Below are 72,089 nucleotides of genomic sequence, written 5' to 3'. Positions count from 1 at the left end.
CGGGTTTAAAAAAAAAGAAGAAAACTGTCACGTTTTCACCCTGTAACTTGCCCCTTGGACCTCATGCTCACTTATGTCACGTATCTCATGCTCACCAAAGAGTTAAATGAAATGTGAAAATAAATCAATTTAAACGAAGAAGCAAGACTTTGAGTTTGATTGAACGGAGATGTGCAAGTCCAGCAACATTCTGTACGGAGAAATGTATGAGACGACTCAATGCAAAAGGAAGGAGGACTACAGTTCTTATTCAAACAATGGATCAAAATAAACCAGTCAGCAGCCATGAAATAACTGGACTACAAGTTGGAGATTTGAATGGAGCCTCCTGGTTCTCAGCTCTGCGATGACCTCCAGAGAACCAGTCGTTTAAAATGCATCATCCAAAATGTCAGTCACTGTCGGAGTAGTCATCATAAGTGTCCAGGAAGTTGATCATGTGCTCCCTCTGCTCCAGTCAACACCTGTAGGTAGCAGTGTCTTCCGTTAGCCATTTTATCTGTGATGAAGTGCTGTTTCTTCTTGATCATGCACTGTAGACCAGTCAACCCGTCCTCATTTAGGCCCCAAGGTGAATCTTGAATGTTATAAGAGAAAGCCAGTATTAGTAAAATCATCACCAGTCTTTTTTTGTTTACATAAATGTGATATAAAAGTTAAAAACATACGTTCCGTTGTAGCTCTTGAAACAAGGCAGAACAGCTCTTTTAGGGAGTCAGCCCGATTCCCAAGAGACCTCCAGTGCTGATTCATATCCCTCTGAAGAATAATTCTCTCCTCCTGGATTCTTCTCCCTGCCATGACCAGGTCAAATGCTCTCCTCTTGGTCCGAAGGTCAACAGAGTCTGAAAAGCATTTATAAAAATCATTAACTCGTATTGAATCATGACATAAATGTCTGTCTGAAACTCTGTGCTTACAAAACTCCAGTTATAATGTCCTCACCGTCTGCCCAATCATTCACGTCACTGACCCAGTCCTCCATCTGGCTCTCCGTGACGTCCAATTCAGTCTTCATGGACTCCACGTTTCGCCTTTGGGCATCCAGAGCTTTTGCGGTCTACAAATGACAAACAAATTAGAGAAATAAAAATAATTAAGTAAATTCAGTGTACAGCCTCAATTTCTGCTTATAATAATAAAAATATATGTTAATACTTTCAGATATTTGCGGGACAGTGGCGTGGCCAAGTTGTCAGTCTTTTGTTGATTCCAGCGCATGGCAAAGAGGGTGAGCATGTCTGTGCGTCCTGCAGCATAAAATTATGTTATCTGTGTTGGCTTTGGCTTATTTCTTGTACCTATGTTCATACTTTATAGCCATTCACCTGCTTTCGACATGTGTTTGGTGGTCACTGCAATCCGAGAGAGGAAGGCATTGACCTGCTCTACCTCCTCCCCATTGTCATTCCAGCCCCCTCCTGATAGGCACCACTCCATTTGACCTTTTTAAAAATACATTAAACAACAAAGCATGTTGACATGGAAGTGTGATTATTCACATAAAGTGATTCTTTCACATGGTAATGATTACTTACCTCACATTTGAAATCGTGGGCTTTGGCATGGAACACTGAAAGGAAAGGCCTCATGCCAAGCTAATGCTGCAGCTCTGGGCAGCTTCTTGCTATTTCATTTAGGTAGGGTCAGTATTTGCAGGTGACATCCATGCAAAAAAAGGTCGATTTGAGGGTGGCCAGCTTCTGTTGTATGTACAGGGGATATGCAAAAATGTCTCCCCTGTACACATTGAGGGCAGATACGAGCACCCCATGGCGTCACACGGCAAGCTCCAGTCCCTCTTCATCCAGCTTGCTGGCAGATTTGTGTGAGGTCTCTCGAGCCGCCGTCCATCACAGGCATCTGCAGTGCATGTTCCTGTCCGGACTTCAGTCCCCACTGAAGGGAGGGCAAGAAGCTCACCAGCCACCATGGGTCGAAAGGCATGTGAACAATGCAAAAAAGAAAAGCAGCGCATGGACACACCATGGAGGTGCAATAGCTGCATTACTGCCCTCTGTCTGCGAATCGAAAGGAACTGTTTTGCCAGGTGGCATGGCATGGCATGATGCTTAGGTTGTAAATAGAGTGTACATAGTGTGTAAATAGTTTGAAAATATTGTTTTTCCTGTGTGTTTTTATATTTAGTAAATTGTTTGTTTGAAAAAAATGTGTTATGATTCCTTTTTTATTAGTATATATCCCATGAATCTTTATATGTGGTACAAAGTCTTCATTCAGTCTAATTCCCTCATGTTTTGTGAAAGTACAGTTGGAGACAACATTTCTACCAAAAAGCGTCTGGACCAAATTTCTTATTAGTCATGTTTTGTGCACTTACCTACTGTTTTTTGGAAAATGTCTACTGCATTTTTGAAGCTAAGGCTTGGGAGAAGCAATTTCAAGAGCCAAAACAACTCCTCAGGATGACTAAAGGTTATTATTTCACACAAATTTCCAGGTTTTTCAAAAATCGCACTGCATTTTTTCAGCATTCAAGCCAATTATTTATTTACACAGTGGTCTAGGACATAAATAGACCTCATAAAACTAAGGGCTAATGGGTTCTGAACATTTCCATATAAAACACTTTGGTATTGTTTATTTTCTTGCACATTTAAAATAGGTATTTATAGAAGCATGTAAAATCGGAGAAAATACTCTTAGACCTCAGAGGGTTAAAAAGAAACTATAAAAAGAATCTCTTGTGTGTTATCGGCACAACCCTATATAGTTTTTTAAATTTGAAACGTCTGTATTTTAGCGTGAAGGGGAGGTTTCAGACAGACTGGCTTAAATGATTTAAAATTACAAAATCTTTTAAATAACATACAAATTCAATATAACTCCATTGTAAATATGGATTTTTTTTTTCTCACTCCGTTCTATTTGTGATTTTTACTATGCAGGCAGAGGACAAAGCCGCCATCAAATAATCCATTGAGGAGACCACGGTGGGAATATACGATTTCAAACGTGATGCAACCAGTCGACCAGAGGACATGGGGATTGTCCTGGAAGGCCAGCAGATACTGCAGGAACTGTACACCGTTGCATTAGCTGCTGCCATGTTGTTTGGCCTAATGTATGCATTGAACCTGAACTACCCTCCTGAGCCCTGTTTCAGGTAGCAGGTTTTACAAACTCTGGGTTTAATCCTGTGCTCTGAGTTGCTCAACTCAGAGCTGAGCAACTCTGAGTGTGTTCACTCTGGGTTGATCGTGTGTGTAAAAGCCACCGTCAAAGGATCGCTGATAACATGATTCACCATGGTGTGACGGCCACAGGGTTGCCTTGGGGTGTTGTTACTGTTGTGTGCTCTGTCTTGCAGGGAGCTGGTGGGCGGAGCCACCTCACCTGGTGTGATCAGCTCACCTGAGCATGTTCAGATCAGCAGGCTATAAAGCAGCAGCCTGACTGATTGACTGCCCTTTCCCTGGCCTGCAGCCTGCTCTGTTGTTTTCAGTTATCTTTGGTTGTTCACCATATTCTTTATTAAATCTTTTATGTTTATATAAGACTGTGTGGCCTCCCCTTTATTGTTGCCAACCGTTGAGCCAGGTTGTAACAATGGAAACAGAAGAAACAAATGCTTGATCCTCCCACTTCTTTACGTCTCAAAAAAAATGTAAAAAATTCTCTGCTCCTCCCACTAGAGTAAGAAATATTAACAAATGAGTTTATGGTATGGAGAAGAATTAACGGGGATATTCTAATCACCCCGGCCAAAAGGATAGAGAGGCAGCAGCCTCTGAGATTGTCCGACTAATATTGGAAGAACTTGACATGGAATCGGATGGCTCACCTCAGAGGAAGTCCCAATCGGAGATCACTTCATTCACAACTTCCTGCTGGCAAAGGGTCGGAGGTAAAATCAAAGCTTTATTTGTCCACACATTCGCAAGAGAAACAATCTTCAGTTCTGTGGCAAAGCTGACGATAAGCCTCGACAGTGTCCAACAAAATGTAGACAAAACATCAATTAAGTTGCTCATTAATGGTGTGGATTGCCTGGTGGAAGACATGATTTCATCAGAGGAAGAAAGAATGACGAGAGAAAGCACAGATGAACAGTGCCTTTACGAAAGACTTAAGAAAGATATTTCCAGCGGCCAGCATGACAGTTTTGCCAAAAAGCTGAGTGGGGCAGTATATCAGCACCTGAAGCCAGAAGACAATGGACAGAAGGTCAACAGCTTGGTGAGAATAAAGAGGGAGGTGGGCTCTTTCATGAAGAAGTTGTGGAAGTGGCTCACCTTTCAGTCTAAACTGCATGAGGAAAAGAGGGACCGGGTGACCATTGCTGTGACCAAGATAAAGGGAGTACTGGGGAGTCTGACATCAATTTCAGAAGCACTGGCAACGGAGAGTTACTCTTCAGAACCTGAGTTTGAAGCAGTATGTCAGGAAGCAGCAGACCCAGCTGAGGAGACATCTCAAACCCCTGTAACTCCTTTTGAAAAGGACGCACCGAAAAAGGTTTCTTCTAAAGAAAGAATTGTTATCGGAACCACAGAATCTGTCAAGGATATTCTGGAGAAACAATCAACTCAAAGCAGTAGCATTAATAATAATTCAAAGATTTCATAAGAGGAATATGAGGTGCTTGTGTCCAGAAGCTCAAATGATAGAGGCAGCAGCCTCTGAGATTGTCAGACTAATATTGGAAGAACTTGACGTGGAATCGGATGGCTCACCTCAGAGTAAGTCCCAATCAGAGACCATGTAATTCACAACTTCCTGCTGGCAAAGGGTCGGAGGTAAAATCAAAGCTTTATTTGTCCACACATTCGCAAGAGAAACAATCTTCAGCTCGGTGGCAAAGCTGACGATAAGCCTCGACAGTGTCCAACAAAATGTAGACAAAACATCAATTAAGTCGCTCATTAATGGTGTGGATTGCCTGGTGGAAGACATGATTTCATCAGAGGAAGAAAGAATGACGAGAGAAAGCACAGATGAACAGTGCCTTTACGAAAGACTTGAGAAAGATATTTCCAGCGGCCGGCATGACAGTTTTGCCAAAAAGCTGAGTGAGGCAGTATATCAGCACCTGAAGCCAGAGGACAATGGACAGAAAGTCAACAGCTTGGTGAAAATAAAGAGGGAGGTGGGCTCTTTCATGAAGAAGTTGTGGAAGTGGCTCACCTTTCAGTCTAAACTGCATGAGGAAAAGAGGGACCGTGTGACCATTGCTGTGACCAAGATAAAGGGAGTACTGGGAAGTCTGACATCAATTTCATAAGCACTGGCAACGGAGAGTTACTTTTCAGAACCTTAAAAACATTAACAAACAAACATAAAATATATATAAAAATACAGTAGATAAAAAAACACAAACAAAAAATAAATAAAAAATAAATAAACATCAACCTCTATGTCTTCGAACCTTTTTATTCTGCTCCAAAACTGCATATTCGTAATTGTGTAACTCTTTATCCATGCCATTTCAGGCTGTGATTCTACGTCTTGTCTATTTGGCAAGGGAATGTCACTGAAAAATCTAATTCCTGAGAGACACCTGTTATACCGCTGGCAGGTAAGCCAAGCAGTTTTTCAGGTTAGAGGACAGTCTAAAAGCAGCCTCGCCCATTGGCAGTACGATAATTGGATATTCAATAAGTGTGGAGCTCATGTGCATATTCAAATTGATTTAAGAAGAAACTTGTAATACAAAATTAATATGTAAAGTTTTATTGTGGTAGGAGTAAAGGAAAAAATTAAGCCTATTTGGGTTTATTTTGGGCATGTACATTTGCATATTAAAATTAATTTTCAAAGAAACCTGTAATACAAACGAAAGTTCATTTTCATGGATACTTTCATTGTGTAAAGTTTCATTTTGATAGGAGTAAAGGAAAAAATAGCCCCATTGGGTTGTTTTGTTGTCTCGCCTTATTGGCACACATCTCGGATTGATGAGAATTAAACATATTTCCTTAACTAGGATTTCTTAGGACTTTTAGTATGTTGTTCTGGACACCTCATAGAAATGATCTGAGCTGAAAAAAAATCTTTTACAATTAATTCTATTTTTGGTCCCAAAATGCCTTACTTTGCCTGGCCTAAAGGTGCAAACACACTGCACTCCGCCGCGCGGCAATATGACCCAACATGATCACGCGGCGCGGAGCCTGCCGCCGCGCCGTGGAGTGCAGTGTGTTTGCACCTTAATAGTGCTACCTGCCTCTGCAGTCCTTTCTATTCCATTGGCCGTTGGCGGGCCCATAAAGAAAGTATTTTGTTGAAGGCGAGACATGGCAGGCAATAACATTGTTTTTTTTAGCACTGGTCAATTTTGAGATTGTTGTCTATTTAGCTTCCATAACATGTCTTCTTTCATACTAGTATGGATAAAAGGTCCAAAATATAAGTTTTAGGTGTTTATTTCACTAAACCTTGACTGCTTGCGTCTGTATTTTGCTTCTAAGTTCGTCAAAAGTGAGCATTTTCTTTTTTAAGATTTTTTTTTGGCATTTTTATGCTTTATTGATAGTGTAGAGAGAGTTGAAATGGGAGTGACATGCAGAGAACGACCGCGGGCTGGAATCGAACCCGGGTCCGCTGCTGGCCGAGGCCCATGGGGGGACGCCCTACCAAAAGTGAGCATTCTAACGTAACATACAGCACCGCGGCCGCTGTATGAAACATGTATGAAACATAATAATCTTGGTACTGTTGGAAAGCTCTGAATCTCAAGCACAGCGTTATCAGATCCAAATATGGTATTTTCCTTTGTATCAGTAACCAATCGGGAAATTGTGAGGAGGGATTTAATGCTAGGAACGTGACCTCATTGGCTAATGCACATTTCTGACGATGTGATTCGCTAAAAGGCATCACGTGATGCTAGCCGCGGGTAGCTCGAAAATCAGAAAATAAAATGGGGAAAACGCCGAAAATATGCCAAACCAACAAAAAGAAAATACTTAATCAATTGGCTACGGACATTACATGATCGCCATTTGAAGGGGAGAAGTGTTAAAGACATGTAAATCACGCCGATCACGTCGGAGAGACACAGACGGTCAGAGGATCAGAGGGGAGATGGTGGGGAGAGAGAGCATCTGTGCCGACTGCGGAGCAGGTTGACAGACAGTGGCTAATAATGAATGAATCACGTATAAATTAGGGTGTGGATGTAAATGTTTGCTATGGAGGGTGGGCAGCTGAACTGAGTCAACACAGTCTCACTCCGAACTTGTCGAAAAGCTCCGCTTGGTCAGGGGCTTTTGGCATTAGCTGCTGTTGGCAAAGGGTACCCGTGTGCTTCTTCATTCCACGCAAGGGGTTTTCAACTCATTTCAATGTAATCCCTCCGCGGCATATATGAAGCCTAGGGAAAGCGCATATTAACCTGATGGCATCACATAGAGACGCTATGACCATTCATCCCATTGGCTAACGGAGGACCTGAAATCATGAAGTATTCTCTTCACTGGGGTTAAGGCATATTTACCTTTCGGGGAACGTTTGATTGTATGTTAATAGTCCTACGATTTATATCAACATAGGGCTATTTCAGTCACAAAGAGGAGAAATTAGCTGCTGAGTGGGGAACATAGGAGCGGGGTTGGTGACGGGAGACGGGCGATTTATTTTTATATCCAGTGTCCAACTGTTGTCAGAGCGGGAGGTGTGCGTTGTCTGTGCGGCTGCCTGAACGGCTGCCTCAACTCCTACACAGCGCCGCAAATTCATTTGATCTGTCTGAAGTCTGATCATTCTCAAGAAATGCGCGGTACATGTGTGTTGATAAACGGGGCAAAATCAAATATAGCACATACACACAGCTGACAAGAGCACTCCCTCCAATCTTTTTTCTGATTTTCTTTTTCACTGAGCACATTTGTTGTCAAGGGTTGCCATGGTGACACAAATACGTCACACTTCAGCTAGAGAGTGCATAAAAATATGTTTTGAAAACATTTCTAGCGAGAAATACATCAGAATATCATTATATTTGGTCATTGGAAGTATCTAATCTGTATTTGGTTAGTTATTATGGTGGTTTGCCGACGTATTTACCACCGTTGCTATCATCCTTTAGGGCTGGGTGGACCCGTTCGACTCCTATCCGAGTGTCTGCCGCATTCAGGGCGCATTCCATTTACAATTCAGGGCCTCCGCCGTAAAACCAAGTCAGAGGGACACATTCACACGGCTGACACTTCTGTTCTGCCCCTTCATAATAAGAAGTAGGTTACATTATTCCCCTCAGAAAAGATGAACAGAGATGGAAAGCAGACTGATGGAGAGAGTGAGACTGAGTAACTGTCGATGGTATATTGAATCTGGGTGTCCCAGTGGGAGTTATAGAAAAGAGGGTTCCCAAGGCGCTGCTCTTCCACACCGCTTCACTTCTTCTGATTTATCACCCCATCATCAATCCTTCCACGGCAAAGGAGAAGAAGGGGCAACAATGAAGCAAAACAGAGGAAAGGTATGAAGAAGAGTTGGGCAGAGAGAGGAGAAAGGAGGTTGGGATTGAGGGTTAGAAGACGACCACACAGCTGAAGATAGGAGGAGGTGGAGAACAGATTACACATTGACAAATTACAAATGGCAGTAGATTGTAATGTGTCCATAGTAACTAAGTGATTTTTTTTGTACATTTCTCTATTAATAAAGTGTCTACACAGAGCTGACAATGAGTACATGTGTATCTATACTTGATGTATTTTAATTTTGGATGTGTTTCATGACCTTGTAAAGCACTTTGAGTGGCCTTGTGTCTGAATTGTGCTATATAAATAAACTTTAGCCTTGCCTTATCGTTTGTATTGAGATCCGGGCAAAACAAAAACTGTAGGACCAAAAAGAAAGCGAAAAACTTAAAGTGCAATACATTGAAATCAAAAACACAATCGTTGCCATTTGGGGAAAACTTTAAAGTGGAAAACACAAGGAGGGCAAGACAAATATTGAGGTGAAGACGAGAACAAGGGATGAAGAAAGGAAAGACAACCCACAAGGGAAGAGATGAGGGCAAGAGGGAGGGATGGAAAGAAATGAGGACATGCGCTTGGGGAACAGCCGCCGTTTTAGGTGATGAATGTTGTTTTGACACGTCTGTATCCACAGGCCCAAAGGTCACAGTTTAACAGAAGGTACGAAGGTCAGTGTAAAGTCTGGGCCAAGTCAAATATGATTCCCTAAGTGACAGGTGTGGAATCTAGATTTATGGTTCAGTGCAGCCCGATAGTTGAAGCGTGGCATCCAGGCAGCACAGTAAACATTTTTGGGTTTGATCACATTACAAGTCACAATAAGCTAAATGAGAATAGTGGCTGGAATGTAAGATGATTTGGATAAAGACGTCAAAAACATCAGAATTAGACATTTGAAATGGTTCCTAAGATGTTGACTAGACTGAAGTATACCAAAAAAAACGATAAGCCTCCATGTTACTGTGTTAATTAAGTGCCAATTGTTGCTGCACTTTTGACCAGACGACACAAATGTATACAGACACACACACACACACAATCTGGAACCAATTACCGTTTATCTGCAGGCGACCCTCATCGAACATGCAGTGTTTGGACACGGGTAATCAACACTGTATGTGTGTGTGTGTGTGTGTGTGTAGGAGAGAGAGAACAAGAAAAAGCAGGAAGGAGTCTCTATGATGCGTAGCAGTGGCCATGGAGAGACGTTGTAATCATTAAGTCTGATGTAAGCTACCTGCAGGAAACACAGACACACACAAAGAGGAACGTGTTGATTACCCATATCATAAACACACGTGTCCTGACCATGACTCCACAGAACATGGCCGTGCTAATGTAAATAAGTTGATATCATGTATGATCACAGGGGAGATGAGCGATTACTGAGACTGAACGCACGCTATAAGGCTCTGACACCAGCCAAACATGTCGAGACCACATATGTAAGGGATTGTTATTTGCCTCAAACCAAATTTATTTTGGGCTAGTCTTTAATATTTCCTGTGTTCTTGACTTGTATGTCGGCTAAAGGCTAACTAACACAAATGAGCTCAATGAATTCCATCAGGATCACGACGTGTTGTATTTATTTTGTTTGATATCAGATCTAAAGCCACTTTGAAATAGCTGCCAAGTATTTTGGTTTTGCTGTTTTACTGACCTCTATTTGCCGTTTCCCTGTCCAGACCTGGCCTTGACTTGGCTGGAAACCCATCTGCTCAAATGAAATTGGGCTGTCTTGAAATCAACGGTGGGTGATTACAGTTCAAGATCGCACACATTCACACGTAATGTCTGTCTGAGGAAAGAGGAGATAAAGCTCCAGCAAGCCAGTGTGTTCAATTACTCGAAGAACATATCACTTATCACTTGTTGAAAAGATAATTGATTGTATTAGTAAGGACTTAAGAGTAGGGCTGTCAAAATTATCACGTTAACGCAGGGTGATTAATTTCTGGAATTACCGCGTTAATTTTTTTTATCGCAATTAACGCATGTGCAGAATGATCCGCCCCGTGCATCCCACCGGCTCTGTACTACAGTCACTCTAAAGGTGCGAACACACTAGGCATTGTACACGCGTAAGATTTACGTGCGTAACGCAGCTAAAATGTTGCTTGATCATTTTGTGTCAAAAATGGTTATACGCGCGTAACGTGCCTAGTCTCCCTCCCGATATTGTATTTCCCTTATCAACCATGGCTGATCAGACCCGACACAACAGCGTGCATGTCCGCACAAAAACAACAACAACACGGCCAACAACTGTGCCAAAAGACAAACTGAACAGCACAAATAGCCTAGCATTAAAACAGCATTGCATCTTCACGGCAGCTACATAACAAACACAGTTACAGCAGCATCGGTGCACGGCGGCACAACAGAAAGGCAAGTAGCCAAAATTACCCTACCTGGCTGTGACAAGGGACCGTGGCTGGCGTAGATCAACACCGGTGCTTCGCTCTACTTGTCGTGAAAGTCCCGCGGACAGTCGTCATGTTTGGGTTCATAATATGAGGCGCTAGCTGCCCGCACACAACAGGGTGAGTTAACTAATGCTATACGGCGCTAACTTTGTTTATCGGCTAAAGCACAGCCGCACATTGAATTAACCAGGAAGTCCATTCTCCTGGTTTACTTTCCCCACGTGTTCTAACCCCGAGCGGCTTCATACAGCACCGGCCGCCCGCAATACATTTTTCTCCTCGGTGTCTCTCATCATCAGCCTCTGTGTACAGTACACTGTTCTCCGACCCTGCCAATGTATGTGACGTCGCGGGTCAAGCTCAACGCTGATTGGCCAACGCGGCTAATCGTCTCGCGTAGGAGCAACAAAAGTTCAATTTTTTGAACTCCTCGCGTAGCTATACGCGCGTAATATATACGCACGTAATATATACGCGCGTAAACATGTTGCTTTAGCGCGAGTGAAAATGTTGCTTTAGCGCGAGTGACGCATTTACGCGCCATGTACGCGCGTAAACCAATGGTTCCCTATGGAAAAGGGGCGGATTTCATACGCGTCTGTACGCGTGTAAAGTGCCTAGTGTGTTCGCACCTTAAGTTGTGGCTGACCCAGGGTCAGTAGCTGCGCGCAGCCAAACATAACAGCACGCTAGCCCATGCCGTGTTTTAAACTGCTAACGGTCACGTCTGTGTCGGGGGCATAGATAGGCCTAGTATATAAAATCAACTGCGGCGGGTGACAGTTGATGTCGGGAGCAACAGGAGGAGAAACATTGTCCATTGTCCAGTTTTCAGATGTGTGTGTGAGTAGACATCAACATAATGTCGGCTTCCTGGTACAAATTAACAGTCCCCTACGACGTGGTCGTGCGTACACACACACACACCGCGGACTGTAATCAAGTTGTATTCAAGAATGCACAACATATATTCACAAAATAAATGCCATTATATAGCCTATATTTGCCCAAATACATAGTAAAGAGACAGACCAATTGAATTATGGTGTGGTAGGTAGCCTATATATTTTAGTTTGATTTAAATTTATGTTCAGTATTAAAACCATCATTTGGATTTTTAATTAATAAAAATACTAATTATAAATGTACATAGCCACCTTCTGTCCTTTATCTTTCCGTTCATACAACAATATACAGAGAAAATTCGAATTATTCTGACATTTCGAATGGTAAAATTAATCGTGATTAATCCACAGAATCCTGTGATTAATCTGATTAAAAATTGTAATCGTTTGACAGCCCTACTTAAGAGTTGTAGTACGTTATAGTACATTATGTTACTCATAATAATATAATAAGTTTGAAGGTATACTGACCATGATCACTTTTGCATCCAGCATGCAGCTCTCCAACAGTCCAGTCCATTCAGTGAAGCTGGGTCCTAGATGATTCCTACATGATAAGTGTAATTATGACAGCTAATTGAAAGCCATGATACGTCCATTTCTCTGTGTGACATGTGTTTGTTATCTTTATAACTTTAGAGCCAAAACTTCACTGAAAAAAGGTTCTTATTTTGAGTTAATTTGCCAAGAGGAGAAAAATAAACTCTCTTAAGGAGTATCGTATCATTACTAATCCGGGCTACTTTTCACGTCCCCTGTGGTTAACACATACTAATTGTACAACTCAATAATCACATGGGCTTCCATCAAAATAAACCTGCTCCAAAGCTCCAAAACTTTCACTGCACATTTGTATTGTTATAGGACAATTATACAGCATTATGTCTTCCCTCACCACTTTAATCCACAGTGACAGAGACATAACTCGACAATGAGCTCTTCCCAGCCATGGTTTCCTGTCCGTGGCAATACTGCACACTGCGTCTCTCCCCGTGAGACGTACATGTGGGTTCATGTGAGTCTGGATGAAATGAAGCCAGTCACAACATAGAGAATCGGACAAACTTTGCACACAATATATGCATAAATATGACACCGCCGCACGCTTATCAGACTTCATAACATTTTCGCTCTCCAAAATACAACCTCCCTTAAGTTGTCAGCATTGCTTTTTGTTATCTTTATGCATACATTGACGTCATATATGATACATCTGTCTTGTAAAATGAACATTAGGTTCTCTATCCGTTTTGGTCAGAGTATCTGATATCCCATAACATTCCTGCTGTTCCTTAGCCTACCATTTAATAGTCTGCTCCTCCCACCTGCCCTGCTGTAACCCTGTTCTTCCCATCATCACTTGGATCTCCCGCACCTGTTAGCAATGCAATACACATACCAGCCCACTTCCATTCATCTTGCTCTTCTGGGCCTTAGCGGTCCAGAATTTTACCCTGCCTGTTTTCGGGACACCTGCCTGTACTTTTTGGCTCTGATTTGTATTCCATGGGCGTTTTTTGTTGTTGCCTGTTGCTGACTCCAGCTTGCCACCTGGACTCTGCCTCTCCCCTGACATCCTGGTATTTTGTGTATTTTCCTGATGACAGTGAACTTGACTGCCTTAGCATGGATCTGTCTTGAAATGTGCCTTTTGAGTCCTCGCTTGTTAACTGAGCCATTGCAGTTTTTGCTTAGAAGATAAAACCTTAAAAAGCTTCAGATGCTTGTATTCCCTTCTGGGCCTAGTAGTTTCAAATATATAATTAGTCCCCTATTCTTAATAACTCATTAAATGATTTCACTTTATGGTGGTTTCTTGAAAGATTTTAAAATAAACAATTATTTTCTTAATCACGGTTCACAATTTCATGTCTAATATTTTTAACATCGCCATCCATTGAACAAATAAATAAATGTTATATTGCAAAGTTCAAACATGTCATTCTTTTTTTGAAAAACCATATAATGTATTATATGTAATATGTACACCTAAACACTTTTGTGTCACTATAGTATGAGTGCATGCACGCGCGCGCTTGTGTGTGTGTTTGTTCGTGAGTTCATGTCTGGATTTTCATAGACAGGACTGACCATATATCCTTCAACACTCTTCGCTTCTCTTCTTCATTGTAAATACCTTTGCTCTGTCTTTCAGCGTGTGTGTGTGTGTGTGTGTGTGTGTGGGGAGAGAGAAAAAAGGCCGATGGTGGATCATAAATAAAAGGTCACTGCTTCATGTTCTTGGCGTGTGCTCTACATGAAAGGGAGAGTCGATACATGAAAACACATGTTGGCGCTCTGATAACCTCTGTAATAAATTTACGGAGAAAACAGGACGCAAAAGAAAAATGAAGTAAAGGAGGAGAGTGAGCGATGCAAAGGGTGAGATGAGAGAAGCAGATGCAGCTATTAGATACTCTCTCTTTCTCTCTCTCTCTCTCTCTCTCTCTCTCTCTCTCATTAATTATATCTCGCAGACATTAAAGACGTGTGTGATGTGCCTATAAAATCCTACTAATGCAAGAAATCAAGTGGCTCAAACCCATATATCTGACAGGAGATGAATGAGGATATGAAGACAGCAGTTCAGAAGTTTTCAGTACCCTACAATACAACATGAAGAGGCAGAAACATGTATCTGCTCTGTCAACTCTTTTCATATTGGTTTAGTGCTTCTTTGACTTCAATGCAAATTCAAAGTCACATTAGTTGCCACTGAGGTTTTACTAGTGCTTAACAGTGGCATGTGTGCTCCAGATATACTATTATTTTTAATTTTTTTAAAGATATTTTTTTGGCATTTTTATGTTTTATTGATAGAGACAGAGTTGAAATGGGTAACATGCAGAGAACGACCGCGGGCTGGAATCGAACCCGGTTCCGCTGCTGACCGAGGCCCATGGGGGGGACGCCCTACCAACTGAGCTAAGGGCGCCCCTAGCTCCAGATATACTCTTGACTTAAAGCAGCTCCGAGTAACATTTAAATATCTTTTAAACAGCCTCATGTTTCCTCTCATAATCATAAATTACCTTTAACAGCAAACGAGACCATCAGTGCAAAGAAAGACGTTTTTATATAGTTTTTATTACTGCTTTTGGTCTGGTCGTACACCCAGTCCGATTTTCGGTTCGCTCGTTCAGGCTCTATGGTCACATATCCGTATTGGTCGCAGATTTCAGTGTGGCGCTGCAACGCGATTTGAGAAGCCTATCCCTCCAGGTGAGGGAATGGGAGCGGGAGCCTTGTTTGAGACAGTTATTTGTCGTCATAATGACTGATAACGGGGCTGAACCATCAAAGAAAAAAAGAAAATGCTATGAAGAAAAGCTAAAAGGGAGAGTGATAGGCGGGCGGGAGGGCGTTGCCAAGCAACGTATATACACAATTTCACGGGAGCGAATTAGACTGCAGTGTTAACTCCTAAATGAGTGAGCGGTAGCCTACTAAAACAAAGTTTACTTTGCCTCACCAGCATCATCAGATGACCATTATTCATCTGAAATAGTCATTATTTACAACAACATAAACACATTACCTCATCGTGATCCATACTAACTGCCGTCTCTTGTTCATTCGCTTTGTGTGAGGACACGGACTCTTTCAGCTCCGTGAGAGGTGACACTGCATCAACTCATTGCAATCAGGTGTGTGTAGCACTGACTGGCATTAGTTGATGCTGTGTCACTAACCACTCTCACGGAGCCGAAAAGAGTCCGGTGCCCTCACACTTTCAACACACGGACATGCACTTCATATGACTTGCTTCCTGATCATTTGAATCTCGCACGCCCGGCACGCGCTAGAAAACAGCTTTACGACAGCTGGCGTCGTAAAAATACTACCGCTTTTGTCCAAAGGGGCCGCCAACGTGCCATGTTACTCGTAGTGGCTTTAAGCAATTGAGCCACTGTGTAGTCAGCAGTAAGCAGAGGAATTGCATCATGACATATTTAGTTCATTCAAGTGGATCTTCAGGTTTGAATATTCAAAAATAGTGTGCACGGTTTAAGTAGCCTACAGCATCCATTATTCAGGTAGTAAAATTGAGACATGTCATCACTGTGGTCCAAATTGAGATTTTCGCCATGAGCTGCAGTATGTCTCGCAGGCTTAACCTTGTCATGTGGCAACAGTACAGTTTCAACTGGATATTGATAACGTGCTGACAGTGATATAGATCCTCTTTAGTGAGCCTGCACAGTGCTGCATTCCACACACAAAGAGCTAAAGCGGGTTCATCCTTTGACATGCTCACATTTCTCTTTTACTAGCTGTGAAGAGATAGCTGCTGCTGCTGGTGGTAAGGCATGTTGTGCTCGACAGGTCATCAACTTGGACATTCGTTCTTTACGCAAATTAAGACTTAGACAGTGAGAGATGAAAGGCTGATGTTTTTAGGAGATTCCTTCTTTTACATCTCATCAAGTGTTTCATGCTTAATGCTAAACACTGATAGACAAACTGGTTAGTTTAGCGGGGGTTTTTTTTACCCACAAGGTCACTTTGGCAAAGAAACCATTTTTGAAGGAGAAACCCTTTTGAGACTGGCAATTGTCAAGAGTTTACTGAGTGAGCATTGAGGGCAAAACCAAAACACTCAAATCACAATCAGTGAGGTTGGAGTGAACTACAGTCTAGTCTACAACGTGTGTGTGTGTGCTCTTATATTTCTATCTCTCTGTTCTGAGTTCTAGACCCCTCACTTTCCAAAATGGCTGTTGAAAGTTAGGACTTGGTCCTAGGGTTAACATTTAAGTAGGTCCAGCTTTAAGGGTTGCTATCAGGCTATTATGTCACTGAGGGCTGTATGTGTATGTTATGTGCGCATGTGTTCACTCAAACATGCTGATGTGTTAATGGAAGGTGCTTTACTGCTCCACCTCTACCTCTCTCCTTCTCTCCCTCTTTATCCCTTCCTATCTTACTCCATCAGCTCTCATCTAATCACTGAAGTACCAAAGAGGGGTGACCTCATCACCCCAACGCCATGGCAACGCCCTGCAGCCATGCACCCTGGGTCCCAAGGATCCTGGGAAGGTGGAGGAATGTGGACTGGGATTGGTCTGTGTGAGACGGAGGGGGCGTGCAGGGTGGGAGCAGAGCAACCTGAGGATGGATGGATTAAATGACAGCTACAATACACTTCACACACACACACAAACTGTGCTAATACGACACACAGGGAAACACACGATATGTTCCTTCTGTTGGCCAAAGTATTAAATTGCACAACACTTTGGCCCCTGTAGCTATACACACACACGCACGCAGGCACACACACACACACATATACACACACTATTACACTAATACACAAACTTGCGATACCTGGAAAACAGCTATCAGACTCTAATTCCCTTGGTCTGTTCACGCTGCGGGGCAGAATATGGAGTGGTGGAAGCGAAGGGTGCTGAAAGCCCTTCATTTCATTCATTCACACAGTGTCAGAGTTGAAATATTTAACATAGTTGAGTTGCACTCGCTTTACTGCGACTTACTAAATCACAGCACTATTACCGCTTCCTTTTGAACTGTTAAAGCTCTTCTGATGGGCCTGACCAAGTAAATCAAGCACACCTCACATAGTTGACCCTGCTGGTGAATGGGTTTTACGTCCGGGCCCCGTCACAAATCACTTTTCTGAATGAATGTTAAAGTTAATATTTAGAGAGACTTTAGAAAGTTTAAATATTTAGTTTAAAGTCAAACAGGTAAAGGAGAGAGAAAGTCACAGTCAGCTGTAGAGGAGCAGTAAATCACAGTTCTACAGCCAGCGCTAAGGTTTCTGTGTGTGTCAGTCAATGTGTATACTGCTTCTATCTTTGTGAGGACCGAGTTTTAAGCTTTTAAAGTGAAGACCTTTTGGAAAAGTTAAAATACTTAACGGTAGCTTTAATCAACAAAAGTAAAATGCTATTTACAGATTAACAAGTAATCATCCTGAAATACTATATAATACAGTATACTATAATAAAAGCCCATTCCAAGGGACAATTTTTTTTAAATGTATTTACATTTCACTAATAATACTAATGTTTTTCACGTTTTATTTGTTCTGTGTTGTGCCTCCTGACAAATGTGATTCAAACAAGGGAATATGATGGTGTTTATGCCAATGAGGTGGCACAGTGTTGAAACTTGTTTGGAGATGAAATCGTCCTTGCATTTTTGCCTATAAATCACCTCACTGTAAATGAAAGCACATTTTTATCATTTAAGTTGACAGAGAAGCACATACACCTATTTGTCTGTAGACTAGGTATTACTTTCTTTGTTTCTAATTTTGATTTATTTTCAGTTTCTATCTAGTGTAAGCTATGTATAATTTCCTATCACAGTCTCTGCATCAATAATGTACAAATGTTAAGTATTTTTCTGGTTTGTTGCTGAATAAGGGTAACTTAACTTACATCTAGATTGGCATCTATTTTAGTCCAATTTCCTTACACACGGTACAGTACGTTTTTTAGTTATTTTTTAACAAATTCTTCCAGCATGTGTCTGTGGCGTGTTTTTGAAGAAAGTATAAGAAAGACCACAGGATGCATAGGGATGAGGAAATGTTTTTTTATATATGTCTGTGTAAGATTAATTATGGTAATATGACGATGGTAAAGCAAAGTCAACTTTGATCTACCATTCATAAACACAGAACGTTAAGGTCTGCCTGCCGTGAATCGTTTTGTCTGAGTAGGCAAGGATTCGGACCCTGGCGAAGGCATTTTTTATAATTTTATGAAAATAACCTTCTTTTCTCTAATAGTCTTGTTTGTGTGTGTTACACTGTACGTAGGAGTATTCAAATGACTGATGGGTCTCCTGTCAAATCAGCCGAACAAATATGGTGAGCCTCATTAGATGACAGAGTGATCTAAATGACTAACAATAACACCAGGAAAACAAATAGTCTGAGGTGATGAAACGTAGATTTAAAAACATTTTCTCATCGCCGCAGGAGGGAAAGTTCTAGGAGCAGTGACATTCACACACACACAAAGTCCCTTGTCTCTATTCAGCAAACCCACACAAACACTCATTCATTCTACCCAAAGCTTGCACAGCTCCCTCTCGAATCAAAACAAATCTTCACAGACGGGGCAGAGCGCGGCAGAAAGAGCGTGAGGCGCTCTGAATGTGTTGTCAATTAGCAGCAGCAGATCAATGATAGGCAGTAAAAAGAAGCCCAAACAGGAAAGAACCTGAATGAATCAAACAGGCCTGTTGTTTTTATGAGGTCTCTAATGTGGACCCAGAACTAAATGTTTAATTTTGAGTTTGTCAGGCTCTTTAAAAGATTTGGTCAAGAATTAGGTTTATAGAAACAATGTGGCAGCCTGTGCGGAGAGGCAGGCACTGTGCGGGTTGCTACATTGTCCCGGACGTTTCCTTTCAGTACTGGTTCTTCTTGTCCCTTTACTCCATCTCTCACTCCAGCTTTTCATTCCGTCACGGATGTAATTCATTACTCCCTTCATTCACAAGCTCACACACACATGCACATACATCTCAGTGAAAGACAGGCATGAATACGAAAAGTGGTGATAACCATTTAGTGTTTGATGAACAGTTAATAGTTTGTGTGTGCATGTGTGTTACAGGAATCCTTTATACGCCTAGTTATGAAGGCTTTTGTAATTTATGATATGAAAAAGAGTGTTTGGTACCGTGCCTTTAATTAGGTCACCCTGTATGGTTAAGGGCAGGCTGTGTCTGCTGATTTTGGGAACTTTCTGAAACAATGAGAGCAACATTTATGCTAATTTCACACAGGGATTGGCCTGCTGAAAAGGCTTTTGACTCTCTACTCTCAAGCTTATTTTTCATTCATTACAAAACTACTTGTCACTCTTCATGTGTAAAAAGCAAAGCAACAATAAAAACAAACTGTCCAAAGGTGTTCAGTTACTGCCATATTCCTACAAAGGATTTATCACATCTGGATTCTCTATGACTTCCTGAGAGGTCATAAACAATTTTGGCATGTGCATATAAAGTGAGTGAAAAAAATGTAAACTTGTACCTAAAGTCCTTCCGTTTTAAGCTTCAGCTTTATAGCTATAGTAAAATAAAGGATGTACTAGTGTAGTTGTTGGGGGGGACAGACATCTGACCCTTGCTTAGCCTGCTGCTATCGGACCTGGCACTTGATAAGTTGCAGAGAAAGGATGGAAATATGGATGGGAGGATGAATAGCTGGATTGATAGTTTTGCATATACACATGGTTGTGCCAGTTATGTAGAGTCAGGTCAGCTCAGTTCAACAAAAAAAGTTTAATTTTTTCCATCAAAATATATAAAGAACAGAAACCAACACTTTTGCTGAGTCTCAGAAATCTCAGAATCAGAATATTGTTTTGATTCAATCTAAATGAGATATAATACATCATAGTTATGTACAGTGGTTGCTGGTAGCAGCCATGCTCTACAATAGAAAAACATGAAATACAACTGATAACATATTGTGGCAGTGTATAAGTTATACTCTACCAGACTGCAGCAACATAAAATGTGTTCAAAACAAATCCTACAGCAATCTAGTGCATTTTGATTTATTTTACTTAATTTCTTCTTCTTCAAAACGTTAAAGGTCACATATTATGCTAAATGCACTTTTTAAATGTGTTCTAAAATATCCATGGGTCCACGGTGTGCCTAGACACTGCCAAAATATCAAAAAAAATAACAATCTCTCTTTTCTCACTCTCCCCCTTTCTGAAACCCCCACCCCTTCCCCCCAATATACTCGAGCCAGAATTCTCGCGGTTTATGACATCATAAATGCTTCCCCCCACATTAGTAACCAGAAACTTCCACCGTGGAGTAGTCTATGATAACCCCACCCTCACCCCATTTCTTATTGGTCCATTGCCGAGATCCGATGGAAAATTTTCCAAGCGACAGCCATGTTGCTTTCCCCGCTAAGCGACAAGATGCCCATAGTACAGCCTGAATGTTACATACACCAACACAGAATGCTTTAGCTCATACTCCACTAATGTATCTTAACCACAGCAGTCTATTAATGCCTCGTTTTTAATAACACAACGGATAGGAAGCTACTTGTGCTTTTTTTTAAACATATATAATATAATTGTTTTTATTTGTATTTTTGCCTGCCTGGTGCATAGCTATTAGCTTTGGGACAAGCAACCAGCTTTTGCTCATAACACGCTGTTTATATTCCCCACAGCAGTCTGACAAAGCCTCGTTTTTAGCAAGACAAAGCATAGGAAGGTAATAGAGTCGAAGTCTAGCTTTGAAGCTAATTTTTTCACAGATTTTCGTGATATTTTTAGCCGTTAGCTTCCGAGCTAGCTTCGGGAAAAGCATTGGTATTTTTCCCATAACAAGCTCTTTATATTCTCCACAGCAGTCTGAAAATGCCTCGTTTTTAGCCAGACAAAGCATAGGAAGGTAATATAGTTTAACCCATTGATGACTATGGCAATCTAGGATGCATGTCCTTAATGCCTGAGGGTTTTCTGAAAAAATAGTACGAATTGTCAAGTCTACCAAAACCTTAATATCTAAGCCTGTGTAGCACATAGAAACATGAAATAAAATACATTTAAAAGTTAAGGTTCACAGGTTTTATTTAAACATGCTCCCTTAGCGCTTACAAAACAACGAATATTTCTAAAAATCGTCAAAATTAGATGAATTAGAAAATTATTAAATATTGTTAATAAATAGATGCAATGTGTTGTGTGATTTTCGTCAGTAGTCTATAGTAGACCTTGATTCTGCGCACCAAACGCCACTAACTGTTCTGTCGCTGACATAGCCGGCGTATTTTTTTTAATTATTTTGTTTAATTTTTTTATTTTAAATTTTTTTGATTGATGTGATTTTCGGCAAACCACACAACTTTTGGGTGGTCACGTGGTCTTAAAAAAATCAACAAAACCCACCTCATGTGTAATTGAACCAATGACAGTGCATTTTATGCTGGGAATGCCATGAAAATTAGATAAAGTAATAATGCTGCGCGACGCAGCATCAGGCAGGAGAGCCAATGTGGCATCGCGCAGCAGCCGTCATCAAAGGGTTAAGTCTAACTTTGAAGCTAATTTTTTCACTGATTTTCGTGATATTTCTAGCCGTTAGCTTCCGTGCTAACATTCAGTACAGACACTGTGGACAGGCTACTACTACAGGCTATGGACCCGTCGCTTCCAGAGAGGGGCGCGGGAAGCTCATAGATTGTATATTTACGAGGGGAGCAGCAGATCTGTTTCAAAAATAGGCCACCGTGAGATTAGCTGAACACCAGGGTATAGAGGCATACTACAATAAATGATCTGAACGTTTTTTTCAGCAAACTAAAGAAAAACGTATTACGGACCTCTAAGACCATATAATATTGACAGAAAAGTGCATAATATGTGAGCTTTAAAATGTACACTTCCATTCTAAACATGTATAAAAAAAGAATTGATTAAGTAATATTTTATCTCATGGTCATGAATTAACACAGGTTAGCTTTAGATCATCCATTAAAATGTCAGGTTTGCATCAAGTGATCCCTCCGTTAGACTTCTCCCCATGTCATAGGGGTTCAGTCTATTTCACACAAAGTCACAGAGCCCTCCTTAAACCAGAAGCCTGGGAAGAGGGGTTCTGTAAATTCGGCATGGAAGGTGTGTATGACGCTCAGCTTGCCTGATGTGACACTGTAATAGGTCAGCGTACCCCTTTTCCAATCCAGAAAGACTGCTATTTTTTGGCAAAGGGGCACTTCAATGCGTTCGGATGTCTTCCCGTGCCTAGCAGTGTAACCGGTCTTGGAGCAGAGCAGACTCCAGGACATCTCATTGCATCCTAGGCCGCTATCTCTGTCAAATTTTCTACCCACTTCTCTGTACGCAACTGCGATGCCGACCTCCCCTTTCCACTCAACCTCCCAGTAGCACAGGTCTTCCTGGCCCTCATTACAGAGCACCTGTGTCCATATAAATCTGTCTTTGTGTTCAGGGCGTGACACCTTCTCCTCCACCTTCCATACAGTTGTTGCTATCCTGTTCCCTTCAGACAGAACAAGCCTCCTGCTTGCTGTGTTTTCATCAAGCTTCAGATCTGCACCGTCTGATAGAGAAGCATACATGAGTGTGTGAGTTTGCATCCAAACCTTTTCCGTGCAGTTAAAATATAATCAATCACTGATCTTAAGTTGTTTAGATGACACACAAATACAAATGAAATATACATTTAAGTAAATATAGAATCGTATTTTTGTTTGTAATTTTGAATTCACACAAGGTTATAAAAATAATAATAATAAGAAGAAGACTATTAATTATATTAATAACATGGTAAATACACTGGTCAAAAGTTTAGAACACCTCAATTTTTCCAGTTTTTATTGCAATTTACGCAGATAAATTATCAATGTACTCTGAAATCAAAGCAATCTATCTAATCTATTCATCTAATCTAACAATACTAACAATGTAATACTTCCTGCAGTGCATTATGGGCCAAATAATGCTTCAGAGGCTGTGTTACCACTATCTTTTCCAAAACAGCTTTTATGCAGACTGAGGGTTTAGAAGTCATCAACTAATTTGTTTCATGAAAAAAGGACCTTTGTAGAACTCTGATATATATATATATATATATATATATATATATATATATATATATATATATTTAAATATTTGCCAACCTGGGGGCACTCATGGTGTAGTGGTTAGAGCCCCCCCTTAGAGCCTCGCTTCTGATAAAACTGTAAGAATGGGGGTGTTTTAAAATGTTTGACTGGTTGTGTATATCAAATTATCTGATTATCTGAGCTGATCGAACACAAATTAACTTTGTGTCTAAGACTGCAATGAAATGATAAAAAAAATAGTCAGATCCAGAAAAAGGCTTACACTTTTTCAGCTCTGGCTTTAGCCGATGCTCTCCATCATGGTCGAAACTGTGCAAAAGGTAGATACAGGTGTTAAGAACAGACATTTTCAACTTCAATACATTACTTCAAAATGCCTTCTTGTGAATTATTGGATAGTTTTACATTTTAAAACATTAGAAAATGTAAAGTTTATCTTTGGTGGAACAGGCCACCTCCATGCTTCATTTTATTTTAAGATTTGGAACTCTTCTTAAGATGGAAAAATGTTTGTAGCTGCTGCCATTTTGATCTTGCTAGTGCAATGTCAAAAGAAAAGCCATCAATAAAAAAGGACTACAGTGATATATGAGCCTTGTCTCATGAACCACTTTTACACCTGTTTTTTACACATAATCTGAAAATGGATACATTATCTTAAAAAGTGACATCTGATCTACAGGCTTTTGCATTTACACCTGGTCTACATAGTGATTCTGGTTATCGTTATACTAACCACACTGTGAAGGGATCAATGAAGACTAGCCTGCTACTTAATACTTTTGTCAAGCTTGCATAAGCTTGCAGTAAGAGTTGGAGATATGATTTTTTGTATCGGATATATATCGGTCAAAGTGAGTTCTTGTAACTAGCCTGCAGTTAATACAAGTTAGTTTTGATGTTGCTTAAGTGTCTAATTATTAATATGAAAACCGGCTATATCACTCCAAATGTACACATATATCTTGACATCTTAATGTACCACAGTTTCTTCAGGCTCATATTTGGATCCTCAGCTACAGCAGATAGCACCATCTTTCCATGTTCTCCTGGGTGATTGTAACTCAGATCCAACTGTTTGAGGCAGGATGCTTTATTGGACTTGAGAGCTGAGGCCAGGGATGAACAGCCTTTATCTGTCACCTGACAACCTGACAGCCTTCAGACCACACAAACACACACACACCCAAACACCCCCCCCACACACACACACACACACACACACACAAACAAATGCACACAAATGTTCATCATGTTTCTCTTTTTGGTTATCATTGTGGGCGACAGATTTTGTTTAAAGATTTTCTTCAAATTCTGTTACTTTCTTACCTTCTTAAAACCAGGCCCTATCACTATATTTCACCCTTAGTATTGTTTGTGTGTGTGTGTGTGTGTGTGTGTGTGTGTGTGTGTGTGTGTGTGAAAGTAGAATTGAGGATAAGACAGAGATAACTGAACTGCACATGGTTACTTAGACAGCTGAATTTACAGCTATAAAGTTAAAAAAATTTAATGAAAATAAATTTTTTGTGATGAATTGGAAGTAATGCTAAATGAAAGAGTGTAATAAGCTAGTGGAATAGGGGCAAGGTAGTTTCCTCTAAAGTTACTGTTTTTGGGTAAACTGATTTGTGCACCTCAAAACAAAACAGGTTAACTGCATATGAGGTAACCCCCGCGCTCTCTCTCACACACACACACACACACACACACACACACACACACACACACACACACACACACACACACACACACACACACACACACACACACACACACACACACACACACACACACACACAACCCCCTCCAGAATCCCTGATGAAATTGTGTGGGTATAGTGTTTTTCTATCAAATCTACAGCAAATGTATGTTTGACTTACCTGAGAATCTCCAGTTTACAGTTCAGATTCCCCACGCCGTCAGCAAGTTTCTGCACACCTGAATCCAGCAGGTCGTTATGACTCAGGTCCAGCAATGTGAGGTTATTGGATGCAGAGCTGAGGACTGAGGAGGACAGACCTATGCAGGATATTTCAGAGAGCTCACACCAACTCAGCCTGTGGAAATATTTGTTATTAGAAGAGTCCGGTCTTAGACGGAGAGGCACTTGGCAGTTGGCATGGTACCAGGACAAAACATGGAACACAACACATATATGTCCCTTCTCCAAATTTTACGTCTTACGAAAAAACTTTAACGTGCTATCTTTCTATCAGGCATGCTAATTCTCCATCTCTTTATAACGTGACCTTTATAACATTATATTTAAAAAATAATCAGTATCAAGTTATAACAAGAACTCCCATATTTTTATATATAAAGCCCTATCGGGAAAGCTACCACTCTATTTGACTGCAATGCGGGCTTGATCAAACCCACTCCACTGACATGCTCATGTTATATGTTCCATATACCCGGTCTGACCTTGGTAAAACAGCTTTTAGCCACAGCGCCTCTGACTCCTGGAACAACTTACATCATCAAATTAAAATAAATACACTCATATCCGTCAACCAATTTAAACATATTATTTTGAATATGCCCTGCACTCTACCTGTAACTGCTTTGTTCAGGCTATGTTCTGCTTCATTCATTTGATCTGAATGTTTTCGTCTCTTTGTAAGCTTGTTGTGTATTGCTATTGTATATTGTGTATTTGTAATAATGCAACGTCATTGAAAAAGAGGGTCACCCCTCAATTGATCTTTCGAGGTTAAATCAAGGAAAATGAAATTTAGGAGAGAGCTTTTTTAGTTTGTGCTGTGGTTGGATTTTAAAGTACTTACAAAGCCGATGTGGCGACCTTAACCACTGGCAGCATCCCTTGAAGAGCTTCCTCTGATTTTTTGTACTTTTTCAGATCAAACACATCAAGATTCTCATCTGATGTGAGCAGCACAAAAGTCAGAGCTGACCAATTTTCAAATGTGTCCGTTTCTGAGTCAAGGTACTTTTCGACTTCTTTCACAAGAGACTGGTCATGCAGCTCATTCAGACAGTGGAAAAGATTCAAATTCTTATCAGGATCACTGTTCTTGTCCCTTATGGTGCCTTTGATGTACTCAATTGTTGCCTTGTTTGTCTCCTCGTTATTTTCTGTCTTTTTCAGCAACTCCGGCAGTAGATGCTGATTAGCCTCAAGTGAGAGGCCTAGCAGGAAGCGGAGAAACAGATCCCAGTCTCCATTCTTACTGCCTAAAGCCTTGTCGACCGCTGTCTTGTAGAAGTCTGATGCATGCAAGTATGCAGAAGTTGAAGGGTCAGCAAGCATATTCTCACCATTGTTATTGAACATGAGAAATACATAGTAAGCTGCCAGGAACTCTTGAATGCTGAGATGGATAAAGCAGAACAATTTCTGTTGGTACACCCCGTGTCCGTCTCGTTTGATCTGAGTGAATAACCCAGAAAAGACTGCAGTTTCTGTGATGTCAAGACCACACTCTGTCAGGTGCTCTTCAGTGAAGAGAAAGTTTCCTTCATTTAGCCCTTCAAAAGCCAGTTTCCCCAGAGTTAGGATTGTTTTCCTGTTCCTTGTGTTCCAACATGACTGTGTCTCAGAACTCTCCCCTGTTTCATCCCCATACTTCACATTAGCCTGTCTGCATTGTAACAGAAGGAAGTAAATGTACATGTCAGTCAGAGTATTGGGCATATTTTCTTCTTGGTCTCTGCTCTGGTCAAAGTCTTCCAGAACTTTAGACGTGATCCAACAGAAGACAGGGATGTGACACATGATATAGAGGCTCCTTGACTTCTTGACATTTGACAAGATTTTCTCAGCCAAATCCGAATCACTGAATCTCTTCTTGAAGTAGGCATCCTTCTGCTCATCATTAAATCCGCGCACCTCCGTAACGCGGTCGACTTTATCAGCAGGGATACTGTTGGATGCTGCTGGTCGGGAAGTGATCCAGATTTGAGCTTTTGGAAGGAGCTTTTTTTGGATGAGGTTTGTCAGCAGAACTTCCACTGAGGTCGGCTCCGTCACATCTGTCCAACGTTCACCTTCATTTACTTTAAGATCAAGTCGACATTCGTCAAAACCATCCAGGACAATCAAAATGTTGTACTTGTCATAGTCTGTTATTTCAGCTGTCTCCATAACTGGAAAAAAATCATTCAGAAGTTGTTCCAAGCTGTATTCTTTCTCTTTTATCAAATTCAACTCCCGGAAAGAAAGTGGAAAGATGTAATTCATATCCTCATTGGCTTTACCATTAGCCCAGTCCAGCATATACTTCATTGTAGCAAATGACTTTCCAATGCCGGCCAGTCCCGTTGTTAGCACAGTTCCAATGGGTTTATTGTCAGATTGTTTCAAGATGTCATGATATTTTATTGATGTTTCTTGTGTCACTGGTTTGAATTTTGCATCTTGAAGCTGTTTGCTCTCACTCTGATTATTGACCTCTCCCCTCTCCCCCTCTATAATGTAGAGGTCGGTGTAGATCTCATCCAGAAGAGCAGAGGTTTTCTGCATATCGATCCCCTCAGACACACAGGTAAATTGCTTCTTCAGCTGAGCTTTGAGTTTCTGTTGACTTGCAATATCAGGCTTACCTTTAGAAAAATATGTAACAGTTATTGTGAACAGGAAATAGCCAATAGCAGTAATTATTTGTTTAAGGTGTAATCATAATGCATTTTATTTCATGAACATTGTGGCACTGTAATTTATCTTCGGTTAATTTTTGCCACCCTCAACTAGGTAATTATGTATTTATTTGACGCTTTCCTCGTTAACCTATGGGTGTGTGAGTGCTATCAATAGTGGATGTGTCCAAGTTGATACTAAGGATTGGTATCAGGGTCGATGCGGGCATATTTTAATCTATTTGTAACGGCTACAATAAAGCTGATCACTTTCACTTCTATTCACTAATAAATGTTGGGAGCAACAGATCTTTTGAGCTTTTGTCTGATTAGCATTAATTCTGTAAGAAACATGGTAAGGTTAAAAAGAGCCCATTACAAGCTGTTGTCTGTACTCCACAAAGATGTTTGGGGGAAGAAACTCTAATTTTCAATCTTTGAAGAACATTGAAATTAGAGTAGTAATAAGTGTAATAAGTGTTGAATAAATAAGTGTCAATTTATACTGTTAAGTCTTCTCTCTTAGGGATTGAGTCACATCATTATCAGGAGTCACTCTTTCCCAGGTAAACTTCAATTCATATCAGTAATTTAAACATATCAACTTAATAGCTTTAAACCAGGACCATCAATACTTGGAGCAAGAAGCTTGTGAAAAAAGGTTCATATTCATAGATCTATCGAAACTATTGTTATTTTGTTGTATATACTGTAAAAATAGGTTAGCCTGGTCCAACCAGACCATCATACTTCATTTCATTTGTACAGAAGGTCTGGAACTGCTGTAATTGGCAAATGTTCACTCACTTGGAGGTGGGTGTCTGATGAAGTTTAAAACTATTGGATCTGCTCAGTGCCACTCTGGTTTAGCCAACCAATCGCATAACGTTTGGTCGTGGCGTATGTCATGAGCCGGCTTCTGACAGTGCGTTCCAGTTGTACAGGGAACTCGGAAATTTCCGACTTCACTACATATTGTAGTCTATGGATATACCGGTACCTGGCAACGGTAACTTGCTAGAGCCTAACGTTTAGTTATTTGGATGAGAAAGGTTGTAGGCGTCAACACTTTCCCGAGCAGATGCACTGGAACACAGACGGGTCGGAACTCGGAACTACCAAGTCGGAAATTTCCGAGTTCCGAGTATAAAGCAACGCAGCAGTCAACTGAAGCTGGCGCGCGACTTCGACGTTATCGTTCTCAGCCACTCGCTCTGTTCGCTGATTGGACCGCTTCGAGCAGGAATCCATGAATACACTGCAGCCCCAGACTGAAGTGAAATGAAAATTCAGCGGAAGTAGGTAGGCGGGCGGTGCCAGGCTATATATAGGTATCAATCAGACTCATTTCTTAAGACTTGAAAGTCAATGATAACAAACTGGATTTATCTTGCACTGTAAGCCTCAACCTTATCATGTATGTAAACCATTTTTAGTGTTTTTTAGCATTGTTGATTTTGATTTGGATAAAGATACTTTGGACATGAAAGGGTTTGATTTCACCCATATTCAAACTGCTTCCTTTTTCTTTGTCTTAATTCATAAGCTTACATCGTATTTCGGTCATCCTGTCGACACATGTATCAGGCAATTGTTTTGCAGCTGAAGGTCGGGAGGTTATCCAGATCCGGGCCGAAGGAAGTAGTTCTCCTCTGATGAGGTTTGTCAGAAGCACATCCAATGAAGCTAGCTCTCTGACATCAGTCAATATGACATTGTTGTCAAAGCCAAGAGAAGGTTGATAAGCTTCCAATCCATCTAAGACAAACAACACTTTGAACTGTTCAAAGTCAGAGATTACACATTCTTTAGTTTCCTTGAAAAAATCATTAAGAAGTCCCACCAAACTGACGTCTCCCTTTTTTTTCAAATTTAGTTCAGAGAAGTTAAGTAGAAAAATAACTTCATCAACTTGGGCTTTAACTTTGTTCAACAAGGAAGTAAAAAAAGACACTTTGTTATTTCCAGCCCATTTTTTTATGAATTTCTGCACATGGAAGGATTTTCCAACATTCCCTTCTCCGATAGTCAGCACTGTTCTGATTCTTGGTTCATTTTCATCTTTGAAGATATCAGATACTGAAGTTACTAGTTTATTTACAGGACATCCTTTTTTCTTTTTATCATTAACTTCATCGTTGGTGTCCTCTCTCATAATGTGTTGCGTCTCTTTCTGGTTAGGATGATTTATGTCTTCTTCTTGAGTGTTTTCTTCAAGGAACCTCTTTTTGAGGTCTTTTATCAGCCGCTGTCTTCGTTTTGAGGTCTCTAAATAAAGAGCAAATTTTAACACACAAGTTAACACAAGGTTACATGACATGCACAATTTTTATGTAGCAACTGTTCTGAACATGGCCAGCTAAAATTGTGTAGTATAACACAGAGCATGTCAAACCAAAACAACATTTTGAAGTAAACAATATTCCATTGAAACACATTGGTTCCGATGAAAAAAAAAAATTTCATAATTGCTAAGCTAAACCCTATTTAAGACTTTTTCAACTTTTAACAAGCCAACACAACTGCAGAAAACATTTAGCAAAATAGTTATATTCCTGCTCAAAACCGCATTGTTGCATAAAAGCGATAGTGCGTAGCCCTTTTATGTAAATGAAAGTCAGTTATAATCAAGCTTTTGCCATATGAGTTGACACAAAGTTGGTTAAAGAGGACCTATAGTGCTTTTTGACTTTTATGACCTATAAACGTTGTTATGATGATTCATAGTCATGCTTAACCATACTAAATTATCAAATAATGACTTACATGCATTTCGACGTATTCCCTGCTGACCGTCTGGGGTGTCTGTGCAGAGCACTAAACACTATTCTAGCCAGTCGAGAAGTCACGTCTTCAAAGCGGTCTACCCTTTCATAATTTGTGACGTCGCATAAAAATTTGTGACGTCACCACGCGGATGTTTCCATGTATGGTAATGCTGTCACTTCCCTGTTCGCGTCTGCCTCGCGCCCTTATAGGTCCATGCTCGCGCTTCCCGCCACTGAAAGTGTTCCGGAAGGAAGGTAACCAATCACAACGGAGTGGGGTTTGCAGGAGGGGGGGAGGGGAGCGAAGATTGCCGACGCACAGCCGGAGGGAGCGGAGATGCCCGATGCACACACACTAAAGTGTTGAGAGGACGTGCTGGATCGCCAAAATAAGAGAAAGAGCTTCCCGAAAATCTACATAGTTTTTTGTGATGTCAGGTTGCTCTGTAGCAGTGTAAAACAAGAAATTAAGACCAGAAAAGTAGTATAATAGGTCCTCTTTAAGCCCATCAGCTCCATATAGATCTGATGGGCTTAACCTCTCTCTGTATGGCAATACAGACTATTGGGCATACAGGAATTGATCAGTTTTAAATCAAGACAGAGAAAGGACAACAACAGCGTAGGAGGTGAAGGCGTGGCTGAAAACCCCATGAGGCGCCCACAAAATGTTTCAGTTGTTGATTCTACTGCTAAGAAAAAACAGGACATACAGCAGAGAGAATAAAATCCGTGCGAAATCACCAACGGCTTGGGTCATGTTGAAGCGGCGACATTGTTGTTGTAATAACTCAGAATTCCTCATGGGGGCAACATAAGTTACGCACTATAGCTTTAAATATCAACTCTACCTTCCAAAATGCAAAACAACTTCCCCACATAGGCCTACACTTACTATAAAAAACATTTACATGGTGGCTAGTTCCTCATTTTTAAAAATATAATTCACAGTGAGAACAGCTCTTCCCCGGTCATCTTCCTCTCCCTCATCCTACTAGTTATCTCCCTTATCCAGACTTTATTTTTTATCTCACTCAGCTCCTTTGTGTTGTTTGTCCCCTTTTTACAGAATATGTCCATGTTATTGAAATAACTGAGCTGATGTTGTTGCAGAAGGTGATGTTTTATACTATATTTAAGATTTTGAACATCAGGGTTTTCATTACTGGCATGCTATGTGCAAGCATTCCTAAACAACAGAAATAAAGAAATAACCATAAGTTCGGTACTGGGTATTCTCGGATGTAAAGAAAGTCTAGTATTTTAGAATTGACTGAAAATGTGATAACAGATTGGACAAAAAGATTAAATATTTGCCATGTCATTATAATTTGTCATATGCAGTGTTTGCAGTATGTCCTAATCAAGATCAAATATTCCTATCAAACAATGAACATGATACAGTAGAAGAGCAGTAGTAGCAGTAGAGTGTAAGCTATCGAAATATATGTTACCGTCAACATTTCTTACCTCGACATTCTGTGACTTTCTGAATGAATTCAGAAGGAATCTTAGTAACTGCTGATGGTTGAGAGATGATCCAGAGATGAGCTTTGGGAAGTAAATTCCCCTTGATGAGGTTTGTTAGCAGCACATCCATCGAGGCCTTTTCTTCCATATCAGTCAGGTTCTTGTTTTTTTCAAAATCTAGAGGAAGTTTACATTCTTCCAAGCCATCAAGGACAAAAGCTACTTTACACTCGTCATACTTGCAAGGTGTTCCGGTTTTATTGTCGTCGAGGGAATGACGAAGCAGATCTTTCATGCTTTGAGCGTCTCTTCTTGAATTCAGCTCACTGAAATCAAATGACACTATCAAGTCTATGTCTTTGTTGGATTTCCCATTTGCCCAGTTTACCATGAACCTTCTTGTTTGAAACGTTTTACCAACACCAGGAACTCCCTTCATTAGAACTGTTCGCACTTTGTTTTTCTTTGAACCAGAAAATAATGTGTCGTAGGTTTGTGTTTTAGGTTTCTTGTTTTTGTTAGCTTCTTGTAACTTGTAGATTTCGGTCTCAGCTTCATGTCCTTTCAGTTTGTCTTTATGTTGACTGAGGATTGTCCTCTTCAGTTCCTCTTTGAGCAACTGTTTGGGATATTTGTCTATATAAAAGATAAAGAATGATTAAGACAAAACAGAGAAAGCAGTATACAGTGATTACAAATAGTTTTACACTCATACACACTCTAATGGCAGCTATTAAACACATTGTCACAATGTTTTATGTTGTAACTTCAGTTAAAGTTTTTGTTAAGTACTACACCTTTGCTGGAGCTGTGTCCATCCTTTGGCTGGTCTCTTTCATTTGAAGCACTGCTTGGTACAAGCGAGAAACACAAGTCAAATGCTATAGCAGGAATTAAAAATGCCCTATCTGTCTTTTTACATCTTTGTTTTAAAATATTTATGTTTCAAAGTGATAACTGCCAAAACATCCTACCCTGGTTTGCTTATGTGGGGTGCTAAACCTCTTGTTAAGTCTTTGCCTTCAACAACACTCAAATTATCTGTCGGTTAAGGTTCACCGAATATTATTAAAAAAAAGTTAAAAACCTGCTCTGTTTTACTTTTATTGTCAACTTGGTTTGCTTTTCCATCTTATTTTCCTTTCAGTATGGAACTATCCTTGTGTTTTTGTTCATTCTATGTTTCTTATCATGTGAAGCAATTGCTGCATGTAGGGGAGAATGGGGGAATGTGAGCCATTGGGTAATGTGAGATACCCCCTGTATCTAGGCAATGGAACACATTTTTGGTCATGTGATATATATGTTTTCAAGACCTTCTCATTTCCCCTTGGCCATGAAAGAAAGGACCTCATGGTGATGTTGGAAGCATGTTTTTTTTCACAAAAATGTCTTTTTTGCATGTAAAAGTAAATTTTCTTGCTGTCAACTAATGCTGGGCTTACACTACACAACTTTTAACTTTGATATTATCGTTAGTCTTAAGGGGTTGGCTCAAGCGAAATGACGTAAACACTGTCACACTCTCGCATGCACCAAGCATGACGCATGAGGAGCGGCATTAGTCGCGACCTGTGTCCACCTGTGCAGGAACTTATTTCGGACACTTTTTCCTTGAAGCCTCGGCGGGAGAACCAAGCTGACAGCCGCGCAACGTTAACACTTTACCGTCAAATACAGGGTTAGGAGTAAAAGTTATTGGGGGACGAGATCAGCAAATAAAGATGGTCAAATAACTAAAGGAAGTCCCCCAGCTCGGAATATTGAATTAACCTTTTTCTTATTAAATAATCACTATCGCGTTTGCGGAAATAATATTAATCTCAAAAGGAATCTAGTTGTAGTCTTGCAATATGAGACCCCCTGTCTTTTCAAAATCTCACTCTGTCCCTGCGTTCCAATACCCGTTCAACATGCCCTCGTTCACTTGCCCTAGGCATTTGCCCTCGGGGGAATCCCCGCCGCCATCTTAAGTGTTGTTCCAATTGTCTGGAAACTGAAGTGAACTTCGTGATATAGACCCTCGGAGGGCTGAGTGATCAAGTGAACATCCATGGTCACTCCGAGGTGGATATCACCCACAGTGCATTGCAGTTCGTCTTCTTCTTCTTCTCCTTTTATTTTCTGGTAGACTGTATGCTTTTAGGGACATCGCGGCCACCCGCAGGACAAATATATATATACAAATATATTCCAAAACGCCTCAATTAGGCTATCCTATTTCCATACGAACAATCCAGTGAATGTATTGCAGTTTACACATTGCTGCTATAACACAGATGGCTGCCAATTAGAGGACTATTTAAAACAAATGTTTTTGGTTGAAACTAACATAAATAAGAAAATATGTCGGAGCAAACAATTTACATGTGTAAGTAACAATATCTTGATAATCTGAGTTACCGTGTCGAAATTCAATGTTTGTTATGCTATGGAAATGGCTTTCTGCAACATAGGCTACCTTAGCAGAATGTTATAATTCTGTATTATTTGCATTCAGATTTACCTATGTAACTGACGGTCCATTGCGACTACAAGGGCAAGTGGGCAAGTGGGTTCCCTTTAAAGGTAACGCTTAGTCTCCCTCCGCTCTCCAAGTTCCCTCCGTGCAACGTATGCTGTTACGTCATACCAAGGGCTGAGGGTAAATGAACGAGGGGAAGTGCAACTACTATTGGAATGCAGCTTGTGACTGAAAACTAATGACTAGTTGTCTTCAGGTGTGAGTTGATTGTCTTCAGATGTAAGAGGGTTTCAGTCTTCAGTCTTTTCAAAGTCTTTTAAAAGTCCTCTAGTGTAAGCCCAGCATTAATCGATTATTGTGCCAAAGCAAATTGATTCAGGTAGAAAAACTTCTATCATACATGTTGATGAACTACCAACATATGAAACCATGTGATGATAACTCAAGATTAGCCTGATTTGCTGAGAGAGGTAGTTTTTTTCTCAAATTGTGGCAGTGGGGTAAAGTGACACAAATGCTGTGGGGTAAAGTGAGACAGTCAGTGCGTTTACATGCAGACTCATAATCGGATAACTAAACGAATAAGACCTCAACAGGACTTTTAAACTGCATGTAAACACCTTTATCCGATCTACTTCGGACACAAATCGGCACAATAACGGACAAGAGAAGTCGGATAAGAACACCTAGATAATTTGTTCATTGTCGGCTTTCTCTCTGCATGTATACAGGGATCGGATATCGCATATCGGACTTCTTGTTCTGTGTTTGTGTGCCTGCGCGTGATAGGCTACACCATGGGTTGACGGAAGGGAACCGGACGTGGCTCTAAAACCACTTGTTGAAAGCATGGTTGAAAGGGCTACAGCGCCACTTAGCATAGTGGAGACAGCCATGCATCGGACATTTACCCGATTTCTCAAAGGCCATGTATACTCAGACAAGTGACACGGTCCGTTCGAGTGTCTTGTTCGATATATGTGATAATCCAATCTAGTTGTGCCATGGAAACGCGAGTGTCTGTGCCCTCTTTTAATGAATCCATTATATTTTAGGTAGCAAAGAGACTATTTGATTAAAACAAAAGACAATGTGGGCTGGAGGTGGGGGTTGATGGTTGAAGGGGTGTCAGCAAGGGCATGGTTTGGCACGTATGTATGTGGGGGACAGGAGAGTGACCTTTAACATCAATAGACTCTAATGCCTCATTTCCACCGAGTAGAGCGGGTCGGATCGGAGCGGTTCGGTTCGGATAGTTTGGCTTTTCATTTGCCAAAAGTTGGATAGGGTACGGTTTAAGCGCACCTAACCGCTCTGAGCCGCTCCCAATCTCAGTACTCCTCCGTAGGGGTACTAGCCACCTGAAAGCGGGCCGAAAATGCGGAGCTACACACCCCCGTCATTTGATTGGTCGAAAGAATAATTTCCGCTAAGTGTAGTCATCTCAGCAAGAGTGAAGAGTCTTGTGTTTTGTCGAAAATGTGAGCACAGCACTGTTTATTGTGTGGTGTTTTTCCTCGTCAATAAATTAATCAGTTGGTTACACTGTGTCCCACTGCTAGTCACGTAGCTGCTGCAGCCAGCACTGTTCGCTCATGAGTTGCACCGAGCCGTTTCTGTGTCTTTTCGCCATAGATAGGCCAGTAAATAGCCTACACGTTCACAACAACACGGGGGAATAAATAAAGAAGCGGCTGGTTTGACCAAGCAAAAACGAGAGACCGCTGGTTTGACCACAGTTGGTAGAAAGAATCATTTCCGCCGTGTGTAGTCACCTCGGCTAGAGTGAAGAGAGTCTTGTTGTGTGTTGGCGAAAATGTGAGCGCAGCACTGTTTATTGTGTGGTGTTTTTCCTCGTCATTAAATGAACCAGTTGGTTACACTGTGTCCCACTGCTACGATGTCACGTAGCCAGCACTGTTCGCTCACTGTATATCAGTTGCACTGAGCCGTCTGTGTGCTCACAACAACACGGGGGGAATAAATAAAGAAGCGGCTGGTTTGACCAAGCAAAAACGACAGACCGCTGGCTTGACCACAGCTGTTCCACAGCCCGATAGTTTGACCCACATTCTAGCGGCGGCTATCACAGTCCAGCCTAAACCCCGCCCTACCCGTAAAGGTAGGGTCATAAACCCCGCCCTACCAGTAAAGGTAGGGTCGGCGGTGGAAACAACACCGAGATTCTTAAAAGTGAGCTGTCCCGCTCTGAGCCGCTCTGACCCTACCCGCTCTACTCGGTGGAAATGAGGCATAAGTAATATGTCTTTATTCAATGAATGATCCCAATAAAACAAATGAAGAAAAAATATTAATCAAAGACTCAAATGATAAAGAAAAAGACAGCTGGGTCTAGTCCTGTATTCTGAGTCCCAGGCTGTTCTAGCTGGTTCTGATTGTTCTTTGCTCTGACTCCCAGACACTAGCTGGCTCTAACGGCCCCCGCACACATCCTGCGTCTACCTCTGGAGCGCGTCGCGTTACCTTACTGCTGCCTCTCTCGGACTTTTCTCGGACACACATGCAACGTCTCAGCAGCTGCTGCTGCAGCGCTGCTTCTAAAAGCCCTATCTTTCTACATAGAGTTTTCATAGATAATTCCCATTAAAAATGAAGTTATTTCATGTCATCTATGATGCATATGATTTATATTGAGTCTGGACAGTAATCCGTGCGCCCCATTGCCATTTTCTTTCTTTTTTTTTGCCATGTTTTCGCTTGTTGGAAGTTTTATTTTGAAGGGGACACACCAGGAAATGGTGAAACTACAGCGAAAGCTGCCAGTATGAAGTCAATATGACTCTCAGCAGAGTATTTAAAAAATCACTTTACTGATTTATACGGGAGAGAGAGAGGGGGGTGTGGTCGGGGAAGAAGAAGGCCGTAGACACAGATAGAGCAACGGAAAACTGTTGCGCTCATCATGATCTTTTTTATTTCTTCACTATATTGGATCTCTATATGTGTCATTTATCCAAAAATGAAATGCCAGAACTAATAACTAAAATTAGGTTTTAAATCCCTCGGATTTTGATTGCACAATTAAATCGTGAAATAAAGGGATTATTCGCGTATACAACTGAGGGATGTTTTATTTTGAAATAAACACACCGGGTAAACGTGTAACTAGAGTGAATGCTGCTGGTATGACTGTCAGCAGAGTATTTCTCTATCAGTTAAAGCACAGAGACGCGAGAGAGACGCGCGGCTCTCAGAAAAAAAATAGGCGAGCCTCCTGAGGTGAAGGGGAGTGTCGCTGCAGACGTGCCTCCGACGAGCCTCAGCAGAGCGTCTGAGGTTGGATGTGTGCTCGCTCTACGTTGATTTCACAGTCTGTGACAAAAAGTCAGACGCAGACGCGAGGTAGACGCGCAGTAGAGGTAGGATGTGTGTGGGGGTCGTAAGGGTCCTGTGTTCTGACCCCCAGACTGTGCTTTAATTAGGGCTGTGTCAAAAAATCGAAATATCGATATATCGCGATACTTAGTTTCGCGATATCAGTATCGATTTTTATAACAAAAAATAAAATAAAAAATGTATTCATTTTTTATTGACAGTGCAGAGACACAGATATGAAATGGGGCAGAGAGGGAAAGAAATGCAGAGAACAACCACGGGTCAGATTCAAACCCATGTCTGCTGTCAGGCCTGAGCCTCTAGGATACTGACTATTGAAGTTAAATATGTTTTGTTTAGAACACTTAAGATTCACTGTGTCACAAAAGCACACTGATGTGTTTTCATTTTCATTGTGTCCTGTACAGTTAGTACAAGAGTGAATTGGATTTGTTATTTTGATGTTATGGCAGCTGCAGCAGTGTTTGATCATTTGCCAAAACCAAAAAAAAAGGAAGAAAATAGTAAAGGAAGTTGTGAATGAAATAGTTTTGACTTCATTTGTCTGTGCAATTATCAATATATTGTGCTGTTATGTTTGACAAGGCAACTTGTTTATGGAATATCGCAATATATCGTGATATATCAAGATATGCAATATATCGTGATATATCGTATCGTGACCAGTGTATCGTGATACGTATCGTATCGCGAAGTCCTTGACGATACCCAGCCCTAGTTTTAATCTAACTGGTTATATCTGTAATTTGAATGTTAATTATTGAATATGAATTATATGGTGTATTTGATCAGAGTTACTTTCAAGTGTTTAGAAAATGTTTTGCTTAATTGACCAAACCCCATGATTATGTTACTAGTCCGACATTAGTTTTGGAATATTTGGTTTTCAAGCTAGCTGTCAGGATTCTAACTGTTACAACACGTGTTGTTATGGTAGTTTCAGAGTGGAAAAAGTAAGTGGATCAGTTTACCCCCTTGATTTCTCTGGTCTGTCTCAGTTTACCCCACAGCTGGGGCAAACTGAGCCACAAGACAACTTTTTTTAAAACAGTCATATTTTCACTGCCCTTTGTCATGAATACATTCTGCTAATGCCCTTTTCTAGGAAACATCCTGAATTTATGGGGAATGTGTAAATTGTACTGATAAATCATTTTAGCTCCCTTAGAGGGGAGCAAATGTAAAAAGTGTCTCACATTACCCCATTCTCCCCTACTGTATGTCCTTTTTCACAGTAGTTTAAGCTGCATTTTTAAAATTATTTGTACTATTACTATTTTCACAATTTTAATCCTAGGATGAGTCGCTTTTCATGGAAACCTTGCTGGGTCCAGTCTAGACTGGTCTCGGTGAATAATGTTGTGCTTGCACACTAAAAACACACTCTTAACATATTTGTGTCACTACAGAAAATTATATTTGCAATGACCAAGATGAGTATACTTAATCATGTTTGAGGCTAAATGCATATCTCAGACTTCACTTTTCACAACTTAATTTTCTCATATTGTTAATTTGCCTTTTTCTCTGTAACTGTATACACACAGCTGTTGTTTTCCTACCTTGACTCTGGTAAGAAGTTAAGAGGATCGTCTTCTGGAATATTCTTGTGAACGTAGCTCGATGAAGGAGAGTCTGATCCTTTGTGCTCCAGCGGGCTTTAACACATGTAGATTTCAGTGATTTCACTGTCCTTAAAGCTCTCTGTATTAAAGCAATAACATACAGTAACCAAAATACCTTACCCCGGTTCTCTGTCACTGAAGTTGTATGGATAATCCTTGGACCGGTCACTTGTCATGGAAACATTGACAGATGCAGGAGAGACTGGTCTTTCTTGATCCAATGGGCTTAAAATCAGATAACAATAACAGATAACAAACTTAGAAGGTAGGCTGTGAAGCATTGGAGTGTTTCTTTCTCTATTTGCTTCCGACTATGTTTGATTAGATTTAATGATATGATGTTATTTGTGTTTATTTCCCATAATTTTGTATTCACACAGTGGCACACTATTTATTTTCTTTTTATGTTTAAGGGACTGAATTGTACATGTTTTAGGTTAAGATGTTAGCAGTATTTTGCAGTTAACTGGTTCTTAGTTTTCCAGCTAACCTATGCTTGATTTGTCAGGTCATTTTTTGTTTTAATGCAGTGATGAGTTGCTTGTAAAAACTGAGGAGGCAGATGTGTCTCGAAGGTGACCATCAGATTAGCTTTATATCACAAAGCCTGTATTTGAGTTTGATGTGTTTTATAGCTGGATTACATTAGGTAGCATATTATTAGGCCTACACTTAAAATTACTTACACTATCAAAAAAAAATTTGTAATGCGCTTGTCACGCATCCTGATAAAAGGCCTATCCATCTCAAAGTCCCAGGCTGAATTTCTGTCCCAGTGCATCCCTGATATCATGCCTTATATATTCCGTTGTTTAAGTTTATTTGTATCATCATTACTAAATCTACATTTTCAAATGTTATGTTTTAATTTTTTTTCTTAATTTCTTGGTCTAGTTTCAAGATTCAAGATGTACTTTATTGTCATTTCAAAGATATACTTTCATAACAAATGAAACTTAATGATGTTTCTCACCAGCGCATACAGTGTTAAAAATGATCAATCTCTCATATCAAAAACAAACAACAGGAAAAATTAATAAAAACAGACATCCGTCAGAGACCCTGTTTCCACCTGGCACTAATATGTGGTTTGAGTGATCTGAAAACAATTGGACAGCTCTAACTACAGGTGGAAACACTCTCAGGATGCATTGTTGACGCATTGAGATCCGGTATGTGAATCTTGTCCACATTCTGCCTGAGCAGAGGTTCGTACTCATTTGCACGAATGGCTGTTGTCAAGCTACTTGGGTTAGCAGCTGAAGCTAATACAGTAGCCCTGCAATAAGATGGCAATACGACACAAATATCACGAGAAATTGTAACGATTCCATACCATTCAACAGCATCCCAAACTGCAGCCACTGTTTAAGCTCCCTTGTTTTAAAGCAATAACATTAACGTAAATAACTTACCCCAGTTTTCTGTCACTGAAGTTGTATGGATAATCCTTGGACAGGTCACTTGTCATGGAAACAATGTCAGATGCAGGAGAGTCTGGTCTTTCGTGATCCAACGGGCTTGAACACAGATTACATATACTTTAAACACTTATAACAACTCAATAACCATTGCTAAGCCTCAAGGGGGGATGTATCGTTCTATGTCAGATTTTGAACTTGGAAACTTTGAAAGGTTCTTATCAACATTTCAAAACCACAGTTTCTGAGCAAATGTAATCAAAATCAAAATGTTCAAAGGTGCTAAGAGGAATTATTAAATCATTCTGAAACAGTCTAATTTTTCCTCTGATGATCATGGATCACAGGTAACAGAAAAAGAGACCATCACTGCAAGGAATGCTATTTTAATGTAGTTTTTCTTAAAGGAGAAGTAAGTGCTGTTTATTTATTTTTTCAAATTTAAGTGTTTAATCACTTTATATCCATACAGCAATCACTTAGGGTGTATTCACACATGCTGTGTTTAGTTCGGTTGAAACGAACTCAGATGCACTTCCACCTTCGGTGCGCATCTTTCAGACAGGTGTGAATACAGCAATCGCACTCGGGGGCGGACCAAACAAACGCTCCGAGACCCAGCTGAAGAGGTGGTCTCGATGCGCTTCGAAACGCACTCTGCTGCAGTTCGTTTGTGGTGTGAATTTGGCCGGACTCGATCCGACCCAATTGCAGGAAGCACTGCGCCTTTTCTTTCTTTTCTTTTTTAATAAATCGCCATCAGCTTCACATTATGGGAAAGTGTTGTTGTCGCCATTGTTAGGAAGATTAGTTGTGGTTTGACCGGGAACCCCGAGCGAAAATATTACATTTGATAATGACGCGTGCGGATCAGCGATCAGATGGAGAGGAGCGTCTCCCGTAGCCTACAGTGCCAACAGGTTCACGCCGCGCTTTGCATGAAGTGTGTGTTTTTATTGTTCTTCCCAACGGGACCGTCAATACTATCCCCGTGTCAGTTTGGTGCTGAACTGCGCCGAACTGACACCCAGCTGATACACAGCTTAAAGGCCTACTTCACCGGTTTGAATATGAAGGTGTATTGAATTCTGAGATCCTATGTAGTATAAATGTGCAATTTTTTTTTAAATTGGTTCATCCTAGCCTGAGAAAAGGCAGAAAGAGTTTTTTTTTAACCCTATATTAATCTTACTGTGACATCACAGTAAGATAAATATAGGGTTAAAAAAAAAATTACTTTGTAAATATTACTGTGATGTCACAGTAGGAGAAATCACAGTAATATTTACAAAGTAAGTTTTTTTTTTAACCCTATATTTATCTTACTGTGATGTCACAGTAAGATTAATATAGGGTTAAAAAAAACACTCTTTCTGCCTTTTTTCAGGCTAGGATGAACCAATTTCAATTTTTTTTGCACATTTATACTACATAGGATCTCAGAATTCAATACACCTTCATATTCAAACCGGTGAAGTAGGCCTTTAATCAGCTGTGTTTCAGTTTGAGCCTATTCTTCACGCGAGCCGCGCGTCCAGCAGCAAAAATACAGTAAAAATGATGTTTCACATCGTAGGCTAGAAGCCACATAACGTGGCATTGACATGGGGCTACATATTATAACCATATGAAACAATAATAATTTGATGTGTTTCTTCTTTATTTATGGCTAGATGTAGGCATTTTTATTATTTTTAACCCCATATTATATCAATGATATATTTCGCAGTTTTTACTTTGTTCTTCCTGCTTCTCTCCACCCCAGAATGTCTGTCCAATGAATGAATGACTTCAGATCACGTGTGGTTTTGCTTCGTAATGCTGGTTCACTTGCAAAAGGGGCAGTATGAAAGTGGACCACACCAACAACAAAAAAATCCAAATTCTATTTGGTCTGGACCAAAGCAAGTGAACTAACGGACTTTCCATGTGTGAATACACCCATAAACAGTATGTGCATTTCATAACACAGGTATCCCAGTCATTCAGCTTTGCAGTAATTGCCTAGTCTGGAAATCCAGACCCACATCTAGAGCGATGTAGGGTCTGGCCACAAGCAATAGACCTTCCCAAATTAAGGGGCGGCACCATTGCATACATTTCAAGTTGATTTGATAGAAAATTTTACCTTTCTTCTGCTCTTAGGTGAGGCTAAATAAAGTGTTTGTTCCTTTGCTACATATTTACATAATGTCCTTGTCTTCCTTCCACCACCTTGTTTTACACTAATGCCCTGCACTTCTTTTAAAATGTATTGTGCTTGATATTATGAATTATATTTATTACATTGTTTGTTTTTTTATTATCATAAATAAATCAAATTCACTTTTCATTTTATGTTATGCATTCCATGTATTCTTTTTTCCTCCTTGTTTTGATCTATTTGTTACTATTGTCAAGAACTGGGTTTGATTTTTCCACCTTGTTTTTCCATTCACTATGGCATTATCCCTGTTTATTTGCTCATCACTATCCCTGTTTATCTGCTCATTCTATGTCTATTATCACGTGCAGCATTTTTTGCACGTAATGTCCTTATTATAAAGCAATTTTAGAAGTTGCTGTAAAATTATCATTATTATTATACTATTAAAGCAAGAACATAAGCAACATGTCTTACCCCAGTTTTCTGTCACTGAAGTTGTATGGATAATCCTTGGACTGGTCACTTGTCATGGAAACAATGTCAGATGCAGGAGAGACTGGTCTTTCGTCATCCAACGGGCTTAAACACAGATCACTATTACAAACTTTTAAACAATGTTACAACTCAATCACCAATGCTTCAAGGCGTTATATATTGTTTGTATGTCAGTTATTGTACTTGTAAACTTTAAAGGGTTAACATTTTAAAGCGAAAGTGTCATAGCAAAATGTATCCAAATTAAAATATTTAACAGAAGAGCAAAAGGACGACGATCTTTCTCTCGAGAGAGAGCTTGATCTAATGTGAAAAACAAGGTTCCAAAATGTTACCCTTTTTTCTGCTCTTAGGTGAGGCTAAATAAAATGTTTGTTCCTTCGTCACATATTTAAATAATAATAATGTCTTCCTCCCAGGCTATTATGCACCTTGTTTCACACTAACACCCTGTAGCACTTCTATGTATTCCATTGTTCAAGTTTCTTTGTATTATCAAAAATAAATCAAATTCACTTTTCATTTTATGTTACTCATTCCATTTATTTTATTTTCCTCCTGGTGTTTATCTGCTGGTTTGTTACTATTATTATTAACTGGGTTTGCGTTTTCCATTTTATATTTCCATTCACTATGGCACTATCCCTGTTTATTTGCTCATTCATAGTCTATTTTCATGTGAAGAATCTAATGTTTATTATTTTAAAAGCAATTTAAGCTGAATTTTCTGTGTGTGTGAAAGGTGCTGTATGATTATTATTATTATTATTATTAAAAATAAAAACATAACCAAAATATCTTACCCCTGTATTCTGTCAATTAAGTTGTATGGATCATCCTTGGACCGCTCACTTGTCATGGAAACATTGCCAGGAGGGACAGGTCTTTCTTGATCCAACAGGCTTAAACACAGATCACAATTACAAACTTTTAAAAACTTTTAACAACTTGATCAGGTATTAACTAAAACACTTTGAAAGGTTCACATCAACATTTAAACATCAAAGCTTCAGAGCAAAATCAATCAACATCAAACTTTTCAACCAAAAATCTAAAGGACAACATTGCTATGAGCTTCAAGATCTAACATTAAAAACAAAGTTCCACTCACTTGTCAGTTGATGTTGCCATGCCCTGGTCCTCAGACATGCTGGTTTAAGAGAAAATCTGACCTTTTATCTGCACTTCAGTTAGGCTAAATAAAGTGTGTGTTCCTTTGTTACATATTTACATAATTGCGTTGCCTCTTGCCAGGCTATAGTTGGGTATAGCTATTTTCTAGATTTCCATCTCTAGTGCAAACGATAGGTTTTAAGGCAGTCTGTCTCCATACTGACTGGGTCAAGGTCTTCTCAATCCCCAGATCCACTCAATTCTACACACTTAATGTTAAATATATAAACTTTCACCTGACACGGGGGAAAAAGGACTCACTCTCACTCCCGTCATCACCAGAGTAGAATTGAAAGATAAGAACTTGAATTTAATCCTCTGACTTATCTAGAAAATCTGATTAAAGTCCATGAGTAGTATATTGTGACTTCTTGTAAAGTTATTGCGGAAGGGCAAAGTCATTGGTTAATGATCTACCATTATGTGATGTGTACTTCTGTTAGACATCCAATATTGTGTGATAGAGATTAAGATACAGTAACTGGAAGACATTACTCCAAAGGCCTGTATGAATCAAACAAGTCCAATTTACCAGAGATAATAAGCAAGGAACAGTATTATGTAACAAAACCATGCATGTTCTGCCTATCCCTAAACTAAATATATGTATATTAAATATTTAAAAAAAAAAAAAAAAAAAATCGACTTCCGGGTTACAGAGCATGGGGTAGGCACGATCGCTCTATAGCTCCCACAAAATATTTCAGACCTAACTGATTAAACCCTATTCTCGTCGATTTTTTTTGTGCTTGTGTTGCCGGTAACACTGATACTGTTTAGGAGAGATGCCTAAAAGCAAGAAAAACGCAAAAAGATATTCGGCAGAGTCAGATATGTCCTCGGACAGCGTGGTTAGCATGGACGTTGGTGCTAGCTCAATGGCTTCCATTCCGGATCTGCTTGAACAGCATAGAGCAGCGATCCGTCGTCATCCGCTTTCACCGATACCAGACTAAAGACCTGATCATGAAAGAGGCACGTAAACAGGGCGAGCTGGAGTACCACGGCCACAAGCTCCGGTTCTACGAGGACTACAGCGCGGAGGTCGTGAAGCAGCGGGCTGAATACAAGCGGGTCATGGCTGAGCTTTATCAGCGCGGTCTCCGTCCCTTGTACTTTGTAAATATTACTGTGATGTCACAGTAAAAGACATCACAGTAATATTTACAAAGTAAGTTTTTTTAACCCTATATTTCTCTTTCTGTGATGTCACGAGAAAGAGAAATATAGGGTTAAAAAAAACACTCTTTTCTGCCTTTTCTCAGGCTAGGATGAACCGATTTCAATTTTTTTCACACATTTATACTACATAGGATCTCAGAATTCAATACACCTTCATATTCAAACCGGTGAAGTAGGCCTTTAAGCGCCGCACTTCCACTCTCTTCGGCTATTCCCAACAGTAATCCCGTGATTAAGCACTCCCTTCGAATCTGGACCCAATTTAGGAAGAATTTTGGAATGCAGAATTTTTCACTTTTCAGCCCAATTGCAGCTAATCATTTATTTATTCCCTCGACGGTGGATGGTGCTTTCAAGATCTGGCATAAAAAAGGCTTAAAATGCATGGGTGATTTATTTATTAATGATCTATTTGCTATTTTTTCCCAATTGACAAAACATTTTGGTATCGAAAAGACAAATTTCTTCCGATTTCTGCAAATCAGGCATTTTACTCAGAAGTTAATTCCCCAATTCCCTTATAAACCGCCAGCCAATCATGTCGATTTGTTTCTTTCTGTAAACCCCACATTAAAAGGCTCAAATTCTGTGTTTTTCAACCTTATTTCAAAGTTGCATAGCCCCTCTTTAGCAGCTATAAGAACCCTGTGGGGGCAGGACCTAGGCTCTGCCTTCACAGATCTCATGTTGGATTCAGTCCTGGATCGGATACACTCTACCTCCATGTGCGCCCGACATGCTCTTGTGCAATTTAAAGTAGTACATCGTATCCACATATCTAAAACTAAATTAGCTCGTATGTTCCCCAATGTAGACCCGACCTGTGATAGCTGTAAGAGCGCACCGGCATCACTCTTTCACATGTACTGGTTGTGTCCCACCTTGACTGAGTTCTGGACATCAGTCTTTCAAACAATTTCTGAAGTAATTCAGCATCAAATTAAGCCCAACCCTTTCACTGCAATTTTTGGCATTGCTCCCAATTCAGGCTTGCCTAAAGTGAAGCTAAAGGTACTGGCCTTCACCTCATTACTTGCTCGTAGGGCTATCTTACTTAAATGGAAAGACCTTGCTCCTCCTTCCCACTCACATTGGATTAGAGACATTATGTCATGTATGAATCTGGAGAAAATTCGTTGCACTACCCAGGGATCTGAGACTAAATTTCATAAAATATGGCGCCCCTTCCTAGACTACTTTAAGAAACCGACCACAATAATTGAAGAGTAGCTACCACCTCCCCTCTTTAGTTTGATGTGTGTTTCTGTTTCGTTTCTGCTATTTTTAACATTATGTATTATTTTTTTTGTACTAATTTCTTAATGCAGGATTGTTTCTGATTGGGTGTGAGGGTGGGATATGGGTGGGGTATGTTCGGGGGGGGGGGAGGGGAAAAAGTTGTAATCCATTGTACTGCAGTTGCTTTGCTACTTTGCAATCTAATAAAAAAAAACTTTGAAAGGAAAGATAAAAAAAAATCAGCAGTTAATGATAAACTATTGTTGAGTGTTGCCATGATCTATCCAATGAAAATAAAATGGAAAGGTTGTGCCAATCCAACCTGCTTCCCTTTGTCCTCATCTGCCATTCTGCCTGTAATTCTTCACTTGGGGGGCTCTGTTCTGCTTTTGGGTCCACCCAATAAAAATCTTTGGGCTACAATTTTTGATGACAATATGTACAGTATATGCTAATGCATGAGGGATTGAATTATTGTTATTATTATTTGTACTAACATACTAAGATTAACCATCTACTATTTCAGGTAACGTCACTCAAGCATACATATCAAGTTATTCCAATTTTATATTGAACAGATTTTGTATATTACTTGGTTGTGTCTAGTATTTAATTCAAACATTGTTTGTTAAAGAAAGCAGTGATCCGGGGAACAGATAATGGATAACAATGTCAGAGACCAGTTATTCCGTATTTAAGCTTAATTTGTTATGCTCTGAACTGTTATCTAGTTATTGTAAATTTTAAGCCATGCTAGCGGCAGGAGGGATAGCATCCTTAGTATTGGTCGATCAGATGATGGATTGCCATTATATGTTGCACAGACAGTCAGGTTGACTATATCTACGGTGCTCAGATGAGGAATCCTTATGGCCTCTAACGCATTCTTTGCCACAATGATGTTTACGTTTGTTGTTTCGGTTTACATTTCAGTAATAGTCGCACTTTTGAATTTATTTGATCATAGAAATACTAAACTATGATGGTTCATGTTGTAAACAGTTGCTTAACATAGGAATATTATTTATGTTGTATGGTCATTGTCATTGCAGGAATGATAGCATTCTGGCAGTTATCAAAATAACCTTGGGTCTTCTGCCCTTTTCTTTTCAGACCACAGTTATCTTTACGCCTGCTAGTTTATCCAACCTCATATGCCTTTTACTGTTAGAGTGGACTGCAAAATGCAACAGTTAAGATAATCACACTTTTCTGCTTTGATTGCAATTGCAATGTGCATTGTACATCTGTTTGTTTTTTGTTTGTTTATATGCATTTAGAAGGGCCAACATGCAGCCCTCACAAGCGCTATGATAAGCATGCTATTCTAAGCACCTCCTGAAAATACCTCCTGAAACCAGGGCAGTTTATTTTTTAACATGACATAGTGACCATAAATGCTCTATGATATTAGCTTATGGGCTGCACAAATACGCAGATGCATATACACAAACCATGCATTTGCACATAAAAGGACAGGGATGAAAGCATTTGCCTGTTCAGCTTCATTAATATTCAATGATAGTCTAATGTTGGTTGAACTGCCTCTGAGCCACATGCCACAGAGTGCAAAGACCAGTTGAAAAATTGAGAGGTTAAGTGAAACCAAACACAAAAGTTACTGCAGAGAATGTATGTGTACTTTTAACTTTGTGAGGACCAAAGTGAGTTTAAGTGCCCAGTCAGACCATAAAGAGGTTAGAGATTGACTAAATATAAGACAATTGTATCATACTATCTGTTTTATGACTGCATCGGTTAAGGCTTGGTTTTGGTTTAAGCTTAGCATTAGATTGACTGTATGTCAATTTAAGGTTAAGGGTGGTTGTTGGGTATGACGTTGTGATGGTTAAGGATGTGGGTTAGAGGCTCGGTAATACTTTCCACAAGGGTTCCCACAAGTGTTTCTGTGTATTTATGTGTGTGTGTTTGTTTGTGTACCTGTGTATGCATGGAGAGTGCAATCCTTCTGTCTCTAAGACCCTGTTTCCACCTGGCATTAATATGTGGTTTTTAGGATCCGATCGCGCTAACTACAGGTGGAAACACGCTCAATGCGCATTGAAATTATCCACATTCGGAGGTGGTTTGAGACCACTTATCCACATACCCATTAACAGTGGAAACGCGTATGCGCATCTCATACACATTAGGCCCCGCCCACTCAACTGCGGCGAGTGACTGGGCGGAAACGCGTACTCATTCACGCGACAATTCACGTCATAAAAGCGCACCGTTGCAGGTAAACAGACAACAGAAAACAGAAAACATTGAAGATGGAGTGTATAAGCGGAAATGATGTACGAGCTGATTTCCATACAGCGCGGGGAATTCGAATCCGGATCGCAAACGCGCATAGAAGACGCATTGTTAAGGCCAGGTGTGAACAAGCATATTACATTTACATATAACGATCGGATTCCTCAGAACCACATATTAATGCCAGGTGGAAACAGGGTCTAAAAGTGTGATTCATACTCACCAACCCTACAATGAAGAATGATCAATGACAGGCACACATACTCACATACGTTTCAACCTAACTCAGATGATGTTTTTGTGCATGTTAGGCATTTTGAAAATCTGTATGTGTTTCAGAATAAAAGCATGGGGCAACAAAGGTAAATAATTGAGTAAACTCACCATAGAAACGTAGGAATTTAGAACCTCTTCAATCTCACTGTCACGTGGAGTGGGGGTGCCCACTCCAGAGGTCCACATACACACCAATGCAAACATACAAAATGACAGACACACACATGACCCTGCAGACCTGTGCTTTGCTTTGTACTGCAGTGTGTGTGTGTGTGTGGCAGAAATGAAGTGTGTACGTGTGTTTTTTTGTGTGTGTGAGATAGAGAGATCTCACTGCCTGTACACATGTGTACACATGGTCACCACCTGTTCACTGCTCCACTCAATGTCTTTTAATTACCCATGTGGCTCAATGAACCCCTCGTTACCCGCCTCCCTTTTCGCGCTCCTCTTTCTCTCTCTTTACTTCTTTATATCTGGTTATCAACCTTTGGCCTGACACACATAACACATATATATTTTTATTGTGCTTCTATAAAGTTGATCACAAGACAGAGCGAAGTGCACAAGAAGTTATCATGGAACATGGAAACTACATTTTTCTTCTTTTTTTATTCGTCAATTTATGAAGTAATTGATCCCCTCTGCATTCACTTCTCTGAATGTCTGATACTGAAGTCCAGATGCAGAAACATGTGCACCACATCAATACATTTACCATAGAAAAGAACCTGACGACAGACCTTGGCCATGTTGAACCCAGGGTAAGGGGACGTATGAAACGTTCCTGTGAAATCTTATAACTAAACAAGAAGAATACAGATGTCCCTGGTGCATAAACCTAACTGATGAATGGCCCAGCTGGACAATGTCTCAAAGAACACCAGGAAATTATATTAAACAATGACAATGACAAACAGTCACAGTGTTTGTGTGTGCCCTGCCAAATTGAGGTTATTATAAAGTGTACTTTCAACTGGGGATGGTATCTTGTCATGTGATGAAGCTGACTGTGATTATGGTGTCATATAACCTACCTTTTACAAACACTACCTGCCCAAATGGACCCATGTTACCTATGATTGGCTACAAATAATCACTTTTTGGTGAGGGGTTTGATTTCCTGGATAAATCTCCCAGGGATTTTAATCAAAAGTCAGATGATGGTATAATCCCCTTAATCTATGTTCACACAGTGCTTCTCTTTCCCTTTCTCTCGTCTCTCCCACCGTCTGTATTCTTTGTCCAGCTCTGTGACTTCCGTCTCGGCCCCATTGCTTTCATTTTCTTTATTCTCATGTCAAGCGCTCCTTCCTGTGGGTTAGGTTTGGTTAATGTGACAGTAGGGGGCCACAGCCTGCAACACAAAGCAACATAAAACACGTATGTATGGATGTGGCTCCCTGCTGATAGACACACGGGATGCCACAAAGGACAGACTCTTCCGGTGGGGCGAGTTTATCTCAGCAGAGTGACAAAAAGTTTGAAAACATGAGCTGACACCCTCTGAATCGTTATACATAAATCACAGAGATGTATAGAGAGCAACTTTGTGCATGTTTTTGTCAGCTACAAATAGATTACTCAGTGTCCTAGAAATTAAAATGATGTAATACAGTTTAGCACTATGTCTGACTTCTGTTAACAAAAACTGTTTGGTTTTGGTACAAGAAAGATTGTTTAATGTCAACATATTAACATTGTGTTTTGTGCTTCAAGTCACTGCAGCCATTTCTAGTTTAAATTATACATTCCCTATCAAGGTTTGCAACTTGTGTTGATCAACATTTTCTTTTCCTTTTCCTTTCAAGCTCCCCACTAATTAATTTTGTTTAGCAAAACAAAAACCCTATCAAGCGATAAGCAATCATCTTTGAGAATTGTAGCCTATTATGTCATTCATTACAGATCATCAATAGTCTGCATGTTGGAAATAAAAGTGTAATACCAATATGGTGTGGGCTCCTCTTATCAGCTTATCATCTCTTTCATTTAAAAGAGAACTGTAATCAGCTTACAATCTGTTTAAGGCAAGCTAAAATATTGTGTGTAGCCATATTTTTTAAGGCTGCTGACAGCACTAAGCTTAGAGAAGAGTTCAAGGCCGTGTTGGGCTGTGTGAAGTGTGGTGTTGTGTGATAATTCACTGCTCGTGCCTTGGCCAGAGGTGAGAGAGGGGCTTAAGGGATCAAGATTGATGAACGAGCAGGGATTTAAGATTCAACTTAAAGACGGACTTGTTTCTATCATGTTATCAGCTGTTCTGTCCAACATGTTCAACAGAAAGGAAGAGAGGGATGAGTATGTATTTTGTTTTTCATTCATGTGCATAATCTGTTTTTTATCAAAATAAAAATAAATCCAGATGCCGGGTATTGGTTTCTGTTATTCATTCAGTGTTCATTAATAACAATACTGCCCTTTGTAAACTATTCTAACAGGCTTACAAACATGATTTAAATATCTGAGTTTTATTCATTTCAAAGTGACATTTTTTGAACAAATCGTATTAAAAAGTGTATCCATACATTCTGCTTAATTAGAACCTAACGTTGTTTTTACACTAAACTATTATATGGTGTACAGGTGTAAATTAAAATGTATTTAACCGACACTCACACATATTCTTAAATACTTATTTATTTCTAAAAGCTAATTTTTCTTGTGAGAAAGTTTCACACACTGTAATTAAGACCTGGCAAGTCTTGAATGATGGGAAGATGGAAGATCCTTTGCAACATGCTGAAGACAGACCGGGGTTTGAGATCATTTTAAGGGAGTGTGTGTGAGAGAGACCAACACAGTCTAACTCCCAGACAGGTGAGCAGGCAAGATGAGCCTGACAACCAGACTGCGGTTGACTGACAGGATAGGTTTATATAAATTAGCCAGAAGCTTAATTGCATAATATCTCTGCTCACATCATTAACTCTCCTTCCTTTCTCATGTCATTCATGTCTCTGTCTGGGTTTTATTTTCTCCTGTGTTTGTTAATAATCCTTTCCTTGTCTCTCTTTCACCGGCAGTTAAACCCCCCCCCCCCTCCCCCCTCCCTAATTCTCCAGCAGTGACAGAAGACCTGGCAGCCATCAGAATGGTATGCCTGCTGTTATCTTCTCCTATAGTTGACTGGTATAGTGTGTGTGTGTGTGTGTGTGTGTGTGTGTGATATGTAGGGACAAAGAAGGCCTTCACTTTGGAATCAGAATCAGACTGCACATCAGCCTGACATTCCACAGTCTCATTGACTTTGCGCAGAGACATCAACATGACACATACAAGCACTGCTGGTGGTTGAACTGAATGTCACCTACAAGACTATAGGTTTTCCACATTTTGGAGACAAAAACATAGAGAATGCCTTGAAATCATGAAGGGTGTTATCATGCATCACTGCTGTATTTGGCAATCCAAGTGAACATGTAGTTTAGGAATAATATGTAAAGAGTTGTAGTTTTAATGTTAAACTCATTGGCAATAAACATTATTGTATTTGAATATAATCCTGTTGCCTCCTCCCACTCTTTCAAACTGAATTTCTATGTTTCACAGCAGCTGAGAGGAAAAAGAGAGGTGTGTGTATATATATAAAAAACAGGACAGAAATAGAGCACTTGATGCAGGTGACAGAAGTGAAAGAGAGAGAGAGTTATAGGACGAGGTGAGACCTGTCCCAGTTAACTGGGTCGATGGCTGTTAGAGACGCTTCACTCCTCACCTGTCACATGCTGTTAGAGGAGAGAACGTGGTTTGTTTATCGGCATTGACCTGGAAACTGCACATAAACACACACACAAATACACACACAAATACACACAAACACACACACACACCATCTTCAATATCCTTATGGGGACTTTCTTTTGACTTCATTAATTCTCTTTCCTAATTTGGATGATTCAAGTAGCAGGTCTAAACTTCATGTGTTTGTTTATTTCAAATTTTACAAAAAGGTTAAAATAGCACTCATCATCAAAATCGATGGAAAACCAATAGAGAGAGAGAGAGAGTGTACGATAAAGGTTTGTGATAAAGAGTGTGTTATAGGCACCAGTATCAGATGAAGAGGTTTTAGAGAACTAGGCTGTTTTTATTGTTTTCATATGGGAAGGGGGGAAGTTTCACAGGCCCTAGTACAGCCATCTCTGTCAGAGTGCACTTAATGAGCTAGTATGTAGCACTAACCCTGTCACACTGTTATGCACCAAATAAGAAGCTCACTGAGAATGCTATGTGGATTTACTCATGCACATGACATTATTAAGCTGGACTGTGTTCTAGCAGGCTGCTCTGCTCACCTTGTATGTGTGTGTATGTCTTCGGTGTGTGTGTGCGTGTGTGCACGCGCAGGGTTCCCAGGTGTGCCTAAAGGAAGTTTGGGTGTCTAAATGTTTCCAGTGAAAGAATTTAACCTTTCAACTCCAAAGGAAAGTGCCTTCCATTCATCAGTAGGGAAACGGCTCTGCACAGTCATGAACAAGCCCACTAATAAACGCATTTGGGAATACTACACACACACATACACTTCATTATGAGCTGCCATGATGAGTCATGAGGACACAGTGCGTGATCATTTCCCCAAAGGCCGGACACCTGACCTTTGACCCCTCCAGTGGCAAACAGCAGTTGAAGTCCTCCCTCAGAGAGGTCACATCCGTACAGTCGTCTGCCCTTTTTTTTCTCTTTCACCTTAGTTTGTCCCATCCATCGCTCCTCACCTCCTGCTCACCTTTACTCTTTGCCTCCTTCGAAGGTCTTCCTGACATTTTTTGTTTTCCCTCAACGACCACACCTGCTTAGAGAGGATCCATACCAAACAGAGAGTTGATAAGAATTATGAGCTCCTGGAATGTTTTAGCGGTCCAGATATGTATGGCCACACATGAACTTAACATGTCATTTCCTGCATCTGTTTGTTTGGTTGACAGACTCTTGATGGATGAACTGAACAATAACAGATGGCATGTGATGACATGTATGACAGAATAACTGAACATATAACCATTCTGTCCCTCCTGCATCCTCTCCCAATGGTGGAGAGGACTTGCTTTGCCAAAAGTCTGATGCTGTGTGTATGGGGGAAGATACAGCCTGAATGGGTTGACATATAAATAGACACCTCCTTCTTCTTTGCTGCCTGTTTTTCTGTCAATCTGTTTCGAACTATTTTCTTCATCTAATCCTCCTTTGTAATGAAGTCATGTGTCCACTATTTCCTATGGACTATCATTATCTACTTTATACACAAGACCATAAACCTATACCAGTCCCAATCCCCTCTGGACATTTATTTTTTCCCCTCATCAGTTGGAGCCAAATATTAAGTCTGAAAACACAGTTGGCCAGCCAAGCACCTTCTCATATCTAATCTCCAATATTAACAACAGAAACCCACTTAGCTGCAGTGATTAGGGGGGAGACAAATTAAAGGGGTAAAGGAAAGAGATATGGAAAGACAGAACACCCTGCTAACAGTCCACCTCGCTTCTCTTCCTTCATCATTTTCCTACTTTTGTTTTCCTAAATTTTCCATCAGAAAATCCTCCCCCCCTCTCTTTGTCCTCTTATCCTAAACCCCCGTCCATACGTCTGCAGCATGGTCATTGAGACCATTGATGAAATTTATACTAAATAAATCATTTCATCTGTCCATCAGCGATTCTAAAGAAGAGCCAAAGTATACAAACCCACACTTCACTTCTGTGTGCCCTTTTTCTGGAAACAGTATTATGTTACAGGCAGTTGTGCCAAGGCTAATACATGCACACTCTCATACCCTCATTTTACACTCTTTCTATTTCTTTCTCAGACCTATATGCCTCACTGTCAACACCTGCTCTTACTGAACACTCAGATGCTGACAGGAGATGTCATTTGCCGCTTATTTGTATAAAGCATAGTACATTTAACTTCTACCATCTTCATCTTTACTTCACCATCTAATTCTCATGAATTTGACTTGTATTTGTGCCTGTTTATTGAATAAGATTACAGAAGGAAGACCACTTATTTGCGTCTTTTTCTTATTCATTTCACAAAAGATTTTAAATATTGATGTTTTATAAATGCAAGGGTGATATTAAGAGAGCGGGAAACATTGTGTGCATATAGTTTGTGAGGTAAAGTGACTCTGTTGAAAGCTTTTGGTATTGTAAGAGGGCCGGCCCATTTTTGGTCAACTGAGGGAGTGTAAAATAGCCGGCCCTGTTCTTCAGCGCTAATGAAGTCATCCATTACAGCCTTGTGAAAACAGTCTGTGGAACTGAACATTAGCAACAGGGGTCTGCTCAAGTGTGTAGGTGTGTGTGTGACCATCAATGGATTGTCAAAATGATGAATGGGTGTTTGCATGCACACCTGTGTGTATGTTAAGGGTGCCATTGCATGCATGCTGTGTAGGTTTCAAAAAGATGTATGTAATCGCAGTTATTCAGTTGTTTCCCCTGTTAATGAACCAAGAAGATTTTAATGAGTCCCGATAGCACAAGAGCAAACCAGAGCCTTGCTTAAAGCAAACACGCCCACACACAAATATAAGTAGCCTGCTGATAGTGAAGTAGAGCACTGCTGGAAAAAAGTTTTTGTATCTGCAACCAATTTATAATCTTAAACACTTGACATAAGCTTAACCCTGTTCTCTCTGAGGTTTTGAGACTCATTTTGAAAAATGCACAAAATTAGTGATGCATATAGGCTTTTAACAGTTTTTGAAAATGCTGGTGGTAGGAGCCCAACAGTCCATCGAAGTCTAGCCCTGGGCTGGAGTTTTACCAAGCTGACAACCAAGTATCAGTACAGGGTACCAGGAACACCAAGTGTCAGACAAGATCCTAAATACAATCCCTAAGTGAACATACAGTATAGGCTATATTAAGAATACCTTGAGAAGAGAACCAGGTTTCCAATTGTTTGATTTAGATGATCAAATAATTCACAAAAATCAAGAATGATACATCAATAATAGCCTTCAGCTTGTCTGTATTGTTCGGTCTAGTGTCTCTTATCCTTCTCTTGGCGATACTCCAAATATTTACAGGTAAGGCAAGTTTGCTGCCCAATAAAGCACATTTAAACCACAGTTAGCCAACCAGTATAGTGGTTTTGACACTGTGGGCAGATGCCAAGTCATGGTACTGCGGTATTGGGCCACCCTGAATCACCGCAGGGGGAATTACTTCACGGCGACAGCCCTAAAAAGTAGTCAACTCTTGAACACTTGTCTGTCTGTAGTAAACATAATTGTCCACTAGATGATAACAAATAACCATCTTTATGCACACACTGTTCACATTATTACCAGAGGTTAACACTAAGGTATGCATGCACATACACGTGCAATCACATAGGCAGAACACAGACCAGTCACTGGTTTTGTGGTTGTAGATTAAATAAAATTCTCCATGAGACAAATGTCTACATTTTGAGAGAACACTGTACTGGATACTGTTGGTGTAGCGATGGAGCATTTATGTTTCAGGATCAATATCTAGACAAAATCAAATGGTCCTTTGACCAAAGCACAATCCTTACCTACAGATAACATAAAGAATTATTCCCCCGGTAGAAACATGAAGGTGTATTGAACTTTATACTCCTATATAGTCTAAATGTGCAAACATTTTAGAAATCGGTTCATCCTAGCCTGAGAAACAGCAAAAAGAGTGTTTTTATGGTCTCTCTGGCTGTCTCTAACTCTAAAGTCAGAAATCCTCCTACTACCACAATGCACTGCGCTTGCATTCCTCCTAGGCCCCGCCCACATTTCCCTTGTAGTCTCGTCCAGGCCCCCAGGACTGTGCCTTTTCCGAGCAGCCAGCATGGCCAGGTAGCCACGCCTGGTATTACACGCTTTGACTGTCTGGGTCAGGTCAGGGTCAGGGTCAGGGTAAACTTTATTGTCCTGTTAAGGAAATTTGTCTTGGGTCCGTAAAACAAAATGGAGATCATAGGGAGCCAGCCCCATTCATTCCCAATATAGTTTCGTCAAACAAGAATGTATCTCTGCTAAATTTTTCTGGATATCAATCAAAGTCTCATACTTTTCTTTAGACCATGTTCTAATAGAATGGAAGTTTTCGCTTTTCAAAACGCCACCGAAAGCGTTTTATAGCAGTTTTATTTTCAGTTTTAGCCGTTAGGCGTATAGCCGCTAAATGGAGTCGTAGTGAAGCAACCGTTGCTTCGGCCGGCCCGGCCTCCGATGGCGGGAGGAATCTTCGTTTATCACTATATTACTTTACAACGATGGGCTGTAATTTAAAGATTACATATAGAGAATCATCGGGGATTAGTAATTTATACTTCCATGGTCAATAAACAATGCAACTGTGCTCGTCCCGCTTAGCTTAATGCACGGACATATTATAACGTTACACTGCTCGAGAATGAAACGTACCCTGAGCGTCATGCTTTAGGGGCGTGCCAGGCTCTCATGAAAGCAGTATGGCAGCTTCCTTGTTGCTTCTCTGCGCCAATGAGCAGCTTTCATAGGAATGAATGGGCGCCATGTTTCAATACGGTGTCCATTGCTGTGTCTGAAATCGCGCACTCACGTAAGTGCACTTACATTGAGTGCACTTTATTATCCCAGCAGTACACTTACTTATAGACGCAGTGCTCTCATTTCTACAGTGCACTGTCCAAACTGCCGTCGCGCACCTACCGGAAATGACATTGCATTTTGAAGGTTCTTCTTCGGTGGTATTTTTGTTTTAAACGGTCGGATACAGTCTAAAACAGTGTAGTTGTACGGAAAAACTTAACAAATGTGTAATTTAACTTTTGTAGAGCGCGTCAGTCTCCACAGTTGCTTCAAGCTCCTCTATTTTGATTTTAATGTCCCGTCCTCTCCACTACGTAGGCAAGATGGCGGCCGTTGAGTGTGGAAAGTGTCCATCGCTCCACACTCAAGTTTTAGACCGTTTTGAGTGCACGACCGAGGAACTTACAGTGCACTGCATTTTGGCACACTCTCCGGTTTTGCGCAAAGTGCACTCAAAAAAGTAAGTGTAAGTACAGAAGTGTGCGATTTCAGACACAGCACATTTCTTTATATGTCCATGGTCTCGTCTCATCTGACTCTGATGAGAGTTGGTATACAACAACTTCCAAATACAGTTGTGCGTGATACCTCGACAAATACAGACACTATTTAGACTCCACAATAAATTTAAGTATGAGTTTCCAGTTTCACTGTAAAATGGAGGGAAGGAAATCCGCACTCGGCTAAGTTTGCTACAGTTTTCAAGATAGTTTTTCAAATGCCTGCAGCTAGGCTAGACCCACAGGCTGTGCGCTATCAACAAAACTAGCCTAGCTTCAAACCGGAGGTCTCTGAAACTAAATATGCTGGGCAAGAAGAGGACACTCTGGACGGGAGGGACGTATGCGGACTGGGACCCTGTCCTATAGAGATACTAATGTACCACCTCCTGCAGAACGCACTCACGTACAGGTAAGACTTTCAACCTATTAGAATACATTTATGTTCACACAGTATGCAATTATAGCTGCTGTCAGGGGGGAGGGGGTTGCTAAACTGTTTCAGAAACAGACTAATGTAACAACCGTTTGTGTGTTTGTAAGGTAACTAAAGAAACAAGTTTTCATCCGCTATCATTTTCAGTGAGTGCTCAAAGCTAACGTTTCACTTATGGTCCTAACTGTTTTATTTTATGGTGAACTTTCAGAATCCGATGTTTACAGCCCTCCATGTCAGCTGTGATAGTGGGGTAAAAAGTTGATCAATGGCTGTCTCCCACTCAACTGCAACCAGTGCCCACAACAAAGAGGCTGCAGTGAGCTTCACAGAGAGGATATCAGCCCCCTACCTCAAATTCAGCAGCATCCCATCTAAGGCTCTGCTAATACTATGTCCTCACACCTCCTAGACCTATTGTAAATATTTTTGTTTGTAGCTCATCCTTTATATCTTATCTTTATCATGTTCGTATATTGGACATTTTACTTTAAAGAATTGTCTCATTGTGTGTTACCTGGTTTCTATAGCATTGATTTGCCACAAGATTTTGCTTTGTAAACAATAAAATATCTTATGTTGTTGTACCTTACCTTGGACTCCTCACTACACCCATGTTCACCACTACAGACTTGTTGGTTGGAGGCTGAACAATAGTTACTGATTTTGATGCACAGATTACTGTATGTCATATTGTTTTTAACCTACAATCTATGAGGTAAATGTTATAAAATCAAAAGGATGCAAGGTAGGTTCAACATACTGACAAAATCACAGGAAAAAACACAGACAAACCAGAAAAATAAGACTTGCTCTGGATCGAGTGCAGCTCTCTTTTTATTCACAATATTTCCTGCTGACGAGAACACGCGCTCAGAGCGCACAGACGTTCCTGGCACACACAGGTAGGGGAGAATGGGGTAAGTAGGCACACTTTTTACTCAAGTGAGAATTGCTCATCACCAAAACATCTTTCAATAGTCATTCCTACATTAAATTGAAGCTTAAGGTGTTGGCTTGAAATGTGTACCCCTCACTTTTTCTATCTTATTGTAATAAAGAAGAAATTAATCATCAAGACACCCTTACACATTGTGACAACCAACCCCATCAAGGGGTCGGTTGTCACACACTATGGGGTTGTTTGTCACAATGTTATCTTAATGGGAATAATCATACAAAGAAGGAAAGAAAGTAGAACTAAATTTGAACATTTAATTGCATTGTGAAGTTGACAAATAGGCCTACATAACTTACTGTAGCCTTGGCAACTGGTCTAGTTTGGGATGCACTGGGTTGTTTTGATTTTGTTGCCCTTTTTTCTTTTGCATGCTAGCTGCATTTTCCTGCTCTATTCTTTCCTTCTCTGGGGTGTCAGTGAGGATACAGCTTGACAATTTCTTTCATTATTGGGTTCCTTTTCTGGCTGTAGCCTTTGGATAACATGTGACAACCAACCCCCCAAAAAATGTGACGACCAACCCCAACTTGAATTTCTTGCTAGCATCAAGGCCAACAACCATCTGACAACTAATTAGCTTGCTAACCACAATCTAAACTATAGTTTACCCTTCACACTTTTTTTGGGTAACAACTGTTTTGTTATGAACCCATTGTGTAAAAGCCTAGAAGAAAAATACTGAGGAGCTAAATATTTTCAATTTGACATGAAAAACACAAACATTCCTCTCACCTCAAATTCAGCAGTCTAACTCCAAGGAAGATTATGTAGGTGACCTCTGATCCCAATTCTGGATATTTACATACCAAAATTTCACAGACAGCGCCTTCTGGTTCCGAGATATAACGATTGTGACAACCAACCCGTGTGACAAATTACCCCGTTCTCCCCTATTTACGAGCCAACTTTGAAAGCTATGGGTATCTGTGACACCCCGTATCTCTCCACCAACAGAGCGGGTTTTTATCTGCGGAGAGAGTCTCCTTCAAGTAGTCTCGCAGCTCTCCGTCACCGCTGCAGCTGCTTCTGTCACCCGTGCTATATAAGTCCCCAAACAGGCTACCCATCGCACCCAGCGGACGTTTCTCCCTCTCGTGTGCGATCGGTGTCTGTCTCCGTTTCAGTTATCTCGTGCGAGAGGCTTTCAGTCACGAGATGTTTCTGTGCAGGGGAAAGGTGGACTAACCGGGAGAAGCGGGGATCCAGGAGAGCCGCTTTATTGAGGAGAAGCCACTCGCCACTCTCTTCTTTATAGCGCATTTTTAGATTCGCCACCATTCGGCCTATGAATATAAAATGCATTATTATTATATGTAGTGAATTCGGCACAAATATTATGTTTTGGCTTCAAGGCACGGTCTTAATATTTATTTAAAACATAAAAGCAAATACCTCTGACTTCTTTGATGGCGGGTTTATGCGAGGCGTCATGCGTGCTCAGCTGAGACACCATGACGTGCTGCAGGGGGAGGACAGCTGATGCTGTCGGATGGGCATCGGTGGAGAGGGCCTGAGTTGCAACTTTGAATGGCTTTAGTGTATCCTTTAGCTGCTCAACTAGCAGCTAAAGGATCAGTTCGAGATGTGACATTTTTTTGTCAAAGATGACTGCAGCCACTGCTGCCTGTTGCTCCGATGCGTGGCAGATCATGTCATAGGTTGTATTCCACCTGGTGACGCAGTCATTGATCAGCTTCTCCTTTTTTAACCCGAGGAGCTCCTGCTTCTCTTGCAGCAGGCAGGTGTCAGACGCAGACCTCCCAAAATGAGCCGCCGTCTGCTTTAGCTGGGAAAGAGCTGTGTCAACGGCTTTCACGTCCAGCCCCTTACGCACGGCCAGGTTTAGCGTGTGGGCTAAACAAGGAACATTAATAAGCCCTACATTCCTTATGGCGTTAACGTAGTTCAGAGCGTTATCTGTGGCCACGGCAACAACCGCTTCACGGGAGATGTCATATTCCTCTAGCGTGCTGCTGATGCTTTCTGCAACATGCACAGCTGTGTGACTCCCTCTCAGCTCCTTAGTGCACAACACATAATTGTCTAGTTCCCACAGGTCTGAGATGCAGTGAGCTGTTACAGTTATATAGGCGTGTGTGGCCAGCGATGTCCACCCGTCTGTGGTCAGAGCGAGCGTTTTGTGTTGTAACATTGTCTTTAGGTTTTCCCGTGTCGCATCATACAGCTGTACTATCTGTGATGAGATTGTGGTTCGACTTGGAATTCTGTATCGTGGCTCCAGCTCTCTCAATAGCTTCTGAAACCCTTCTCCCGAAATGACAGCAATAGGGCGCATATCCTTACATATAAACCGTGTGATTTTATCGGTGATGGCCTTGTTACGGGCGTCAGGTAAGGGGCCTGCTGAGTGAGCCGAATAGAACGCTGTCATGCGCGGCTGTACACTCTGAGCTGCTCCGCTCTGCTGTTGTTCCTCGGCTGCTACATTTCGGTGGTAAGCTAGCAGATGAGTGCGCAAATTTGATGTGGTCGATAAGTACGACAGCTCTCTTTTATAAAGACGACAAACGGCCTTGTCTTTGTTTGTGACTTTTCCACCCACGGTGTAAAAGCCAAAGTGCTTCCATACGCTGCTTTTTAAATGTGATGGTGTCGTTATGGTCCGCTCGCAATTTTCCATTTTTAATAGCAGTTTTTGAATAGCCGTTTCTCAGTTTGCGTTCTTTTCAGTTACGTTTTGATTCAAATTTGAAACCAAAGACCATCAACATTCGATATTGATTATTGGTCAAGAGGGTCGACAGCAGGTCAAACTGATAGAAATGGTTAGCCCGCCCTATGCTGGATCAAAAGCGAAACTACTCCCCTTTGGTTCTTGACATGCTATTAACATCTCATCCAAGACCCCGTCCTTTGTGGAGACTGGACTCTCTGCTTCTCTCTAACCAGGGTTTCTGTGATTATGTTTCCTCCTCTATTGACGAGTTTGTTTCTATTAACAAAGATGATTATACCTCTTACTCTCTACTATGGGAGTCTCTAAAGGCATACCTTAGAGGTCAAATTATAGCTTACTCTGCCAATTTAACTAAATTGTATAAAGCTGATCGGACTCGACTCACGGACCTAATCCTTAACTTAGACCACCAACTGTTCAAGGAGCGCTTGGGTCTGAAGGCCGAGTTTGATTTGCTTACCACTAGGCAGGCAGAACGTATGCTTTTGCAATCTCACAGTAATTACTATGAACATGGCGATAAGGGTGGTCGTTTGCTCGTCCATCAGCTAAAGCGCCAAGCTTCCTCACGTCTCATTACTCAAATTAAGGACCCATTCGGTGCTCTCCTGTCTGCCCCTTCCGATATTAATGCAACATTCAAAACATTTTATTCAGCTCTTAACCAATCGGACTCCCAATCCGACAACACCACCATGGACCGTTTTTTTAATAATCTCAATGTACCCACTATTGACCCTGCAATTGGACACAACCTAGATTCACCATTGGTGCTACAGGAAATAGTTGATGCAATAAATTCAATGCAAAGTAACAAAGCCCCTGGCCCTGATGGCTATCCCACCGAGTTCTTTAAGAAATGTAGTAGCAAACTAGCCCCACTTCTTCTAGCTGTATATAGTGAGTCAATCGAACGGGGTACTCTACCACCTACCCTGACCCAGGCATCAATCTCTCTCCTACTAAAGAAGGATACATGTCATGACGCCTCCCTGTTGGCAAGTGGGCGTGGTGGCACTCCAGGGCAGGCTGTTTCCAGGTGTGGATCGTTGGGCTAATCAGGGCTTTCTATTTAAACCTGTGGACTCCAGTCATTCAGCGCCAGAGTATACTACGTATCAGAGCGGTATGATTCCCGAGCTTAAGCGCTTCGTTTATTGTTTTCGTTCACGTCTCAAGTTGGAGTTGATTTTAACTCTGCTCCTTTTTCCCTTCCGTGCCAGTTGCCTCCGCTGTTCACCTGTCCTGCTCGCCTGCCTGAGGTTTCCCGGATTACCCACCTGCCTATGCTCGCGGCGCCGCCCTGCCGTCCAGTGTCCTGCCAGCCTGAAAATAAACTTTGTTCTAAAACTGACTACCAGGGTATCTGTTCTGCTTTTGGTCCTACCTCGAGCTATCATAACAATAAAGACCCTACTTGTTGCGGGTCCTACAGGCCTTTATCTCTCCTCAATGTTGATGTCAAGGTCTTAGCGAAGGTCCTAGCAACTCATCTCGAGGCAGTTATGCCGGATATCATCTCAAAGGAGCAGACAGGATTCATTAAAGGGTGTCATTCTTTCTTCAACATCAAATCAAATCAAATTTATTTATATAGCCCAATATCACAAATAGCAATTTGCCTCAGTGGGCTTTACAATCAAACACAATAAAAACACAGTGAAACAATCCATAAAAGATAAAAAAATGTCCATTGTGAGAATGTAGGTAGATTTCGATAAGATGTCCACTTCAGAAGCTGCCAGACAAAGGGCCACAACGTCACTCATCCTTCAAGTCACCATCACTCTTCATGATGTAACCTGAAGAATAACGAGGAGACAACCAAGGAGTCACACATGCAGACATAGTGCGAGGGAATTGTGAGCTGGGAGGAAGAGGAGGGATATCATCCGCTAGAGTCTGGCAGATGAGATCCCGAATGAATAGAAGAACTTATCTAGCGAATAGACCAGGGGTGGCCAACCCGCGTCTCGCGAGCCGCATGCGGCTCTTTGCCCAGCTTCGTGCGGCTCTTCAGTTCATATCAAATTATGTGATTATAATTTTATTATTATTTTTTTTATATACTTTTTTTTTGTGTGGGCCTATGTGTGTGCATGTTCGCAAACGTTTCATGCGGCTCTTACGTTCGTTTTACATGTTGTCTATTATTTTATTAATGTGTAGGCCCTATGTGTATGCCTGTTCGCAAATGTTTAATTGAGGACGCAACATAACGTTCGCAAACGTTTGGTGCGGACGCAACATAAAACTGCCCGCTCAGCTTGGAGGGAGGTTTTCCGTGAGTAAACTATTTGTGTCAAGTTCGCTCCGAAACAGAGTGGGAGAGTTCATATTTTTTGTTGAACGTTATGCCAAGCCATTCTGCCTTATATGCCAGGTGTCATTTGCGCATTTCAAGGCTTCAAATCTTCGGCACCACTTCAGCTCTCTACATGCTAAAAGTAAGTCCCACAAAGCAACATGCATAGTAAGAGAAAAACGCTATTTTAAATTGTTATATTTTTGTTTGTGGACTTGGTTGAACTGAGAGTTTGTGTGTGAGGCAGTGCACACAATGTTCATTGTTGAAAATGACTGCCCTGTCGTCTTTAGTACTGTAGGAGTCCTGTCATTATCACAGGGGCCCGTTTCAAGTCATAGTGTGGGGCCCCCTGTTTTTTTTTTTATAAATAATGCTTGTGCATGCATGTGCAAGCTCCCCGCGAAAATAAAAACGCGCCCCCCCTGAAATCTTACTGGCCACCCCAGTGCCCCCCCTCCCCCCCTAGTTCAAATGTTATTTTTTATTTTCATTTTATTTTTATAATTACATTTTTTTCCTGATATGTATCCTAGTTCAGAGATATGTATTTGTTTTTCTTTCTTAACTTTTTTTGATAGGTAGTTGCCAAGTTCATCACACAAACACTCCAATCCACTGATATGAGATCAGTTTGCAATTTTCAATTACTAAATTAATGGTAGGACTGTGGCCACTAGAACTGGTCTCTGGTCAGCAAAGGTCTTGAAAACAGCATAAGTGTGCTTGTGACATGCGTGCCACCCATGCATGTGTATAGGCACGTGTCCCAGCAGATTTTTGAAATCTGAATAAAAAAATTTAAGTTTGTAGTTAGCGAGTGTAACATGTTCTTAGCAAGGGCAGACTTTCATAAATAAAGGTTTATTTTTTTAGCAAGATATTTGGTCAAAAGCTAGTGGTCATCCGTCCCTCTGTGCAGTTGTTAGGCATCTGGCTGCTAGCAAGATATGTTGTCTTGCTAATTTTACTATTCATCTGAGCTGAAATAAATATTTACTTTTTCCTTTATTATCTTCGCCAGAATGCACCAGAATGCTTAGATTACATGTTAAAAACACAAAAAAATCTTCTGGGGGGGGATGCCCCCAGACCCCCCTTCAGGGGTTTAGTTTTCTGACAAACATTACAATGGATACTAACATGATTTTGGCATTTGGGATTATAAATCATCTTTGAATTGGTTGTACAGCATATCACATGCTATTCATTCAGGGGTGCGATGGCCACCCCACTCTAACTCAGTGGCCCACCTTGGCCACCCCCAGTCAAAATGTCCTGGAATCGCCACTGTGTGTACCCGTGTGTACCCATGTGTACGATGTGGCTCTTTGCAGTAACACAGTAAAAAATGTGGCTCTTTATCTCTGACTGGTTGGCCACCCCTGGAATAGACGGTCAACTGTTGATGACGAACGGGACCCACAGTAGGAGGGAGCAGGATCCAGGGTGTCCAATCAGCACACAGGACCTGCATGCGAAGAGAGGACGGAGGGAGGAAGTTTGGGAGATAAGAAAAATAAAAAAATAAATAAGAAGAAAAAAAATAAAAAGTAGGGCCCGCAGCACGGCGCCTCACCCCGCCCCGCGGTGGAGCCCGAGAGGCCCCCCCCACCACGCCGATGGGAGATCCACCACCAATGGGACCACGCCAGCCAAGCAATCCCCATGCCCCCCCCCCCCCCACATTCATACCGCCCTCACCCTTGATTTAAGTTAAAAACACCCCTAGATCTAAGTTATAAACACCCCCAACCCCACGCTGCAGGCCACCCCATGAGAGGGCACGGAGAGCAGTCATACAGGATCCTGCACGGCCACAGAGGCGGAGGAACCCCCCCGGCGCAGAAGGCCGCGGACCACGGCGGAGACAAGGCACCCCAAGCGCGGAGCAGGCCGCGAGACAACTGGCCACGGACAGCCGGCGCCAGCACACAGAGGCCCCACAGGCGCGGCCGCCACCAACACCAGCACCCAGCGGTGTAAACAATACCTAGACTGAGACCCTCCCTCTGCAGAAAAGGACTATAATTTATATAAAAGTTTGGCTGTATAGATATGTTTTAAGTTTGGATTTAAACTCCTCAACAGAGTTAGATTGTCTTATGGCTGCTGGGAGATTGTTCCATAAAAAAGGAGCCCGATATGAGAAGGCCCTGCTGCCCGCAGTCTTATTAAATCTGGGGACACACAGGAGCCCTGTATTCATAGAGCGAAGTGCCCTGGGAGGGACATAGGTTGCTATGAGACTAGACAAGTAAGAAGGTGCAAGCCCATTTACAGCTTTGTAAGTCAGAAGCAGCACTTTGAAGTCCGATCTGACTTGCACCGGGAGCCAATGAAGGGAGGCCAATATTCGTGTGATATGGTCAAATTTTCTGGTTTTCGTTTAAATCCTGGCTGCAGAATTTTGAACCTGAACATCAGAACATTAATGAACATAATTTATTCGACCCCAAACTCTAAAAGTCCTGAAGTTGTAATATCACTGGATGCCGAAAAGTCCTTTGATCGAGTAAAATGGCTGTATTTATTTACTGCTCTTAAAAAATTTGGTTTTGGTGACCGCTTTTTAATTGCATGTATTCTTGAGTCTATAAGGTCAAAATAATATAATGAGATAAGATAACCTTGTTTGACTTGTGAAATGGGGGACTTAAAGAACATTTTGATTGTGTCTGTAATTTTCGGACCATAAGCCACGACTTTTTCCCCATTTTTCGACCCTATTATTACACAGCACAGTATATGTTCTGTAGCTACTAGGGATGGGCGTTAGTACTCCTCGTTTCAAATGAACTCGATTGGTGGATGAGGAAAATCTTCTTTTTTTTTGTGTCTGTAGCCTTTAGGCCGGGGCCGCCCCTATTTTAAAATGTTATATACGTGTACAAAACAGCACAAAACGGATAAAACAAAGTTTAACAAAATTAAATATTTTGATGCAAGTGCAATAAACTGAGCATTGTGTCAAACATCAACTGCAAATAACTGCCACCTCCATGCCACCGCAGCGCAGCCTGTGTTCTTCACGGCACCGCGGAGCAGAACACGGTCTCTCCTTCCTCCAGAACAACTCACGTTCGTCAGACCTGCCCTCTGCATCTGCTGGAGATACCTTTACTCTCCCGCTGAGCTATGACCCCCTCTCTCGCTCTCTTTTCTCTCTCATATTGGTAGCCTGATTCTGTCCCTCGGTTGTGGGGCATCACTCTCTGTCACCTGACTGGATCCCTCTCTGTCTCATCTGACGGAGCAGTTCTGTCCCCATTCCCTGGGCCCGGGACAACAGACCCGTTTGAGGGGCTTTGTGTAAGATACGTTGCCCATGATCTGATAATTCGTGAAGAATTTGTCAGCATGTACGAAGTGTCTGTGACAAGTTACAGGAGAGAACCTGGCAAAGGTCATTATGGATGTGTTGCTACGTCTACATTTGTTAACAAAGAACATGAGCAAAGGAAAAAAAGAGTAGAAAAAAGGTCACTTCCACACCTGCAGTTTTCTGTGATTATGGATGGCACACAAGTCGTGTCCGGAAAGGACCAGGAAGCAATATGTGTAAGATATGTTGACCATTACCTGATAGTTGAGTAGTTGTGAAATAGCTGTGGAAATTAATCTTAGTCACTCTTATCCTATAGACATGTCTTAAGACAGTTCTAATCTCTCCTCACCTGTGAAGCCTTTGGCTGATGTTCAGTGCTGCTGCCTGCTCTCTGTCCTTCTGACCCCTGTTGAGAGCTGCTCTCCCACTGCTCTGTCTATTACAATACACAACATATTTGCAAAGCAAATGTTTTGTATAGTTTTGAAAACAGTATAGTGATATATATTCTCTCAGCTTTAATCTCTCCTCACCTGTGAAGCTCCTGCATGACTGCCAGATTCTTCTGACTGAGATTCTTCTCCACCTTCTCCTCCCTGCTCTTTCTATTGTAGCAATAAAGATTTTTTTTAATGTGCAAAGCAATAGTAGTAGTTGGGCTGCTCGATTATGGCAAAAATGATAAGGCTATCTAAAGACATGCACGTACTGAAAAGGAAATGTTGCGGCTTTGCTTAGCTTTAGAGCTTGGATTGGGTGGGTCACTTAATTATATTTATTCCAGACGCTCATCTGACAGACGTCAGCGCTTCACTGACGGTGAGTAGGCTGTAATGTGGCGCTGAACAACACATCATCAACAGTAAAGGGAGAGACTGCTCCAAACCGAAGTTTCCACCGCACAATTCGCTTTATCTTTCTTATAAACCAAAGGCAGCCTTTCTGCCCCCTTTTACACGTTTTTTTTCCAAACACTCTGTCAATACGCACCGGCCTAAAGTGAAAGTAATCAGGCACGGGGTACGCGCGGAGTGGAGAGGAGTGCATAGGTAGAGAAGAATCCGCTGCAATTACCACACAAGACACGGCGCGGCAGAATAATCGTTTTGTTACAATTATCTTGTTTTCATGATCGAGGGAAGCCAAAATCGTAATTGAAATTCAATAAACCGCCCAGCCCTAAGTAGTAGGCTAGTAGTGAGCACAATTTCTGAGCAGAAATAAATGAATGTCTCTTCTTAACAGAAGCCAGTGCAAATAAGTGAGTTTTCGGGGAAGAGAATATAAAAAAGAAAAGAAAAGTCGACTGAAAAAGGCCACTGGCCATGTCCACATTCACAGTCACCCCAACAAGCCTTTACTTGGCGCACAACCATATAGAGCAAAGTGTGTGTGGGTTAGGGTTAGCCGGTCAGACCGATCGTGCAGCGGGGGAAAAAAGGAGACGTAGCCTACAGGCCACGGAGAAAAGAGACGGGAATTGGGAACGGGTAATAAATGACCAGTGCAACTCCATCGGACGCTACCATACAGTCTATGGACACGCCACGGTCAGTTCACACCGCTGAGACGCTTGTACAGTATTTGAAAAATAGGCGCGAACATTAGGCCTACGAACACTACAGCCTGCATTACTCAACCGCCTGCATTACTCAACTTACACTGTTAGTTCTGAAGAATGAGTGCAAGGTTTTTTGCCTCTTGCTGGCTGGTTTGCTGAACATTGTTGACCATACAGTAGCCTAACCCTGGAAAAAAGAAGACAAAATTCTGCTTTACTGCGAACGTCTCAATTGTATGACGCAAACCGTACGCCAATGTTAGTGCACTTACCTAAGTGTGCGATTTCAGACACAGCACAAGTGTCCCTTTTTTTCCTAAATCCAAGGTGGCAACCCTATGCTTAACACGCCCCTAGCGCATGCCTTTCCGGATGTAGAAGTATTCTCGTTCTCTAGCATTGTAAGCTGGAAGTCATAGGCCCCACCCCTCCTCGGGCTAACAGCTAAAACTGAAAATAAAACTGCAATTAAACGCTTGCGGTGGCGTTTGGAAAAGAGAAAACTTCCATTTTATCAATACATGGTCTAAAGATAATTATAAGCCTTTCATTGATGTCCAGAAAATGTTCGCAGAGACACATTCCTGTTTGACGCTTGTATTGCATGGACATATAAATAAATGGACACCGGACTGAAACACGGCGCCCATTCATCCCTATGAAAGCTGCTCATTGGTAGCCTGGAAATCCAGACCCTGATATCTTGAACGATAGAGGGTCTGGCGACGATCAATAGCAATTTCCAACTTAAGGGGCGGCTCCTACTCGTGCATTTCAAATGCCACTGCACGCAGTTGGATAGCACTACAACCAATCAGAGCGATGCACAAGGCGACGTAAGCCCCTTTCGTTTAGCGAACAGCTGTTAAACTGTTAAATAAAACGTTTGCCGTTGTCGGTCGGCAAAATAGAACATTCCACTTACTTGCTAATGAAAGATTTGAGTGCCGTCTTCCAAATCGTTAAGGGTCGAGGCCAAAGCAGTCTCAAACTCACTCAACATATCCGCAGCCATCTCTGATGTTTACTATCACGGCTTCGACGTCGCATGCACGTCACTGTCGTCATCCGGTTACGTCCTCCCCAGAGTACCATATAAGGGGCTCTGGCGCGCCCATATTAGATAGAACCAATTGAAACGTGAGACCCAGATTTCTGGTATTCTTGATAAGCTTCAACGGAGCGTGTCCAGACCAACACGCGCAGCAAATTTAATTTGCCAGCGCCTAGTGGCAGGTCTGGGAATGCCAGGCTAGCTCATTGGCGCAGGGAAGCCACAAGGAAGCATTAATCCGAAAATTCATGCAGCCCGGAAGCACGACGTAGCATGGATGTAGCGGCATTATGGACCTATCAAGAAAGAGGGTGGCAAGCGTAGCGGACTGGTAGCGGACAGTACTCGAGTTGAGGGGGGGTGGCACCCCCCTTCTAAAACGGGCATTCCCCCTTTCCATCCCCTGATATTTTATCATGAATGTATTACCACTATTTAAACATTTAGTAACACCGGCACATACGCTGCCGGTACTCCACTCTGCACTCGATTCCGGCGCTTGTCAGGTCAGGGGAAATTTTTTCAGCCAATTAAAAAATGTATATATAATATCCCAGATAGCAGACAAACATTGATTCAACATTGAATCAAGGTTAATGCGTTGATCTAATTAACATTGGAACAATGTTGTTTTCTGATGGTTTTGGTTGATCTATGACCAGGCTTGCACCCTGAAATAACATTGTTGAAAAACATCAAAATAGATGTAAAACCAATATTGTTTCAAGTAAAATTCAATCATTGATTTAACATTGAATCAAGGTTGACATTTTGGGTTGATTTACAACCAGGTTTGCACCCTGAAATAACATTGTTCAATGATTGAAAATAG

The 72,089-nt window shown here is 41.1% G+C and overlaps 1 protein-coding gene across 1 annotated transcript; it reads right to left on the bottom strand.

Moving 5' to 3' along the window:
- Window positions 1-22,345: 22,345 nt before the first annotated feature.
- LOC307252934 (NACHT, LRR and PYD domains-containing protein 3-like) lies at window positions 22,346-58,279 on the bottom strand (the record flags this gene model as incomplete). The annotated part of the gene is made up of 12 exons (XM_080030756.1): window positions 22,346-22,872; window positions 23,661-23,707; window positions 24,381-24,557; window positions 25,282-25,458; window positions 26,188-27,964; window positions 32,236-32,871; window positions 33,033-33,085; window positions 39,619-39,714; window positions 39,802-39,906; window positions 41,097-41,201; window positions 57,633-57,772; window positions 58,268-58,279. 12 exons carry the CDS (start codon window positions 58,277-58,279, stop codon window positions 22,346-22,348), a joined length of 3,852 nt encoding a protein of 1,283 aa, XP_079886882.1.
- Between the last annotated feature and the right edge of the window lie 13,810 nt (window positions 58,280-72,089).

Source organism: Ammodytes marinus (assembly GCF_949987685.1).
Source record: "Ammodytes marinus genome assembly, chromosome: 7".
NCBI lineage: Eukaryota > Metazoa > Chordata > Actinopteri > Uranoscopiformes > Ammodytidae > Ammodytes > Ammodytes marinus.
Note: the sequence above shows the minus strand (reverse complement) of the source record. Positions and strands in the feature narration are given on the sequence as shown.